This window comes from Triplophysa rosa, linkage group LG2, assembly GCF_024868665.1.
Source record: "Triplophysa rosa linkage group LG2, Trosa_1v2, whole genome shotgun sequence".
Taxonomy (NCBI): domain Eukaryota; kingdom Metazoa; phylum Chordata; class Actinopteri; order Cypriniformes; family Nemacheilidae; genus Triplophysa; species Triplophysa rosa.
Window position 1 is genome coordinate 36,255,228 of NC_079891.1, and position 72,089 is coordinate 36,327,316.

Here is a 72,089-nt window from a genome sequence, read left to right on the forward strand (position 1 = left end):
AATGAACAAGTGACGTTTTTAGTCATAGGAATAAACAGCCAGTGACCTTCACCAAATGACCGTTTGGGAACCACATACTGTGAGAGCTCGAGTCGAAAAGCGGAGTAGCCGATGGACTATATATGATCAATATTCCAAAATATCTCATTTTGTTTTCAACAGAACAAAACAAACATAGGCTACAATATTGTTTTCTTCTATGGTAGTGAATGATGTCCCAGAACTGTAAATTGCTAACATTCATCCTAATATCTTTCTTTGTGTTCAGCAGAATAATGACATTTATACAGGTTAATAAGCATTTACGAAATGTCACATTATCAACGTCTGCTTTTAGCTGAATGGGAAAACCTTTTTTTACTCTGAGAAAAAACAACAACATTAAAGCTGATGATAAAGAAATAAAGGAAAGATATGGTAAAGAGCAGGATCTCACTGAAAAAAATAACTTTTAGAATTTGCTCGTAACAATTTGCACGAACATTTTATTTACATTAAAGTAAAATTTGCTGCTATAATTGAAGTACAAGTTACTAACCAGAATAAAGTAAATTCTACTTATTAAATACATTTAGTTTTTGTTCAAATATCAAGTAAATGTTACTTAAAGTAAACAAAAACAATTATGCTGAACAAAAACATATCTAACTCAAACTTCACGGATCACTTACTTTCATATCGAAATATATTTATTTTACAATATAAAATGGTCAAGTAAGAAGAGGTCTTCTGAAATAACACACTTCATGACTCTTAGGCACAAGCACCACTCTTCTGAACAACAGTCACAACTTAAAAACCCTAACTTAAATATAATACCAAAACTCTCCTGAATCTCAAAGATAAATCAACAAAAAACAGGAACAGGTCTTTCTTTTTACTGAAAAACACTTAAAAGGACAGTTAATCTGGAAAATTAGTCTCCTAATGCAGTCAGATGCAAAGCATGATGAGGACTACAGATCAACTTATTTACCTGTAGTCTCAACACAAAATAAAAAGTGAACTAAATTTGACCAATTTAAATGGGTTTAACATAATAAAATTGAGTTGGATTTACTTAATAATTTGTTCAATTAAAATGTAAAACTCAAACAAAATAATTAAAATCTTAACAACCAAAATTAGTAGATTTTATTCCCAAGATTTTAACGTTATTTTAACTCATTTTCGTTAAAAACAGGAACATAATTATATTTTAATAATTTCTTTTCACAAAATCTACTAAGGCACATAGTCATTTTTTTCATGTAAAACATTTCAAACTGATTTCATAGAACATATCTTTACCTTCCTAAAAGAAGCTGTGTCCTCATAAACTGATTTAATTGAAATAAATCAATGAAACATTGATCCAGCCTGCATGTCATATTTCTACAGCTGTCTACATTCCTGTCTTCCTTGTCATCTGGAGGAGAAATGAATATCATATAAAGACATCTGATTCCGGGTCAGTTCATAAACAGTTGACGAGATGTTTTTTGGGGGGGTAATATGAGGCTGATCACATACAGAACATATAAGCTCAGAAATGACCTTTCACCTCCTCCACGAAGAAGTGATAATTAAAGGGAAAATTATGGACTAACAATATCATTCACACATGTCATCAGTTCACCCTCCGTCTCCCTGGTAACACTAACATGAGACGTCATGAGACAGAACCTGATCCTCTGTCAGGCTCCAGAGTTGGTGAGTTGGAGAAAAAAGCTACTGTACATGTGGTTTTATTTAAAGTACTTTCACCTTACTGATTTATTAGCTTTCATTGTTTTTTGCCTTTTATAAATCTGTATAATACAATGAAACATATGAACATCACATAAGACAATACGTAAACTGTCATATTCTGATCAGAATTCTCATAACCAAACTGCTTGAAAGAATCCTAAAGCCTGCAGCAAAACGATGTCGTGAGTCTGTAAATAACATCTGACAGCAGAGGTTTATCTCTCAGGGCTTCTGCAAAAAACACAAAACAGAAGAATAATTCAGCCACTTTAACATAAATAATTTCACACGAGCTCTTTCTTCTGTTTGTTCGATCAACTTCTTCAGAAATGTCATTTTACGAAACATTAGATTTTGAAATAAAAGGTGCGTAAAATGATCTTGTATATGTCAGATGATGTTTGTTTGTACTGGACCAGGGGCGGACTTACCATTAGGCAAAGGTAGGCAATCGCCTGGGGCCCCGAGCTACCAGGGGCCCCCAAAAGGAAGGGGTGGACTTAACCAATCAGCAATGTCAGCAGCCACGTAGAGCCCCAAGTAATCATCAAAATAGTCGGGATATCCCTGTTAACGTTTTACGTTATTACATCTGTACGAAGCCACTCCCCCCATTATAGATTAGAGTGGACCATTCCATTAGCACCGTATATGCGCGAGACAAGTTCGACACCAGCTAGAGAAAGTTAACGCAGCGGCGGAATTAGTAGAACTGCCCACAGCGAGAGTGTCATTGTGTGGTACATTAGCTGCAAAACGAAGTAAAAGTTGCAGGGAAATAAAACAACAAAGAACGCAGCTACACCAGCGGAGAGGAAAAAAGACGATTTACAAAAGATTGTTGCCAAAGTCTCTGCTTTTTCCCCACACAAACTCCACTCCTCTCTCTCCCGCCAGACACAGCGCTCTCCCAGCCACGAGCAATGATAATGTGCCGGTGAGTATTTCTCCATGAACACCGACAACAGTTATAATGACTGACGACCAAAACATCTGTCAAACAAAGAGCGCTGTGCACTGGAGAGGGCCAGTTCAAAGGTAGAAAGGTTTGACTCCGCTGCGCAGACCGATGGGCACATAAAGACATAATATAATAACGTCAGTGCAGTGCTAACGATTCATACTGTACGCACTAGTACAGACATTTGGTCACATTTAAATGCATGAAAGGTCGTTAACCACAAAAAAACACGGAGAGAGGACACACTTTGTATATAGTAATCCCAGATCAGGGTTTTTCCTGCATAAAAAAATTGGAGGCGGCCGCCTCAATCAAATTTAGCCTTAGACTCTCGTCAAAAATATGTCGAGTGTCTTCACAAACAACACTGCGTGCATTATTAAACAGATTGTCATTTGTAACTGCAGTTACGAAACAATGGAGGCGCTGTTTGGTTACCAGCAGTGAGACGCTGAAGAGTTCAGTAAAAGAGCTTTATTAGGAGCTGTGTTAGCTGTGTTTCACGGCTCTTCGGGAGTTTTACGTTCAATTTACATTTTCTTGAATTTCTTGAAAAGATTTCCTAAACTAACGTGCTGTACATCATTCTAATGTGTTTAGCTGTGAAGTTGGCTCGTTGAATCAGCGTTATTCTGTACACAGTGAGTTCGCCAGTATGAACGCCCATTGCGATCAGAACGACTCGCACACAAATGACTCCTTTGAACCAATTCGTTTGCACAGAATGTAAGAGATCAGTGAATCGTTCAAAGCTCAGTGAACTACAAGAGAACGTAGGGTGTGAATGAGCTTTGCTCATTTAGTTAGACTGGTTACTTATGGGCTCAAAAGTCTTATAAAAAAGGCTTATATTAAAATTTTCAACTTTTCTGTTTGATTGAATAAATTTAATGCTTTATATAACTTATTAGTTTTCATTTTATCAAATTTTTTTAGAACTTTAATATAAGTGTTTTGTTAAGACACTTATCCCATGTTTTTCATTTGGGAATCCATTATTATATATTTTTATTAGTCAGTATCTGTGTTTATTAAGCTTAGTTTTCCCCTGTCACTTTGACTGGGGGTGAAAAGTTGTGTGCTTTGAGGAGGAAGAAAAATAAGGGTTGCAGTAAAGTAAAATGGTGCATAGTTGGGGTCCCCATACATGGATTTGCCTAGGGCCCCCAAATCACTAAATCCGACCCTGTACTGGACAAAGGTTGAATATATAAACTGACGCGACGCGTTTTGATCGAAGCTGAGCTCGCGGAAGCCGAGAGTCGATCACGCGCTCAAGGCGGAAAGCGCGCGTTCACAGTTCATAGCTCACAGAATTTAAACCCTTCACATCAGCTTTACTGATATGGGTTAAAACATAGTCTTACAAGACAGAAGGAATATATTTCCCACCAAACTGTGGAGTCCTTCTACAAATGAAATCCAAATAAATCACATTAAGAAACTAAATATACATATATAAATCACTACACATGTCGATTATAATAAATAAACATTGCTTACTTCAGATCGAGCATCAAACACAAAGTTTCCCAATCAGGACAAATGACTGTTTGGGACCATCAGCCACACTCACTTCCTCCATTACAACCTGACTTACTCTACTCCCGCTACCCCTTTTCAACCTGAGAGTATAGCTAGCTACTGCCCCCTCATGGCGTGTAGTGAAATTACAAAAGAAAACATGAAAACCAGAAGAAAACATGGTAACAGGTTTGTAACCGTTACAACCTATGATGTAAGAGAACTAACTTAAACCTGCTCAACTCCCAGACGGAACAAACAAAAGCAACTGATCTTCACTTAAAAAGCGATGATATTAGCAGTCAAACACCAGCTGTCACTTAACTGTTATCAAAGAGCAATCTTCTGAGATTGTGTGAGCATTTTATAGTTTTATACCATAACACCATAACAGTATACAAAACTCAACGAGACTGCAAGCTGCTATGTTTACAGTTACCTTTTATTGAAATATATATTGAGAATAAACAAATATGAACACAACAATACAGGTGTCAAACAGAAGTGAGGAATCATTTTTCTGTTCTTTAATATAACATGGACTCATATCCAGTGTTTGGCATGTTACTCTGAAAAAAGAATGAATTACTAGTTACTAATGACATATTCAGTAGTGTTCGCTTCCAGTAATATCGCTTTATTGCTCCCTGAACTCTCTGTAAGTCACTTTGGCGTCTGCCAAATGCGTAAATGTTAATGTTATGTAAATCATTTAAATAAATCATATAAAACTACATAAAGTAGTATTATTAACTGACCAAAGTATTACAAATGTGAGAATTATACATTAAAGCACAGATTTTAAAGTTAGACTTTGAATTTTGATGTCAATTCCACTATTACACACACATATATTACACACAGTATTTAGTTGAATCACTTCAGAAGTAACTGTAATTAAATTACAGAGAAAATAAGAGTAATCCCTTACTTTACTTATTCAAGGGAAAAGTAATTTAATTACAGTAACTAATTACACCCAACACTGCTCATATCACGTCCAGTACTTACAGTATATGTTGTAGTGGATTCTAAATGGTTGTTTTACAACAGAAAACATTGTGGAGCTGAATCTTTCATGTGAGGAGTTTTGTAAAAGTGACTGAAGTACTAAAAAATGTGTGTTAGCCACTGTAGACAAAACTGTGATAAGTGTAAAAAACAAATGTCTGTAGGATTGCACACTGTTATATTCAGCAAGTCTATGTGTGTCTTAAAATGTTCAGAACTGAAAGAGATTCATTTCAGCTATAAGATGAAGAAATTGATGTGATTCTGCACTGGTTGACATTCAGTGTGGCTGTGTGAGTGTGTGTGCGTGTGTGTGCATGTGTGTGTGTGGGAAGGGTAAACCCTACGGTATGGGGACAAAAGGTGACATTTTTTGGTCCCATGAGGAAACAAGCTTATAAATCATACAGAATGAACTTTAGTGAAAATGTAAAAGAGCAGACAGTTGTGTGTGATTGTTAGGGTTAGGGGGAGGGAATATGATATACAGTTTCTACAGTATAAAAACCATTGCGTCTATGGAATGTCCCCATAAAACATGGAAACCCAACATGCGTGTGTGCGTGTGTGTGTGTGTGTGTGTGTGTGTGTGTGTGTGTGTGTGTGAGAGATGTAGTTGGTTATCACTCATATGTATATATCCGTTAGGATTGGAATCAGTTTAAAGGTGTGTTTACGAGGGTTTGTGTTGTGTGTTTGTGAGTGTGTGTGTGTGTGTGTGGTTCATCAGATCTCTCTCAGACGTCTCTGCTCGCTGCTGTCCGCTCGGTGAAACCACAGAATTAACACCAGACTCGGTCGACTCATATCAGTAATGTTGAAAATATAGCTTCTAATTCTTTTTTTTTTTTCATTTTATTTTTTGTTAAAAAACTGAAGTAGGCTACTGAAGTTTCTTTTAGGTGGTCCTCACTAAAATCTCATACAGTAAATAATGAAATGGATAATGTTCACAGATTTATGGTTGAATTCAATATCATTTTTTATGTTTGTATTGTATGAAATCCAGTGCGTCTGTGAGAGGCTCTGGTGAATATTGTGTGTGTGTGTTCAGGTGTGGCCGTCACTGCTGAGGTTGTGTGGCGTGACTCAGATTCACCGTGACATCTTCTGTCTGCACTTGTCTGTTGTCTTTAGCATAGACATGCGACCGCTGCGGAGCGGTCTAATGCAGTAAAACACGACTATAATCCTGAACCACAAACAGACACAAACATATTTCATTTGGTCTTGTATTGTTTTCCAGTGCAGAAGTGGAAACATACAGCATCTGTAGAAACAACTGAACACACACACCTGACATGATTTTGAAAAATGTGGAAAATCAGACCGAAACTTAGTTTTCTTGTGTTTTTTGGTTACTTTGGTTGTCGTTGGTTTGTTGATTTTCTTTAGATGAAATAATTCTGTGTTCAGGTATGTTTTGTGATGTAGAGCCTGAAAGTATTCCAATGGAACTTGTCAACATTTGGTCCTACAGCAACACAGTCGTCTCAGTCGTGTATTAATGAAGGTTTCATATCGTACAGCCGCTAGTCTTTCCCAGACCCCGCCTCTCCCCTCATCTTCACAGCACCTGACAGTGATTGACAGCTCACGTAATGCCGCCAGCCGTCTCCCCTTCAGCCTAAATGCAGCATGACGTCTGGTGGCAAAAGAATCGGCATGTTACTAACACCTCGCGGTGACAAGCTAGTTATCCTCGCTCCTGCGGCAGAACGCAGATATCTGCTGTCAGCTCATGTCACACGGCCAGGACTTCATACACAGGTTGTAACGGCCACATAATGTTTTAAGGTGTGCATGTGTCTTTAAGATGCAGGAAGACTATACTGCTGTGATGCGCATGCACGGGCTCCTGTGTGAGCACGCGCAGTCGCAGAGAGGTGAAGGAGAGTGATGGTCGCTCTAGCTCTACCGCTGACAACGTGTGTACGTTATTTTCTTTTGTTTGTGACGGTACCAGAGTGTTTTTTTTTTCTGTTTCTGTACTCGCTCCTTTATATGTGTGTAACATGAGTGCTGGTGCAAACCGCTATAAAAGTTTGTCAAATGACTATCTAATGGACTCGTGTTTCCTTCTCCTCTGGCCATCTGTTTCAATCCGGGTAACGTTGGCTCTTAACCCTCTGGCCCGCCGTTACAAGGTGAAACACAACATGCTGATTTACTTTTATATTGATTTTTTTATCTGAGGTCTTGTAGGATGTTCAGTCGTCTTATAGCTAACATGAAGCATGAGAATGTAATATTAAGGGTTGGCGTAGGGCAAAAGTAATGTGTGTCTACGCACAAATACTCAACACATACTGTATAAATATGGCTGTGTAATCATTCTGGGTGCATTTCAATATTTGAACCAATAAAGGGTCAAATATACTCAAAAGCATTTAGGCTGCAAATGAAGCTCAGTTTCTCTATATAGCTTGTTTATAGTGTAGTATAGTGTTTATAATCTCGCCTCTTTATGATGTTGTTATGTTTATTTAGCAGCGGTATAATGTACACTTACAGAATAATCTACACCCCGTGATATTCTTTAAATGTTGCAGATTTATGTTGGAATCCCTGAAATGATTAATATTGATCCTTTTTAGTCTTAAGGAACAGTTAGTTTAGGTCACTTTCAAAAAGAGACTGAAGATCAGGGCCCGTATGTATAAAGCCACACAGAGTAAAATTTTACTTTTAAGTGTGTCAAAATTCTAAGAATGACGTAATTTTACTCTTATTCTTACACTTAAGAATAAGAGTTATTCATAAAGGTTCATAAGTGTTAAGACTAGGTCTCAGCTCCTAAATTATTTAAGAGAGCTGAAGAGGTCTCCTAAACTAGTTAGGAGAAACAAGATGGCAGCAGAGAGAAGGAGGTTGCGCACTTTCCAACAACGGAAGAATGTTTTGGAATTATATGATGACAGGGAGTTGATAAAACGTTACAGGCTTGATCGTCAAGGTATTGTTTTTGTTACCGACTTAGTCAGAAATTCTATAACTTCTCCCACTCTACGAAACAATGCTTTAACTGCAGAAATGAAAGTAGTAATGACTCTGCATTTCTTGGCGACTGGAAAAATGCAGCAATGCACCAGTGATGACTTGGGCCCATCACAGTCCACAGTTAGCAGGGTCTTAAATACCACTGTTGCAGCCCTAACCACACCAGACATAGTAAGGCAGTTCATCGACTTTCCAACTGACCTTCAAACAATACAGCAAAAGCAAGCAGATTTTATGAGGATTGCAGGCTTCCCTGGAGTTGTTGGAGCCATTGATGGCACCCAGGTTCACATTATTGCTCCAACTGTGAATGAGGAGACATATGTCAATCGAAAAGGATTCCACAGCATCAATGTTCAAGTTGTAATTGATGCCAATTACAAGATTCTAGATCTTGTAGCAAAATGGCCAGGGTCAACGCATGATGCTCGGGTTCCTTCCCAGAACCCCTTTCACTGGGTTATTCGAACAAAATTATGTTCGCCCTGGATGTCATCTGCTGGGTGACTCGGGTTACCCTTTAAAACGCTGGCTTCTCACCCCTTACAGAAGACCACAAGGAGAACAGCAGCTCAATTATAACAGGTATTGTATTGGACTGAACTGTATAAGATACCAATTTTGTTCAATGAGTGCATTCTTGACTTCTCTGAGCTATGTTGTTTTATTGTTTTTGCATCATCAAGAGCACACAAAGAAACAAGAGCTGTGGTGGAGAGAGGAATTGGACAGCTGAAAAGGAGATTCCATGTCCTTCATGGAGAAATTCGACACTGCCCGAGCGTGCTAGTCGCATTATTATGGCTTGTGGCATTTTGCACAATATTTGCAAAGCTCGTAACCTCCCACTGCTTGATGATGATGATGGTGATGCTGACAAAGATGATGATGATCATGATGACGAAGACAGTGATCCTGATGAGAATAACTACGATGACAATACCACTGACCACGCATTACAAAACATTTCAGGGAGAGCATCAAGGGACTGCTTTGCTAACTTACATTTCGGGTAAGCAAAACTTGTAGAAAATAAGTAACAATAGATTTGTCATTACACAGTTTTATTTACACAAATCATATGTACAATCATTAAGTATTCTTTAATTTTTGCAATTTTAGCGCGTAATATTCATTTTGAATTTCCAGCAACTTTATTTCTAATTTGAGCTTCTTTATTTTAAGAGACTCAATGTCGTCCTCAGGGGCTGCGCCCTGTGCAAACCCTGTGTCTTGTGAGGCAGAAGGCTCATCTGGAGGACACAGGGAGATGTCCTGAGATGATACAGGAGAAGATGTGTCAAATGGACCAGCTCCAGCATCATCCACACTTCACATGCAAAAAATTGAATAAACATGTTTATTCAATCGGAAGTGTTGTGTCTTTTTCATGTCCATAGATTAAAGTAGCTAATATAAATGTATAAAAAAGGCAAACATATTATTACATGTATCGTTTTCTTCTTACCATCTTTGTAACTCCTTCAATTTCAGTAGTGCAGAGTCTGGGGCTTCTGCTATGCCACAAGTGGAAGGATTGGCTGTTCCAATCATCTCCTCTACTATCTCGGCAATCTCAGACAGAGGTTTACATGGAGGGCCTCCACCTATTTTACATAGAACTCTGCTGCTGACCACACGGACACCATCATTTAATATAAAAGTATTCATATAAATATGAACATAAAATCAAATGTACCAGTGGCTCGCATGCTTTCTTTGTATGCTGCAATTTCCTTGCGTGCTGTTGACAAAACATTGTACCACCTTTTCTCACAATCCTCTGCTGATGTTCTTGTCCGAGGAAATGCTGCATTTATAGTCATTGTAATCTGTTGCCATGCATTTTTTTTGTCCTTACTTGTTAAAGTTGGACTGAATTTTCCTCTTATCACCTCCTTACATTTAAGGACGAACTACACTAGAACAACATTTTCTTCCTTGGACCGGTTTGGTTTTCTTTTTGAATACATTTTTAACAGTTTGCAACTTTGGTCTTTTCTTTATATACAGGTGTAAGTGAAATTTATAATGATGTGATTCATCAGCTTAATTACTTAAATGGTACCACATATCCATTTAATTCGTGTGTGGAAAGTCATAAAACTGTGCAAAATTGTGTCAAATAAAAGTACTGGTAATCTTTTTGCACACAATGCAAAAAAGTATTTCTCAAATAAATTGAAATATTAAAATTATTGTAATATCTTATTTAAATCGTAAATTAATTGTGTCATACTGCTGTGACTTCACCCTTGCAGGCTCCCTATTGGCTGATTCAGAGGTCAAGTGCGGCCATTTTGTGTTTAATTCATTGTAGTCCTTAATTTACAACACTTAAGTCAGAACTTAAGAATCAGTCTTAAACTTTACTGAAAGTTGCTTTTAGCTTCTTTATAAAAGGCTCCTACTCTTAAAAAAGTCCTACTTCTTACTAAGATTTTTTTGACACTTAAGTCAAAGTTTAAGACAACTCTTGAGAGCATTTCTGAGAAGTTTTATACATACGGCCCCAGTTGTTATTTCTTTTAAATGTTGTGATGGAGTGGCTCAGAATGAGCATTTATTGAGACATGAAGAGAAATCTGTGTAGCTCACCTCATTGTCAGGTCACTTTCATTACATTTGGTTTAGTTCACATTTTATTATTTCAATCATTTTCTGTTTGTGTTCAGCATTTGGAGAGCTTTGCATCAATAGGTCAGTGATTCTGTTTGTGAGACACAATGCTTCTCTGTCTGAACGCTGGCGAGCAGATGTTGTCTTGTTTGTTAAAACACTATGGCAACATCACAACAAATATTCAGATGGAAGCGGATGATATCATCACCTTTAACTGTTACACATGTCAAGTGCTGTCTCACCCTGAGCTCTCTCTCTCTCTGTCATGAATGTTTGGATCAGCAGAGCAACTTCAAACAATAAAGACCCAACAGAATATAAGATGACATTTACCTGTAAAACTCAGTTTGTCTGTCTGGAAGTGTCTCGTCTTTAACCTCCTGTAGTATTAAAGCACTCCGTGTGTCTCTTATTTTCTAAATTGTGCATCTTAAATTTCTCGCTGCTTTGTCCTCGAGGCCGTGACCCGGGAGGACATGACGGATCATCAAGGTCTGCTTTATCATTCAGTTCTACATGTATCTGTTGTCTAAATGCACTGCCAGGAGGGTGAAGCGAGTTTAACCCCACATGTAGGCTACTTCAACAGGTTGGGCTTTATTCATAATTTTGATGTTGTGACTCTAGATCAGTGGTTCTCAACTCTGGCCCGCGAGATCCATTTTCCTGCCGAGTTTCGCCCCAACTCTGATAAAACACCTGAAGAGGCTAATCATCAGTGACTCCAGGAACAGACGCCGTGTTCAACTTAATGTTGGGCTGCGCAGATTGTTTGGCATATCGCATTAAAGTAGCGCGAGAGCGATTCAAATGCGTACCGAGCAATCTGCACTTGAATCGCTTTCGCGGTACTTAAATGTCGTACGCTGATAGATTTGCGCAGCGCCGCATTAAGTTGAAAGTGTTTATTCCTAAAGGCGCTGATTAGCTTGTTCAGGTGTTTTATATCAGAATTGGGGCTAAACTCGGCAGGAAAATGGATTTCGCGGGCCACAGTTGAAAACCACTGCTCTAGAAGAAACAACAAAATGTCTCACTTCGATCCCTCCATCTGGTTAGGTCAGAAAAGCCAAGTGACCCTTTCTCTCAACAGGTATTGGTCTGGCTTTTGTTGAAACTAGTAACTTTGAATTAGCACCTATTGTATTATTGCTCCTGTATGACATATGTGACCCTGGCCAACAAAACCAGTCTTATGTGTCAATTTTTCGAAATTGAGATTTTTACGTAATCTGAAAGCTGAATAAATAAACTTTCTATAGATATATGAGTTGTTAGAATACGACAATATCTGGCTGAGATACAACCGTTTAAAACTCTGGAATCTGAGAGCGCAAAAAAATCAAAATATTGAGAAAATTGCCTTTGAAGTTGTTAATCAGGGGCACTGTGGCAGACCATCCACTCACAAAAATAAAGTTTTTATATATTTAAGGTAGGAAATTTACAAAATACCTTCATGGAACATGATCTTTACTTAATATCCTAATGATTTTTGGCATAAAAGAAAAATCGATAATTTTGACCCACACAATGTATTTTTGTCTTTTACTAAAAATGTTCCCGTGCTACTTAAGACTGGTTTTGTGATCCAGGGTCACATATCGCTTATCTGAATTCCCTGAACTACTCTGTAAGTCGCTTCTGGATGAAACTAAATGTAGCTTGTTAGCAATACTAATAATCAAATCAGAAGACTTTGTTGTATTTGAATTATTAACAGGATCTGATGCATAACTTTAATCAGTCAGCCATTGTTACAATAATACATGAATAATTTTTGACTGATCAAATCATATTTTTATTGTTGGCGAAAGATTTGCGTTTACAAATTGAAGGAATGTCATATAACAAACTCGTGTTAGGCTAACACTGCTTTCACTGTTCTAAACTAGATTATGTATATTAACTTTCCTAACATAGATTGTAACAAAAATATCCTGTCCATACTAATGTCTTGTAGAGAATTACATTGTCAAGTAACCTAACCTTGGCTAAAGCCAGTAACATCAACATGCAATACGATTGAAAAAATAAATGTTAGTTTCAGCAATCAACAATTCAATTCAATTCAATTTTATTTATATAGCGCTTTTCACAATGTGCATTGTTCCAAAGCAGCTTTACAGGAGCAAATAAGAAAAACACAGAAAGGTAAAACACAGCACAGTGCATGGTGTTTATAGACCAAGCAAGATCATTATAATAAATAATATCTAATAAATAAATGAATAAATAAATAAATAAATGCAGTCTCCCGGTGAGCAAGCCAACACTGCACTGCTCTGCTGTGGCGAGGAACCCAAACTCCAATGCTGAATAATGGAGAAAAAAAAACCTCGGGAGAAACCAGGCTCAGCCGGGAGGGCCAGATCTCCTCTGACGTGTCATAGCTGCACTCAGTGACCCCGACCAAAGCCACCGAGCAACGTCCACGAAGAACAGGGAGAGCCCACGAGCCGCGACCCAGGAAGCCCCACCCGCCGAAACCGTGCAGGTCCAACCCGGTCCCATTCCGCGATCAACAACAGACAACAGAGGAACAACCAGGGAAAAGTAGTAATGGCATAATTAACTTTATTCCTCTGTTGTCCGACATCGACCACAAAACAAGACCAACCAGACCAGACCCACACAGTCCCAACAAATGAAACGCCCTGAACCACAACCAACAAGCCCCCTACTCCCAATTCTAGAAATATGTTCATGGGCAAAAATGCAACTTTTTACATTTTAACACCAGAGGATAAGACGTGTTTTCTTAAATTGTCCTATAAAACAAAAATGTCTCCTTTACAGTTCCCATTTTCATGAATGTTAGAATGTGATCGTTTAGGAAACATCATCATCAGGAAATTTTCATTCAAATATTGTGATTTCAATGAATTATCAGTCAGCTTAAATAAACTCACTATAAAATGAAACTCTGAATGTACGTACACTGACCAATAACAAACACGCACGCGTGTTGGTGACACATTTGTGTTGGTTTGTGTTACAGCCGTCGCTCCCCACGATCAGGCGATGTGATGCAGATCTTTCTTACGTAACCCTTTTCCATATGTGTCAGACTCACTACGGTTTTCATCAAATCTACTCACGACTTGCATATGTAAGACATTAAGCACTGGCCACAAGCCCATCACATTCGATGAAAGAGAAGAGAAAAAAAACAAAGACTCTTGAGCTGAGATCCTTCAAAGAAGCCTATCTTTTGCTGTTTTTGAAGCTTTGATTGTGTTTTTTGGGTGTTTAACAATGGATGTTCATGTTTCTAGTTTCAAAAAACGCTTTATATTTCAAGTCTATTGTTCAGCGCTGTCCCTCTTCTAACAAAACGACTGGATTTCTTCCAGTCTATATAAAATCCCTCTTTCCGAAACGCTCTGATTGGTAAAGCTGACCAGGTCTGTCGTGATTGGTTCCCCGCTTAGAGTGTGAAGATGTCCCACCCGTACCATATCTTCAGCGAGCTAAGCTTCCGCTTCTCAGGCTGTTGTGATTGGTCTGTCCCCTCTCAGTGCGCGTGTATTCAACTTCACTTCAACTTCCCCTCTCAGTGCGCGTCAACTTCACTTCATCAGTTAAACATATGCGGATCTATCGAAGTGGAAAGGAGGTCTGCTAGTGCATGTGCAAACGTCAATCTTTGTTAGCGAGGGAAATGACACCAGACCGTTTGCCGTCAGACCGGTTATATTAATTAACAGTAATAACAGAATTGGAACAGATTGGAATAGAGAATATGTAAGAACGACTTTATTTTGAATAATGACTCCAGTGGCGTAAGGTGTAAAGTCTGTATAGTGTGACACAGGAGGCCGGGGTTCTAATCAAACTCTCGCATTTGTTTTCAATACATTTTTTATTCATAAAGTTTAGGGTGAAGTTATCTGCCACTATTTATAAGTATCAATAGCATCTAACTACTATTTCTACTTAATCCAAAGAAAATAAAGCTATTTTCGGTTAGAGTAAAAAGCATTGCTGCCTTGGGCGGGCTATTTGTAACATTACTTTGTGTAAATAGACACTCCGTAAATGAAATGTTTTATCAAAAATAAATATAATACATTTTATTAATGTGTCTATTCACTAATATCCATTGAAAACATTAATAACGTCACTGTTTTTGCTTTAATAACGTTACTGTTACAATGACAACGCAAGTGTCTTATGACGTCACGGCGTTAGTGAAGGTCAAGTGTCATGAGCGGTCTTGTCCAAATGGCGCAAAAACGAATTTCAGACTTTTTTACTTCATGCGGGACTTCAGCAGCGTCAACCCAGAAAGAAATGCCACTTTCGGAGTTTTGCATGCAGAAATGTAAGACAGTTATTTCTTGATTTGAGATTGTGGCTAATAGGTCTACAGGCAGAATATGTAACGTTACGGGTTGATTTCTGTGCTGTCGCCGTGCAGCACTCAGTTGTGTTTAATCACGTGATCCGTTTGCCCATGGTTTAGTTTGGGTGGTTAAGCTGCCGCCGCGCAGCTAGTTTTCGTACAACAGATTGTGCTTTGGCTACAGGCATACATATAGCATGCGTTTATATGTTTGTTTTTATGCTGCATCCTATAATCACACTGGGATCTTCTTTATTCTCGGCAGCAACTAATTTTTGCCTCCGTTATTTATTAACATTAAACTTAAGCGGCTCGTCCATGGCACAGTCATAACACAGTCATAAAAAAAATTACAGCACCCCCTGCTCAAAATACGTTCCCGTGGCTATGCACACACACAATATCAGTGTATTACACAGAACAGCTTTCACAGCCGATGTCATGGAAGCTGTTATGTGACCATTGGTTATCTTAAAATGTGTGTAGCTGAATTCTCATGACCAGCTGTAGGACTGTGATGAAAGTGAAAAGAATTAATTGCGCAGCTCAGTCAAATGTTTACAATCTCTGATAACCAAACACTACTCCAGCGGCTCTTCCTCTTCTCTAAGGAAGGCCTCGCCCCTTTTTAGGAATAGTGACATCATGTACCTGGGATGTAGAGGGCTGTAGTCAATTCCAGCTGTTCTCTGTAGTCCTAGAAAAGCGAATTCTGTTAAAGACAATATCTCGCTTGGCTTTGAACTTTGAGCTTTATCATTTTGCAGATATTGTTTATGCTCTAACAGCAACATTACACACTAACTACAGTTTGAAAATTGGCATCACGGGGAATGGCCGCTTTAACCTCCAGGTGAAAGAAATCAATTTAAAGCAGTAAAAATATAACAGTTTGTCTGCTTTTCTTGAATTCTGATAAAAGATAAAGCAATAATGCATCTTAAAATGAAAGTGTTATATTCTTACTGCCCTAGGTGTTATTTCTTTTCTGTAGAACACAAACGATGTTTTAAAGAATCTGCCCACAGCTCTTCTCCATCTGAATGTTCATGTTTGTTCACATCATGTGTGCCTTACATTACAACTAACTATATTTCCAGTTTATATGGTTATTATTTGCATACAGTATGTAGCAACTTACATTATACGCAATGTACAGTACATTATCATCAGTTCATGCGCTCCTTGCAAATCAAACTCATAAGAGCTGTGTTTCCAGTGCTACAGAAACACTTCTGTGATATTATAATGGACATTTGTCAAAATCTCTTGTGTTCCACAGAAAACAGAAAGTGGCGCACGCACGCACGCGCACACACACGCATGTCTGGTTTACTATCTCTGTGGGGACAGTCCATAGGCGTAATGTTTTTATACTGTACAAACTGTATATTCTATCCCCTATCCCTAACCCTATCCCTAAACCTAAAGATCATAGAACACTTTTTGCATTTTTAGATTTTTAAAAAATATTGTTCTGTACAATTTATAAGCTTTTGTGCCCATGCGGACCTCAATTTTGGTCCCCACAGTGACACGAGTCCCCATGAGTTGGTGTGTATTCAGGTTTAGGTCCCCACTAACATATAAAAACCAAGTCCAGTCTTACAGCAACGAAGATGGTAGGATGGGTGATGTGATGTTAATGTTTTAAAGAACAAAAGTTTACAGATGTTTGTACACCAAATGATTTTCATTTTTAATCATTTTTGTCCCGTCAAACTTGACGTTTTAATATCAGATGAAACAGATCATAATGTTCACAGTAAATCTGCATTATATAAAGAAATGAGTAAACATAAAAAGAAGTTATGTAACTTTATAAGTATTTTGTCATTTCATAAAACCAAGAGTGCTGGTGTCCATGACAACCATAAAAACACAGGCAAACATTTTCCTCTAAAAAAAGAAACACAATCATTTATGTTAGACTTGTGTTTTCAAGAGTGTGTTCTTGATTTTTTAATCCTGTTTCTTCTAGATTGGGTACTTCATTTCTTAAGGATCTCCACAAGGAAAAGAAAGAAATAAACAAACACACTGTATAAGTCTTAATAAAAGTGTTAAAGTACAGAAAGGATTTTGTGAGGTTTTGAGAATCAATAAATGTTGGTTTTCTATGGTTTAACCTCAGAAGATTCTTCTTCATTGTGTGTGTGTGTGTGTTGTGATGAGCACTTTCTCAGGTTCAGAATGTAGGGATCTGCAGTGATGACTGAAAATCATTATGAGTCACCAGCAGCTCTGGAGGAGGGACACCATAAAACATAATCGCTGCCAAAACACTCGCCGGCCGGCCCGTACACACACTTAACAACACTCCCCCGTCACCACCAACACACACCCCAAACATACAGAACAACAGCTCTAATGGTTAATACTTGAAGTTACTGTTGTCATTGGGTGTTGAAGTGAAGTCGAGGGGTGTGAAACCCATAATAATACATATGTACGCACGCACGCACGCATGCACGCACGCACACACACACACACGCACGCACACACAGGCAAGCATTTTGAGAAGCATTTTGTCATGCCAAACGCGCAGTATTGAGTTCTGCCCTTCTTAGAAAGACATTACCATAGTTCTGCTGTCCAAAACAAAAACATTGCTGTGTGTGTGAGACAGACTACGTGGTTAAAGTATACAGTTTGTACATTATCTACACTTCTTTGGGTTCTTTGTGGCGAAAAAAGGTTCTTCAGATGATAAAAAGGTAAGAAAGAGATGGTTCTTTAAAGAAACTTTGACTGAATGGTTCTTCTGTGGCATTGTAACAATGTCCACTGATGACAGACGAATCCAAATGAAAATGAAATGTGCAAAAGGTTTAATATAAAAAAGGTGCAGTCAGGAACAGAAGGTATCCACAAATCAAGGTAATCCAATGAGAACATCCATGGAAGAAGGTAAGACACAAAAATATTACTTTACATTAATACTGGACAAAGAACAATGGGCAAAGGAAAGTACATATAGTGTCCGGATGATGGGGTGCAGGTGTGGAAGTCAATGATCTCTGATGAGGGACAGGTGCAGGCAAGTGCGGATTAACGCACAGGTTTAGGCTGCAGCCAAGGGGCCCCACCTGTTTAGGGGCCTCTGATTGGATTATTTATTTTGAATTTACTTCAGCGCGAATAAAAAATAGACCCTCATTGGCCCATAAGAAATATAACAAAAATAAGCGGGTGATTGGATAGATGTTTCATTTGGGTCACATCTGTCCAATCAGCTGCTGGTGAAATCATGTCAATCCTTTTCATTTACGTCACTGCTATTGCTAGACGGCATAGCGGCAAAATGTCCTAAAGAAAGTACAATAGTGGAGCACAAAAATGTAAAATACAAAGGTTAAAAGAACAACGTGACTAAGATAGCAGCAGGAGGACTGGCAGCTCGCATTAACTAACATCGGTGCTGCGGTTGAAAGAACTGCAGCAGGATACGTAGCTGTTGCAGAAGTTAGCTCAGCATGTCATCTGGAATATTTCAGGGAGTTATTCCACAAGGACACGCATATTATACAGGTTGGTTTTTAATTATGGCTTTGTTTTAATCACAGTTTATGTAATGCACAGTGGTTTGTGTCTCAGTAAAGATCCACCGAGGCGTTATTATTTATAAAACTGGAGCTTGCGCTCTTGTGGTGTTTGCTGTTGCAAAGTAACCCGGAATGTAGAGGAAACACTGTAGTATTTGATGTGTGTGTCCGAGTGCGATTGTTCTGATGCCACTCGCAGCGGTGTCTCAGCTTGATTCTATCGAACCCTGGTGCGTTTGCATTCATCTTACGTCATCAAGAACGTGCATGACACATGATAGTAAACAGAACACGGGTCAATTATTGTGTTTTTTAATTACTTGATGCTATTATGCGCAACGCAGAGTAAACAACACTTGGTTTTACTGTATGTTTGCTTACCGAGCTTTCTGCTGCTTGCAAACAGACTATTTATCAGGACTATTTTTAAATTTGGAAACATCGTATTACCATTCAGACACCTGAAAGCCACCTAAGGGAGGCCTCACCCAAAGAGCAGCCTAGGGGCCCCTGACCACCTTAATCCGCCCCTGGTTGCAGGCAAAAACAATGAGGGACAGGTGAGGGAGCGTGGCAAAAGAACATCCTTGGGGCAACAATGGGGAAAACAGGACTAGGGACCAACGGGAGTGTTACAGTACTCCTCCCTGCCGACCGCACCGGAAGCCTGGAGGGTGCCGGCCGCTCGGGAGATCTGGAGGGAGCCTGCCGCACCGGAAGCCTGGAGGGTGCCGGCCGCTCGGGAGATCTGGAGGGAGCCGGCCGCTCCGGAAGCCTGGAGGGTGCCGGCTACTCGGGAGGTCTGGAAGGCGCTGGCCGCTCGGGAGGACTGGAGGGAGCCGGCCGCTCGGGAGGACTGGAGGGAGCCGGCCGCTCGGGAGGCTTGGGGCGAGGAGACGAGGGTATAGCCATTTCGTCCCTAGACTGCGCCCCCCCCAAAATATTTGGCACAAGTCCAGGGGCTCTAGACCGTCTACAGGACGGGGCTCCGGGCAGACTTTGGGACGGGGTTCTGGGAAGGCTTCGGGATAGAACTCTGGAAGACCGGGTGGGACCAGCTCGGAACACAGCTGGGCAGCAGACTCAGACGGCTGGGCAGCGAGCTCTGGCGGCTGGGCAGCAGGCTCAGAGAACCCCGGATTATTGCGGGACTCATCTCTGGTGGAGGACTTCGTGGGGGGGGTGACTTCGTTTGTGTGCCATCACAAAGCACGCGTTAAGTGAGCGATCATCCAAGCTCACCTGATGGCTCAGTTCCAGGAAGTCCTCCACGTATCTCTCCAGAGGACGGCCATCCTGGCTGAGGTGGTATCTCAGATTGTCCTCTGGAGAGATGTTGAGCCGCAAGTAATCCGTCATTTTATGGGTCCAGTATTCTGTAACAATGTCCACTGATGACGGACGAATCCAAACGAAAATGAAATGTGCAAGGTTTAGTATAAAAAAGGTGCAGTCAGGAACCAAATGTAAACCACAAAACAAGGTAATCCAATGAGAACATCCATGGAACAAGGTAAGACACAAAAACATAACGTTACATTAATACTGGACAAAGAACAATGAGCAAAGGAGAGTACATACAGTGTCCGGATGATGGTGTGAAGGTCAATGATCTCTGATGAGGGACAGGTGCAGGCAAAAACAACAAGGGACAGGTGAGGGAGCGTGTCAAAAGAACATCCTTGGGGCAACAACGGGGGAAAACAGTACTAGGGACCAATGGGAGTGTTACAGGCATCGCTGTGAAGAACCTTTTTAGCACCTTTATTTTTAAGAGTGTATGTAAAGTACCCACAAAACAGGTAAAGACTGATTTTAGTGCTGTGTGGTTTCCAGGGGCGTTTCTATATGGTTGCTAGGGTGTTGTTGTTTGTTGCTGGGTGGTTTCTTACTGATCTAGTAGCTGAGAAGAGCCCATCCTCCATCTATAGATTTGACCCGGATCCCTCTATCAATGTAAGTGATTATTCACTACAGGATTTTTTCGCTTCTACTGAAAGTATGATTAAATACTGTGAGGTTTAATGTTTATTTAACCCTAAAAAAAAGATGCTGGACCTGATAAATACCACAAATTATATTAACTTGAGAATTTACTCATGATTGTAAATATAATATTTGGACACACACAATATAAAACTTACTGATGTGTTTTTGTGTGTTTCTCTGTGTCGTGCGTCTACTTTGCATGAAACGCCTCAATGCATTTTTTCACATGAAAACACTGTGAGGCTTTTAAATCTTCTTGGTTCCAGTGCTAAAATTACATGCGGTATTAGATGCTTGTGCTGGGCTCGGGCCTGCAGTCACCGGTCGGCTCTCCGCCTGTCCGACCGGGGGGGTGAATATTGGTGGCGGTTATTAAAATGCCCCCAGAACCTTCATATGTTTTGATGTTCCAATGGGCTTAAGAAATTATTCGCATCTGACCCACTTTTGTGTTTTTCAGATGAGACATTGAATATCAAGCAGGAGAATGATGTGAAATAAGAATAAAATCTCTGAAGGGAAAGCAGAAGACGTGAATCTGGTGTGATGGGTGTGTGCAAGTTCATCTGATGTGAATCTGGTCTGATTGAAAAATTGAAACATTTTGACTCACTACAGTGTTGTTCCAAACCTGTTCTAACCTTCATTCTTCTGAACAACACAACGGGAGATCATTTCTGGTTAAGACATAGCAAAACATATTCGTTTTCATTGTGACCATGGCCGTATCCACCATTGAGTTTTCCATGGTGTGTAATAAAAGTCAACAATTGCCTAATAGGACAAACTGTATTAAGTGCTGCCAATATTGTAGAAAACGGCAAGAAAACTGATCTCAGATCTGGACTACCTCAGCTGTGTAACAGCTCTCTTCAATGTCAATCTGATTGAGTGATGAAGGAAGATGAAGATTGCTGTCCAATCAAATGATAGAAGGCTGGAGTTGCTATTGACAGAAGCCGAGGTTGAGGTCAGTTTTAACTGTGAAAGAGCGCGATGTAAGTAGCTAAATGTTTTATGCAGTTTTATCATAGAAATGTTAGGAGGCCATTCACATACCACGTCTAAATGCATGCAAAACGCTGGCTTTCTCCTTCTTTACAGAGCACTTGGGAGTTTGCGATCTTGAAGCCTATTGGTTAACGTTTGTGAAAATCACAGACCAATTGGCTTTTGGGCCCACCATTGTGCTTTATCACGGTTTATCAGTATCGGATAAAACAGGAGTTTTCCCACAGTGGTTTGCTAAACGCAATGCAAAGTGAACAGTATCGAAAGAGAAACAATACTATTTGCAAGAAACTGCGATGCAATGCGTATTCTAACAACTTTCTGTCAGAACCAGCATTAACTTTATCAGCAATTAGATCTACAGTAGCTGGTCTGTTGGATCGGACCACACAGGCCAGCATTCGCTCCCCACATGCATCAATGTCACCGGTTCCTTCCTCGGACCTCTTTTGGTAGATACTGACCACTGCAGACCGGGAACATGGAGATGCTCTGACATGGTCGTCTAGCCATCATAATTTGACCCTTGTCAAACTAGCTCTATTCCTTATGCTCGACCATTTTTCATGCTTCTAACACAGGGATAGGTAACGTTGGTCCTGAAGTGCCGCTGTCCTACAGATTTTAGTTCCAACCCTAATCAAATACACCTGCATGTCATTTTCGAGTAACCCTGAAGACTTTGGTTCGATTTTTGAGGCATGTTTGATTAGAGTTGGAGCTAAATCTACAGGACCGACGTTGCCTATCCCTGTTCTAACACATCAACTTTCAGGACAAAATGTTCAATTGCTGCCTAATATATCCCACCCAGTAATAGGTGCCGTGATGAAGAGATAATCAGTGTTATTCACTTCACCTGTCAGCGGACATAATGTTATCACTCGCTTACAGTACACTACCTTTATGTCATTCCAAACCCAAATGCTTTTCCATGAAAGATAGATTGCATTCCAATCTGGTAATATTTGTATAAAAAGATCAATTGACCATGTGTTTACTTTCATCGCAGATAAACATGAAAAGATAAACACGGATTTAGCTGTTACCTAATTTGCACTCCAAATGTTTTAAAATTCACATACATATTGTAACAGGACGCCCTCGGGAACACAGACAAAGGTAAGTTCAAAACAAACAGACGAGGGACAGGTGATGGAGCATGGAGGATTGCGGGAGGTGTAGTCCAAGGGGGAAAACTCAGGAAAACAGGCATGGGGACAGACAAGACTGTGACACGTATATCATGGACGTCAAAATTTGTTTTGTTTGGGACAAACAGTATTTCTAAACTCCTGGCTACGGCCCTGATTGTGACTGACTGTAATACTGATAAAACTCACAAAATACTGTCAGTGTGTGTGTGTGTGATCAGTTTCAGCATTGATTTTCTCTGTTGTTATAGATGCTGATTCATGAGCAGGGTTGTAGTGGTCAGCATGATGTAAGCTGTCAATACTTTCTTGCAGACATTCTTAAGGAATAAAAGATATACGGGTGTGGAGATCCACTGAAAGAGTTGTATCGATTGAACACAATACTGAAGACTCTTGTTTGGGATGAGACATTGTCAAATTAAAAAGAATCTTTGATTTATAATTAGAATAAAAAAAGATGTATTTGTTAACATTAGTTAACACGGAACAATACTTATGCACCATGAATGAATGATTGTATTGACTAACGTGAACAAAGAAGAATAAATGCTGAAAACTATATTGATCATTATCAGATCATGTTTGTCATGATTCTGCCTTTTCTGGTCATAGTTTCCGAGTCTTGTGGCAGAATCATGACAGACCCACGCGTTTACTGTGAGAGAGACGTGGTATTGTTTGCTATGGCGTACCATGCGCTCTCTCGGGTCTCGTCTATGTCCCCGCCCTCTCGTTTCCTTATTATTGATTGTTAATTAGTTTATGCCTCACACCTGTTTCTTCCTGATTTACTCCCTATTTAATGCCCTTGTGTTTTCTGTCCTGTGCTAGTTCATTTCGCTCTATGTCTTTGAAGACATTACGCCCTGTTCCTGCTTGTGAGCCTAGTCCAAGCCAAGCCAAGTCAATTCTGTGTAAGTTTATCGTCAAGTATTGTTTTAGTCCAGTTTAGTGAGTCTTTGTTCTTGTTTAGTCTGTGATTAGTATTATTCCCCTCTGTCATTTTTTATTTTACCCTCTTGCGGGTTTTTGTTTTGTATTTTGTTAATTAATCCTTGTTTTGTGTCAACCTCGTCTGCACTTGGGTTCTCTCTCTTCGTGCCGGTCGCACGATCATGACAACGTTAGCTAATGCATTTACTAATGTTAACAAACTCAAACTTTAGATTTTAAATAAAAAAATCACAATCAGAAAAAGTAATGTATGTTACTCATCCGCAGTGTGATGTATTAAACCACAACAGAGCAGCAGGCATTCATGAATTATTAATTGATATTATAACACACTGAGTTTCATGCCACTGTTAATATAACACTGATTCCAACATCTCATGACGCAGCCACATCCACTGCGAGAGAGCTGTATATCTCAAACGATGTCTGTGGAACACGTATCCTCATGTTTACAGTCAGATATCAGATCATATTCATTCATACATGTTTGTCTTGATGAAGCTAAATCAAAACACGACAGTAAGATAAATCATATATTAAGTGAGGTACGTTACACACCCCCTCACAGCACATGCAACAGGAGACATGATGACGATCTCTTACCTGGACGAGCAAGAAAAGCGCCATTAAAGTGACAGTCAGATGTGATACAAGCTTTCAGAGTCAACAAGACGTTTGTGTGTGTGTGACTCCTCTAATGTCTGTATTTATCTGATAAATGACTCAGGTGAATCTCACAGATGATTCAGCAGGTGTCACGCGCACACACTCTCTTCACCACCTCTGCTGTGGTGGGTTCTTCTCACTCACAGAGGATAGATGATTCATATGTGTGTGTGCGCGGGGTTCTGAACATTGTGGTGAACAAATGTCCCAACATGAATGGTAAAAGTCTTAACCACTTATGTCCTACACAATGTAAATTAGGAAACAAACTATGAAACCCACTAAATGATGTTTACTTGTAAAAATGTTTAATAGGCATTTAAATCATTCTTTGATTAAAAAAAACACCTGTGTCTTAAAGTAAACCAGCCAGAGATGAACCCTTAAATGATTAATTTAAAGCAAAATCAGTAGAATCAGAGATCATATGTAGACAGATCACATAGAACATTTACATTTACGCATTTGGCAGACGCTTTTATCCAAAGCGACTTACATTGCATTGTATTACACATATTATTTCTGACTATGTGCATTCCCCTGGGATCCAACTCATGACCTTGGCATTGCTAGTGCCATACTCTAACCACTGAGCCACAGGAAAGCAGGGTGACCAGTGTCAATGATGACGGCAGAACCTGGCTGAAAAACGGATTGAAGATCAGTTCACATGATTCATGAAAAGTTGCTTTTCGTCCTCATACTGAAGTTTCAGTCGTCACATCGCTCTGATTCAGACGGTCACGGTGTTTCATGACACATGGACTCCATGAGGGAACATTCACATATGTGATGTTATGTGGTGGTTCATGAGTCGTTTGTCAAGGATTAAATTCATGATATTTCTCAATTGTGAAAATGATCAAAATAAACATGAAGAGAAACTGTAAATACTGTAACACATGTTGAGATTCAGAGCCGCTCCAGTAAGACAAGCAATCAAACTGTGAAGAAACCATCTACTGCAGACTGTAAGCTTAAAATAACTGAAAGACTTTTAACACAAAATAACTGAAAGACTTTAGCGGATGTGTATCTGAGCAGGATGAACATGAACGGCTTTAATCTGAGGATGTTATAACTGCACTGAAAGTGACCTATTTGTCAGTTATGGTGACCCATTACTGGAATGTGACCTCTGTATTTAAGCGGCCAGTGAGTAGTGAACACTCACACATCTGGAGCAGAAATCACTGCAGCGCCCGGGGAGCAACCCGGGGGTTAGGTGCCTCGCTCGAGGGCACGTCAGTCGCTACCTGCTGACCCTGAGAATCCAACCGGTGACCTTCTGTCGACGAGTCCGACTCTCTAACCACTAGCCCCTTCAACCGCTTCAGCACACATGAACCATCATGAATCAGATTTACTTGAAGAATGTCATGTCATTATTTTCATGTTTGTTACTTTAATTCAAGAAATCAGCATTATTTACATGAGTATAGAGGACTATTGGTATATTATATTATATTATTAATTCTGTACATTCCTTTGTTATTTTCTGTCTAATGCATTACAGTAATCTTGTGTATGTATTACACTTTAAAAACTAGTGCGTGTATGCACGTGTGTGTCAGCGTGTAGAGAGAGTGTATGTGTACTTGTACATGTATATTTGTGAGGACCGGTTTGAGGTGTAGACCAGCGGTGTGAGGACAAGGAGAGTAAAGTGAGCACATTTTGGCCGGTCCTCACTTCCAGAGACCCCTTTAAAGGGCTGTTTGAGGGTGAAGACTTGGTTTTAGGGTTTAGGTTATAATCAGGTTTAGGGTTAGGGTCAGGCATGTAGTTCTGATGGTTAGGGGAACGGGTATGTCCTCATAAAGATAGCTGCGCAAACGTGTGTGTGTGTGTTTAGGGGGACAATTGTGTAAGAGTCACTTCAGCAGCGTTGCTTGTGTTGTGATCATCACTGAATTGAAGTTTCTCACCAGAAACACGCATGCACGCACACACACGCACACACGCACACGCACACGCACACGCACACGCACGCACAGGCTTTGGTTGACTATCCCCGCACACACACACGCACACGCACACGCACACGCACACACACACACACACACACGTCTGAGTCTGTGATGCTGGACTGTGTTCATCATTCAGTTGTATAACAATGATTCAGTGGTCTGTAAAACACACAAGACATATGTGACCTAAATGGCCATATTTTGTTTAAAACATAAGTAACTTGATGTGACTGTAATAAAATAAAATCTGAAACATCATATTTTCTATAAAACAGCAGTGTCAAGGTAGGAGAAATCACATGTGTGTGTTAGGAATCAAGCAGATCAGTTTGAAAATGTGTCACTGTGGTCATGAGTTAGGGAAGTTACTTGCGTACAGTACATTCATTACATCAAATATCATAAATCTACCATAAATGAATAAATGTGTATGTTCCTGTCACAGAGTCCCTCTTTTCACTTTCAGAGTCCCTCTTTATCTTCTCTTCTGTTTTTTTTGTTTGCTCTGGTCGACTCTGTGATGAAAATTAAAGTTTGGCTTTGACAACATATTATACTGAAGTCAGCTGGATGTTTTTATTAATTGATTGAAAAAACGATTCTAATGACAGAAAGTGTTTTAGTCACAGGATTTTCCATTTACCTAAAATAAATGTGGGTAGAAATGGAAAGACACCCCCCCACAAGCACAGACTAATAAGTGTCTTTGTGGGGATTTGTCATAGACATCAAACCCTCACAAACACTTTTCTGTATTTACACTTTCAAATAAACATAATTTCACGATTTCGCCTCGCAGAAAATAAAATGGGACGGATAGTATGCGTATTTGGCGTGCTGTCCGGGGCGAGGACCCGTGCCCGGTGTGTGCCCGAACCCGACGTATAGCCCCCGGTGCTGAGGTGAAAACCGGCTAGTGGTATGGAGGAGGGATGTTACCAGACATTCGAGAGAATGGAGGTAAGGCGGCTTGACTATTTATAAAGCATAGGATGATTGCTGTGATTGTTAATTGAAAGCCAGCCGAGTTAATTATCTGCACGTGCTCCTCCAGAACCTTGTTAATAAAACATAATTTAGTTTGTTTAATAATCATGCTGACTGATACACACAATGTCAGATTTTACTAAGATTGTGGTGACATTTGGTCCCTCCCTACAATAGAGGACACACACACACACACGCACGCACGCACGCACGCACGCACACACACACACACACACACACGTATGCACACACCCACACACACACACGCACACGCATGCACACACCCACACACACACACGCACACGCGCGCACGCACGCACGCACGCACGCGCGCGCACGCACGCACGCACACACACACACACAATCTAAAGTTCATGACGCTTTCACAGAAATCTTTTGCCTTTAACCACTAGGATCTGTGAGAACATGCGGGTGGGCGGAGCTGTTCTGTGAGTTTTTAAGAGATTAATCGTGATGGTTAAAATGATGTCCTGGACAAGTTTAGCAGTAAATTCAATTCAGTTTTATTCAATTCAATTTTGCATTCATGCAAAGCAGCTTTACATACAATTTTGCAGTGCTTACTGTAATAGAGAAATAGTTAGATACATAAATAAGAGATGGTATTAGAATACTGTACATGGAATTAATGTCGTTTTTCCGCCATATACGATATAGACGGTTTCAAAGCAACAATGTAAACAAACATTACTGCACATAACTGATGCAGTGCTATTTACAAAATGATAATGTTGGAAGTATCAACATGATATCAGTAAACATGCAATAACGGTCAGCACTGGAATGACAATAAACCTGAAAAATTTGCAACACCTTTATGTACAAAAAGAATGTATGTTTTAATAAAAGTTAAATGCATAAGTAAAGTGACAGTAAATGTAGGATGTTTATGAGGTATCAAACCCAAGAATCAATGTCAGCAGTCTCTCAGTGAACAAGCCAGAGATGGACAGAGTCAAAACTCCAGCGCTGTATGTCAAACAATACACAAAAGTGAAGCCCAAGATGTCTCTGCAGGTTTTACCTCAGTGCTGTTTTTGCAGTGTTGTCATCACTATAGAATCAGCCTAAATAAACTATAGTGACTATAAAGGCCAGCTATTCTTTGAACTTCTGTAAGTTTTACTTGATGGCGAAACTCATAATGCAGAGACTCTTTTTTCACTTTCATTAAACGCTGTACTGAACTTACCACGGTGAATTACTTGAGCCAGTTACTCCGATAGATAAATCTCTTACAATGCAATACACGAGGTGTCACGTATAGGTAAGCTTCGCGTTGTGGCCGCATTACCACCTCGGGGTGTGCATTAACTTTCGATAATTGAACGGCCCGTCGTCAATTATTCCGCTTATACCACTGTCACAACACCACAATGACGTTGTTCCGATACCACAAGACGTTGTTACGATGTTTTATCTCAAGACATTTTTATGGTATTTGTCCCGGAATGCACTTGCTGGTAGGACTAATTTCTTACGCATCTCATCTGAAGGCGTTGCTTGAGCTGCATATGCAGTTTTCCGAGAGCGAGAGGAAGACAGACAGCGCACGTGCACACGCGTTTGCTTCACTGAGAGTGAAAAGACAAGTATCTATATTTGATTTGTTTTCCTCGTATTTAACACCCCTGTCGTATAAGAAAAGTATTACGAGAAAAAAGTGACATGGAGGTTTCTGCGCCAGCTGCGGTTCTCGCAGTGGCATAGAAAGCTTCCTGCGTGTTTTAAGTCCTGTTTACGCATTCCACAGACGAATTTAGGATGCTGTTGTTGTTGTTGTTATTTTTGTGCTTCGTGTTTTATCTTTAACCCGATGACTGTGTCATGTAGTTTGCCATTACCTTTGATATATGCTTTAGTTTTTCGTCTGAACAGTCCTGTACAGTGCTCTCGCCATTGTTGTTCAAATGTTCATGCTGTCCATAAATATTAATAGTTATTTCTTCTCAGACAATGGAATTTGCCTGTCACTTTGTCTGTTGTTAAATACATATTCACTGGTGGACAGTAGGCTAAACTTGGCGAAGTGATATGGAACTGTAATGCGCTCAGCAGACCTGGAACACCTTCATAGGTGTGCGTTTAACTGAAAAATAATGCACACCCGTCAAACGTTCGTCAGCCAATCAGAATGAAGCATTCAACAGCCCCGTGGTATAAGCTACAACATTCTGTGTGCAATTGAAATAGAGACGCACGAACAAACACGCCTGTGAAACACACGCAATTCATATACAGTATATGAAAGAATATAAGAGCCACGTGAGCCATGTCCTGTGAACATATTTCCTGTTATATTTACAGGAATCAGAAATAGGATGGCCAGTTTTAGCGTGAAGGTTCTGAAATCGATCGCGTAGCTTCTGTTCTATTTAACCTACTTAGCCGTGACTGTGAGCAAAGCCCGAGGATTTAACATTTCCAACTGTCAAAATGAATTAAGAATCACAAATGCTAGTTAAGCCCCGTGAGTCACAGTCTCTTCTGTACTACAATCATGTGAAAACATTCACCGCTTGATTTTCTAAATCTCAGTAACACATGAAGCACAGACAGTCAAACCACCATTATTATTTCAAAACTATTCCATTACGTTTTTGTGTTTGAGAGACGGTCCTGAGGAGGTTTTGTGCATCAGTCATATAGTTTATAGCAAATGTGATTGTTGTAATAAATTAGAATTTTACGCAAGAAGAATTCAAATAGGACTGACGCAATCATACTGTTGAATAAATCAAAAGATCCCCCAATCATTGGCTAAATAAAATGACATTTGTATGTTGGTTTAATGAGATTCCTTTATTGTGTCTATGAGTTGGCCGTGCCGTTCTATTCAGAGTCCTACAATTAAAATGAAATGGCGGCATTTCTGAATGCTGCTTCACTTCAGATCGTCTTTCATCCAACTTGGAAGTAAATTATTGATGTCAATTTGTGCCGCAGACTCTGATCTCTCAAATCAATGAAGCCTGACATTTCATTATTCTCAATGGTTGGTTAAGAGCGAGGATGGAAACGCATCAATTGGCCAAGCGTGGATGTGAAACTGGCTTTATGTCAGGCCAACAGAATGTGACCATATTAGTTATTTTCTGTCTCTTCTGTAAACATTTGGCCTGTTGAGCATCTCATTCCTGCTCTGATCATACGTCTTCACCGGAGTCTTTGGTTTCTTCTTGATAAATCACAGCATTGTGACTGGAGTCTTTGAGGATGATGTAAACACAGCTTCAGGTGTTTGTTAAGTCAAGCATTATTTATAATATTTGCTCTTCAGACTTTCGGCCTGGCAGAAAAATCACACAGCTGCAGGAGCCGAACACCGTATCATTTTGGAACAACACAGAATGTCATCATATTGACTTCAAGAAATGTAAACCGTCTATAAGCGTTTCTATTCTTGCGTTTTCTTCTTTCTCTCTTCATGTTTTAGGATTTGATGGTTGCAAACCATTGGCACCGACTCCAAACTTGACATTCAACTGATGTTTCTGTGGCAACCAGAAGAGAGTGAATCATGTGGATTAGGAGGAAGCGCTCTGAACTCTCCGTCTGAATTCTGCACAAATAAATCCTACATGATATTCTTTCTGAAGATGTCACTGTATGTTCTTCTTTACTCCTGACACCTTCAGATTTCTGAATCAAGCAGTCAGATTTCAACTTAAACCAAGATCATTCAGTACTGCATTATATATTCATTAGAAATACCGCTTCATTCATGTCATAACTGGATTTTTTTCTTGTGAAATGTATTATTTATTTTGAAGTTATTTTGCACAATACATGTTTGTTATCCAAAATGTTTTATGCAATGAAAAATATACAATGATTATCACAGAACGAGTCATGTCAGGTGTGTTCTCATAAGATTTATAGAGGATCTGTTTCACTGCCTCAAAGAGAAAATGAACACAAAGGGTCAGACGATGAAAATATCTGACAGAGGTTTGATTGGATGAAGATATCTGCTCTAGCACACAAACGCATCCGTGTGTTGTGTCTTGTAAGGTACTGAGAAGAAGAGAAGTAAATGTGTTTATGATGTCACGTGTTTGATGTCTTTGATGAGGAATGTTACTCGTGTGCTTTTTATCAAACCGCTGAACGTGTTGTGAGAGAGGATGGAGGTTATGGGTGAAATATTTTATTCGCAACAGACGGGCTGAAGGATTATTTCTTTATGGGCTTCACGTCTAATATATAATATATGGGAAATAAGTTTGTGTCCTTTGAAAAAGTTTTTTTCTCTGACAATTAGGTTTTTCCGTCTCCTCTTTTCTTATAATCCAGAAAAACTGAATCTCATTTTATGGTAACTTAGTTTTAAAAACAACTTTCCCCCTATTTCTCTCCATACAGATGTGGCTGCAAATATTGTGTGTTCTTTAAAGGATTGAGCTCTGAAGAAAGGAAGACATTACAGAATCAAACCAACCCGTTTATAAGGCTTTTTTCTTCAAAACATGAGCAGGGGCATGACATACACTATCCTCACACGCTGTTGTTTTGGAATAGTGAAAGATTGTTGTGTTAAAATAGAAGTTACACAACATTAAAATCAGACATTTAGTCAAATGGTTAAAACACAAACTAAAAACTGTCCATTGTCCAGGAACTGGTTTAGAGATCTGCATTGTGCAATCTGCACCAATCTGAACATTATTTTGTGATAATATAGACGTGCAGATGTGATGCTGTCATCCACTTCAGCACTGTTGTATCACAAGCAAAAACCCATCTCCATCAGCCTTAAAAACCCCTCCCAACGTTCACAACGTCTTCTAGAAGCTGAACTAACGGTCATCACTGAAACACAGCTCTAGTCTGAGGCAGATGAGCTGCTATAAGAACAAACACCTGCGGCTCTTTCTATGTGAAGTGTGCAGCTGACCCGTGTCCTCTCATATGACTTACCTGAGAGCAACATAACATGTGTGTGCGTGTGTGGAATGTCGAGGATGAGGACAGTAAAATCTGACATCAGCTACACCGTGTGTGTCAGTCAGCGGGCCCTACAAATGAAAGTTGATTATTAAACAAACTCAACCATTTTTTTTGAAAATGTAGAAATGCAGAAAGGTTTGTGTGAGGGTTTGCTTTAGGGCTAGAGGATAGAAAATACTATTAGATCTCTAGAAAAACAATCTGTGACAATTCTACACAAAGACGCTAAAACAAACCTGTGTTTTGTTTGTTGCTGTGTGGACAGACAGACAGACAGACAGACAGACAGGTATAACACACGTATAGATATGACTACTATGTTAAACCAAAATAAATATTAAGATATTTCTCCCCCAAAACAAGATTATAAACGAACACATCTAATGTTCAGTGAAGTGCAGATGGGCTGCGCAGGCGGCCAATGAACGCGACGCGAGGCAGGAGGCGGTGCGTCAAACGCTCACGTTAGTTTCAGGAACTGAAGGGCGTGTCTGACTCATTTCACACAGCAGAAAGTCCCACAGTCAGACTGACAGCGAGCGCGCGAGGAGATCGACGGATCGCTCGCGCTTTATTTGTACAGAGAGACGCGTTGCGATCCACACGCTCGCTTTTACAGGAAAGAGGGTGACGCGCGGATAATCGATGCGTTTTGTGTCGTTTGTACTGCGTGACTGGATTCATGTTTGTCATGTGAGGCGCGCGTGCGCGCCCACTCCTCGCGCTCGATCTTTTTGTAAGTCTCTGATCTCATTTCTAATAATCAATCAAATAACGTTAAATATTAGATTTGTGATTTGAACGTTTATGTGATGAAAGGACTAAAGTGGAGCCGAGCTCATGTGGAGAGGAAGAATGTACTGATGGTTAGACTTCGAGGTACTTCAGATTTTTAACAAGCGAAACTCCCTGTGTTTTAATTATTGTTATGTTTTGAGTCAATTCAAAAGAGTTTGGCTGATTGGACATTATGAATAGTCTGTTGTACTTTTTAGATCAATATTCCGAATTTCGAGCCACCACCCCTGACCATGATTGATTTTTCTCTGTCATTTGCAGGTTTTCCATGAATGCCAGAGAGCTGTGAATCTAAAGCACTCCTTCGATCCGGGCCCGAGTACATGGGTGAACATCGAAAGCTCAGGTGGTTTCTCAACAGATTATGAGGAAATCGTCCCGCTGCGTCAATGACGGGTAGGATGGAAACGCCCTTCTATCACGACGATAGCGCTCCACACTTTGGACAAATTCCAGATTATGATCGATATCAAGGCCACAAGATGATTAGCAAAAAGAGCATGGCACATAGTTTCTCTGGCAGCGTGGCAAACACCTCCAACCTCAAACTGTTGCAGGGACCAGCGGGGAGCAACGGGGCTAACATCAACCCAAACGGCCTCGGCATGAGCGCCAATCCCAACAGCTCGCTGATGTCCTCGTCAGACATGAACCTCCTGAAGCTCTCGTCTCCGGATCTGGAGCACCTGATAATCCAGTCCAACCAGGGACTGGTGACCACCAGCCCGGCTCCAAACCCCTCCGCCAATCCCTTCATGTACCGAAACCACGCCACCAACGAACAGGAAGGATTTGCCGACGGCTTCGTCAAAGCTCTGGCCGATCTGCACAAACAGAACCAGCTGGTCGGAGCGCCGATGTCTCCTACGTCCTCCATCCAGGGACCCTACCAGAGGAACCTCATGTCTGGTGGCGAAATGCCAATTTACACCAACTTGAGCAGCTACAACCCCAATCAGATTTCGTCCTCGTACCCGGGCGGGCAGATCGCCTACGCCTCGGCTCATGGTCATCATCCTCAAGGAAGGGGCCTGGACGCTCCTCAAACCGTACCCGAGGTGCCTCACCCTCCAGGGGCCGACCCTGCCGCTTCACCCCCTTCGCTGTCGCCCATCGACCTGGAGACCCAGGAGAGGATCAAGGCGGAGCGCAAGAAGCTGCGGAACCGTATCGCCGCCTCCAAGTGCCGCAAGAGGAAGCTGGAGAGGATCTCGCGTCTGGAGGAGAAGGTGAAGGTGCTGAAGACGCAGAACTCTGACCTGGCGTCCACCGCCAGCATCCTCCGAGAGCAGGTGGCTCAGCTGAAACAGAAAGTCATGAATCACGTCACCAACGGCTGCCAGATAGCCGTCAGCTCGGCCGGCATGGCCAAAAGCGGGGAGAGCAGCAGCTGTTGAAGCAACCATGAGACGCGCGCGAGGGTTCGAACTTTCTCTCCGTCTCCAGTGTCCGGCCCGTCTCACTTTTGCGAGATGAAATGACACGGTCAAGCGGAGAAGAGGGCAAGAGGCCGCTGACACGTGTGAGATGGACACAAAGACGTGTTTAGGATGAATGTCTGAAGGAGCGTCAGGGATGTGATTTATGCACTGCGGCAGCTGGGAGTTTAGTGGTGGATTCTTGCAGGACGGGAGCATTCTGCTCTTCAAACACGATGGACTTTCTGCTTTACAGCTACACTTTGCACAACGTGCACTATTAGTCAAACATTTCTAAAGGAAGATAAACACATGCGTCACATGGAAGTGATGCCCCGCTTGTTTCTGAGTTTGATGTTTGGAAAAGAATGAATCCCTTTATACTGGTTTAACGTGTCACGTGTGTTCTGGTGAGTTTGGCGTGGAATCTCTCGTCTCAATAAGATCATTACGCCATAATGTTTGTTTGTTTGTTTGTTTTCTTACTGTGCAATTTACAAGAAAAAAAGACACAAACCAAGATTTTTGAAATACTATTACAATACTGTTTAATATTGAAAACCTTGAATATTTACAGATATTGTGGGTTTTGCGTTCATGAGCACTGATGTGTGGTGTGTGTTAGTGCGCTACGGCTTCTATTCACACAACAAGATTCAACAGTGAAATGAAGAAAAGGGCTTTCAGATGCAAAGAGTTTTCAATGGAAATCAATAGTATTTTATCAATGTTTTTTTGTATGAATTATGAAGCTCTTTTATTTATATGTCATTTCTATTTATGTTTTGCGTGGAGAGGTGGTGGCAGGATGGAATACTAGTGTCTTATTGACACACTTTTTTTGGGAACTACAGTACACGACTGCACGTCAATCTGAAACATTATATATCATGTCATATTATTTATCCTCTGTACAGTATGACAGTTTCTTCAGAATTATGTCCATAAATGTTCATCGCTAATGGCACATGAACTTCTTCAAAACACTCATCGAATAAGAAAGTCCCTTCGTGTTTTAGGGATCTACAGAAGATCTGCTCTTGTAATTGTTTTAAAGTCAGTGTCGCAATGCCTTTCTTATAATTCATGGAATATACACAGTATATATAAATATCTCTATTGATATAGATGATTCATAGGGCCCGAGGCCGGTATTAGACTTGTGCGACAAGACAATATTTATTTTTGAAACTTGAATACGGTTTTTGATGTCACAGGCGTATTGTATTTTTGTACCAAACGGTTTTGAAAGTTTTTGTTAGAAAAGAAGTGTGTTTACAGTCTCTACTGTATTTACTTGTATCATTCCGAAATACTTTATTTATTGAAGTGGTATTAGTAAGCAGTGTGGTGTTTTTTCTCATCATTTCTCTTCAGACCAGCGGTGAGATTGCACACACAAACTTACTGTACGGTACATTTGTTTCTAAGGTGTCTTTGACCGTTGAATAATGTTTGTTTCCCTGTCCTGCAGTGGCTGATGGGATGCGTATCGCAGCCGCACGCTGTCGTGTTGTTTATTGGGATGTTATGGGTGGGACGTGTGCCGATTTAACGCTAAAGATTGATTGTGTGCTTTTGAACGGCTAAAGTGAAAAGAGTCTGACCATTTAAAATGAAGAAAACAGACGACAAGTGTTTTTTTATCTTCGACATGTGTCATATAAACTGGAGCTTTGAACAATGAACATATTTTGATGATGGTTTACGTTGTGTGTCATGAAAGTGGTTTGTGTGATGAAGTCAACTGGAGATTTTTTTCTCTACTTTGATCCCGTTTCACACTCAACCGAACTGAAGGCGTTTGAAGGTTTATCGGCAGTTGGTTGGAGGGTTTTTTACAGTCGGTTCTGATGTGTTCCACAGGTTTGAGTGACTGATCACAATACTTGACCAAGAGGCGACTTGCCTCGCTGTGTTATTAGTTTATCTACTATTTTACTTCATATGCGGTCTTCAGATGTTGTTTATTGTTCTCTTGTTTTTGTTTTTTTAATCGACAATAAAAAGGTGTATAGCTTTCTGAAGAGTCCTGCTTTTTCGTTTTGAACTGACGATTATGATTATCATATTGCTAACTAAACTACTTAAGAATCTCTTGGTCTCTAAAAACTATCTCTACCCGTTAGGAATCAAATCTGTATTGAAACGAATGTCACAAACTTGAAATCCAAATGAAGGTAACACAGCAGCGTGACATGGATTCAGATATGAGTGTGCTACCGAGAGCGCTGCGCGTGGTCTTAATCATTAACAAACCAGTGAAACGCGGTCTTCTCACTTTCTACGGTCTGAAGAAAAGACATTAGTCAGGTGTTTCAACACGAGCGCTGATCTTCAGGACAGTCCCAAGCGCGCTCGCTGTTGAGAATCAAGAATCTATCGAGTCATCTGGCCGCTGTATCTGCTGCTTTTCCCATAAAGACGAGACGCACAGCTTCCAGTAAAGCACAAGGAACCAGCGCCTGCCTCATTCTGAAAGTAAAACTTACAGCGGCGCATTCTGGGAATTGAAGAGGAATCTCTACAGACGTCTGTTCTCGTGGCCATGTGTCAGGGGTCAGTGAAGGGGAACTACAGTGGAAACTGCTCAACTTTTCTTTCTCAACAACACAGAAGAGTTTTGATTGAATTCCCTGTTAAAACGCTTGACTTACGGTCATCTGTCAGGTGTGTGTATACTGGATGCATGTTGTTTTGAACTCGTCTTCAGGCTTCAAGCCAACAAAATAGTTTTGTTCTCCAGGTTGTGTGTGTGTGTCTTTTGAGAATGACTACAGTAACTCTCTGTACTTCCGCCCACCTCGCTGCCCACACACACCGGTAAGAAAATCCAGTTTGGGTCAAAGCTCCTACAGCTTCTACTAACACATCATATTTGTTATGGTTTCATAGACAAAACATTCTTCAAACCATGGGTCACCAATGACCTCGTGTAACACAGTGTTTTTTATGAATATTTCTCCTCTAAAATAGCCTAACTTTAATGAAATCCTAAAAACATCCTAAGCCTTTTGTTTTTGAAGTGTTCTCATGTTTTCTGTGTTTGTCTGATGTTTGATAGGAATGTCTTGATTCATTTCACGCACACGAGTCAGTGTGTTACGTGTGCTGTGTCATGTCAGTGAGAATTGTCAAACATTCCAGGGTGGAATTGTGATTTTTTTAAGAGATTCGCATCGTGAGTCATCATTACTGAAACGACTGACTAAAGAAATAAATAAATAAGGATTGTGTGGAAATCAACACAGTAAAGTGAACAAATGAGATCAGTCGGAGAGAGAGAGAGATTAGTAGTGTAGGGAAATATTTGCTTTGGGTGGGTTCGGGTGTGTAAAGAAGGTTACAACATGTGAGTAGGAGGAGGTCACACCCCCTCTTGTGTGTGTGTGTGTGTGTGTGTGTGTGTGTGTGTGTGTGTGTGTGCGCGCGCGCGAGCTGCTCAATCCAGAGATTAGAGTCCTTTAATAAAAGATGAGGTCGGTCGGATCGGAGAGGCACAAACACAATCGCTGTGATCGCTGCTATTTCAGGTGAACACTCCCTGTATCGCCGTGGCAACAGCTGTTGTGTTTAAACACTTTGAGTTTGGATCTGGCCTACATGTTTCTGCGTCCTTCTGTACACTTGCAGAACAAGAATCATCATATTGTGAACGTCCTCGTGTAAATAAAACTTCCTGTTTCACGCGAGATGAAGCCACGATCTGGAGGTTTTTCCCCACCATAACCCACTTCTCAAAGAAATGAAGCTCTTCTGCGTAACCTTAATCACAGATACCATGTGCTTCATATCGTGTCATTTCGAAAACATTCTGATGCCTGAAACAATCATTTTATTTTTCCCATCGTGAATGTTTGTCACAGATTAGTTACTTGAAACATTACAAAACACAAGATTTATGGTTACCTGAGAGATTGAATAATATTGGTAAAAATAAAACACCACTCACTGAATGAACACCTCCAGCATCCAAACAAACAAATAAATCTCAACACTGATCACCGAATGAATCCACATAACGTCACGTGTCTTTGTGCTGATTTAAAGTTTAGAACTATTACTAATTTACAAGCTTATAGTCCCAATATTTCCAGCCTGAAAGAACAGAAAAGAATTCAAGAAAACAATGAGAAGCTTTGGACTGTTGAAGAGCTGGCAGCAAGAGAGAATCTGTGATTTAATGAGACATGAAGAGTTCATGGTGTCACACATCCAGCGACCGCCACCCACACTGACTCAATATTTGACAGAAATAGAAACAAGAGTAAGAGCAATTAGGAAACATCTGCATTTCTGTGTTTGTTTTGTAGTTCATTCTGAACATTTTCCTTGAAATGATTAGACAAACTTGATCAATTCTAATCACTTGTAAAATACCACGGTTACACCTGTTTGATATGTAAATTCACAATCTGTGATGGTCACGAATGATGAGAGAAGTGAAATGTGTTCCTGCTCTTTGACCCTGAATCTGATTATAAAGATATGCTTGTCATTTTGTGGATGATGTTGCACATTTCTTGTGCATGTGTAACTCAAATGTAAAAGCAGTCAGAGAAAAGTAATGAATCGTGGCCGTTTATCATTTGGACCGAGCCAACAACCATGGCTAGAAAGCAGAAGAATATAAGCACTCAGAAGACAAAATGCCAAGACTGTTGTGCTCTCATCACTCAAAGGTTTTTTGTGGGGAGGGGGGCATGGAGAAACTGTAATAGGCAGTCAGACGAGGCAATATTCCTAAGCCACTTTAATCGAAGAAGATCTAATCCGATCGGTCATGCTGCAAAGTATTAGCTCATGAAAAGCATCCTGAAGGAGATAAATCAAGGTCATTTGGAATGTTCTGGTTTCCTTTTCGTCTCACCCAAATGTTTCCAACCAAACCAAAACCAAACAGTGCTTGTGTGTGTGCGTACAACAGGCATTTTCAGTTAGACTTGAATAACCAGAATTATTCATGACGGTAAAACTCATTAACAGTCATTTCAAATCTCATTTTAGTCAGACAGGCTTTACAAATTCAAGCACAAAGATATTGCTCACCGATCTTAGAATTACAGCCAGATTGAAGGTGGAGTGATTCTGAAGTGATATGTCGGGGAATGTAAATTGGTTTTGTGGGTGTGTTCAGTTCAATGTTAATATAAAAAATAATCTCGATAGCACAAGCTCACAATGCTCGTGGGGCTGCTCTACTTCATTTATTATGTTTTGTGTGTGTTATCTGGAACAAAGACTTTCTCAAAAACCGACAATGCGTGTAAGCACAAATAAAGCATGACTAACATGCCTTTTAATGAAGGGTTAGGGTTAGCCCTAACCAAAACTGAAAGAAAATCCTAGAAAAGATCTAGTTATGTGCGGAAAATACACCACGACATCGTCACACTTTTAACCCATATTCATTTGTAAATGAAGATTAAGATCGATTTTAGGAAACCCTCGGAATAAACGATTGACTCGGCAACCTTGGCAACAGAACGACAAGTGAGCAAATAAAACTGGTGGGCAGCACGCGTCTCAGAAATGTGACACGAGCGAGCGTCCATTTGTTTTTCCAGTATTGATTTCATCAGGTCTCCAACCATTAGCTCACATTCAGAGGTCGAGCATGGGCTTTAACAACAGCACAGCCCTGCGTTACGTTCCTCCAAATATTTTCCTGGTATCCATGAGAACAATTCAGCCAACAGATGAGATTCAGCAGCACTCTCACATCACACAGTATATATAAATCATCTGTATCAAATTCTCTTATCTCATTTTTTAATGAGTGTTGTACGACTGCAACAAGAAGAAGCACACTTACAAGAGATTGAAAGTTTGAAAACTAAACCGGCGCTAGAATTTCATAATCGGCTTTAGCTTGTAACGTGACACACAACTTGTTTTCAGTGCACAGCAGTGACGTCAGACTCGTTGGCTCAACCTTGCGCGGTTCAACGCTGTGCGCTAGAGCTCTGCACATCCATTGTGACATCACGGTGAGATTATCTGGCGCGCGCGGACCTTGATGCCTGTGTAATGTGTAATGGAATAAATGGCCCTTGTGTTGGCTGCAGCGCACGAGAACACATATGAAAGCTGTTATCAGAAACAATGACATCATCGCCTTTGGCTGGAACTCGTACTGAGATCATTTTTTCAGTCCACATGCTGAATCTGTGTGTGTGTGACATGAGGGGCGTTAAGTCTTGGTGTTAGCTACTAAAAAGGGAATCGTTTCAGATATGTATTGATGTCTGTTGTCTGATGCATCTGGGAGATTTGTTTTTGAAACACGCATGCATGAAAAAAATGCAGAATTTCACAGGTTCGTGTCATGAAAACATACTATATTATAATCAAATCAGACATGTTTATCTAATCATGGGTTGTTATCGTTACTCCACACAAACATCATATTGAGCTTTTAAAATATTGGATTGTATTCAGTTGTAGTCAGAAAGGAGAAGCGTCAGGTATATTACAGTAAAAGAGAGAAACGTAAGAACATTTAAAAAGAATTAAATATGAGGTACAGTACATTTAAAAGAAGATACAGTGTGTTGAGCGTGATACAGATTATGTCATTGGATGGTAAATTAGGAGCCCACAGACACGTCATGCTCTTGCCAGTTTGCAACAAATATTTCAACCCCATAATGTCATCATAAAAAAAAACAGCGGGAGCCACTGTATCATTATGGCTTGTGTAAGGTGACGTCCAGTCATCATGAAGAAGTACGTACGTACAGATACTGTACGTACATTCAATATACAAAACCTGACCTCACTTTTGTCATAATTCTTTTTTTTCATTTAAAATGTGTATGCCTAGAAGCAAAGAGAATGTTGTAGCCAATCAACTTATTCTTTTTTTAAATCTATGCCAACCTCAAATGTATTATGAGTTGGCCTGAAGCGCAGAGAGAGAGAGAGAGAGAGAGAGAGAGAGAGAGAGAGAGAGAGAGAGAGAGAAAGAGAGAGGGAGAGAGGAGAGAGAGAAGAGAGAGAGAGAGAGAGAGAGAGAGAGAGAGAGAGAGAAGAGAGAGAGGGAAGAGAGAGAAGAGAGAGAAGAGAGAGAAGAGAGGGAAGAGAGAGAAGAGAGAGAAGAGAGGGAAGAGAGAGAGAGAGAGAAGAGAGGGAAGAGAGGGAAGAGAGAGAAGAGAGGGAAGAGAGAGAAGAGAGGGAAGAGAGAGAAGAGAGGGAAGAGAGGGAAGAGAGAGAAGAGAGGGAAGAGAGGGAAGAGAGAGAAGAGAGAGAAGAGAGAGAAGAGAGAGAAGAGAGGGAAGAGAGAGAAGAGAGGGAAGAGAGGGAAGAGAGAGAAGAGAGGGAAGAGAGAGAAGAGAGGGAAGAGAGGGAAGAGAGAGAAGAGAGGGAAGAGAGGGAAGAGAGAGAAGAGAGGGAAGAGAGAGAAGAGAGGGAAGAGAGGGAAGAGAGAGAAGAGAGGGAAGAGAGGGAAGAGAGAGAAGAGAGGGAAGAGAGAGAAGAGAGGGAAGAGAGGGAAGAGAGAGAAGAGAGGGAAGAGAGGGAAGAGAGAGAAGAGAGGGAAGAGAGAGAAGAGAGGGAAGAGAGGGAAGAGAGAGAAGAGAGGGAAGAGAGGGAAGAGAGAGAAGAGAGGGAAGAGAGAGAAGAGAGGGAAGAGAGGGAAGAGAGGGAAGAGAGAGAAGAGAGGGAAGAGAGGGAAGAGAGAGGGAAGAGAGAGGGAAGAGAGAGAGAGCGAGAGAGAGAGAGAGAGAGAGAGAGAGAGAGAGAGAGAGAGAGAGAGAGAGAGAGAGAGAGAGAGAGGAGAGAGAGAGAGAGAGAGAGAGAGAGAGAGAGAGAGAGAGAGAGAGAGAGAGAGAGAGAGAGAGAGAGAGAGAGAGACAGAGAGAGAGAGAGAGAGAGAGAGAGAGAGAGAGAGAGAGAGAGAGAGAGAGAGAGAGAGAGAGAGAGAGAGAGAGAGAGAAGAGAGAGAGAGAGAGAGAGAGAGAGAGAGAGAGAGAGAGAGAGAGAGGAGAGAAGAGAGAAGAGAAGAGAGGAGAGAGAGAGAGAGAGAGAGAGAGAGAGAGAGAGAGAGAGAGAAAGACAGACAGACAGAGAGAGAGAAAGACAGTGAGACAGACAGACGAGAGAGAGAGAGAGAGAGAGAGAGAGAGAGAGAGAGAGAGAGAGAGAGAGAGAGAGAGAGAGAGAGAGAGAGAGAGAGAGAGAGAGAGAGAGAGAGAGATGAGAGACGAGAGAGAGAGAGAGAGAGAGAGAGAGAGAGAGAGAGAGAGAGAGAGAGAGAGAGAGAGAGAGAGAGAGAGAGAGAGAGAGAGAGAGAGAGAGAGAGAGAGAGAGAGAGAGAGAGAGAGAGAGAGGGAGAGAGAGAGAGAGAGAGAGAGAGACGAGAGAGACAGACGAAAGAGAGAGAGAGAGAGAGAGAGAGAGAGAGAGAGAAAGACAGTGAGACAGACAGAGGGAGAGACAGAGAGATTTGCAGAGTGATATTGGTTAGCTGTTGGTAGCGACTATGTGCACTACCTTTGTACGCAGGGGCCCAGCTGAAAAGAGCTTTGGCATAGCGAAGTGGTGAGCCCGGCGTGCTGTCTGTAGGCGACTGGCCAGAGTGAAGGCAGCATGCGCTAAACATGTCTGGGGCAAATGAGAGGTTGATCCAGACGAGGGGCCGCGGAGGGAGAGCGAGAGAGAAGAGGAGAGAAGAGCGAGGGGAGGGACGGACAGAGAACAGAAGGCAGACGGACCGAGCAACGAGCCGGGAGATGCCAGGACTGAGACGAAGAGCAGAAGCCAAAGAATAGGAGGAGTAGAGAGAGAACGACAAAGAGAGACAGAGGAGAGAGAGAGGGAGGAGAGAAGGAGGAGAGAGGAGAGAAGAGATAGAGAGATGCCAGAGAGAGAGACGGAAAGAGGACGGGACGAGGGGCGACAAGAGCGGCGGCGAGACCGATATAGAAGAGAGAGAGAGCAGTTATTTCGGGTCTCGTGTCAGGACTTGTTCAAGGCAAACAGATGACATTTCACCAGCAGTAATTCAAAGGATTTGTGGCCCAGCGTGTCAATAAAACAGCAACTCAAACCTCAGCCAGAGTGACGTGTGTATTCAAATATATACTCAGTTCACCCTATCCATGAATCCCTAATAATATTTGGTATTTTAATAATCATTTAAATAAAGTGTACAACCCTGCTATTATTGCTTCTACTGTTAACTGCGTAACCTTAACTAAAAAACATATGACTACCTTAGCAATGGCATAGCAACATACTAAAAACAAGTCACAGCACCTTAGAACCACCAAAAGCAGCCTAGCAACGGCATAGCAACGCATTATAAAGGACTCTGAATGCCTTAGCAACGCTCTGAATTTCACCCACAACGAGCACCTCTCAGATGTTTTTCTGAACATTTACAAATCTCGTCTTTCAGAGAAAATCTCCTAAAAACGCACATCTTAATGAAGCCTCACAATATAGATAAATGCGTACAAATGTAACCCTATAAGCCTAACTTTGCACCAATGAAAATCGTGATAAGCGCTATATAAATAAAATTGAATTGAAGATATTGTTTTATAATAAAATGCATGATCAAACCAAATGCAAACTCCAAAGAGACGAGCAGTGAAACAGCAGAGATCTTTCTGTTATAATGCGACACAATGGCACTCTTGAGATGTCTTGAGATGCAGTGGTGGTGGGCGTTTCTGCATGAGAACTGCAGCTTTACAAGCGCATCTCATGGCCACAGGCCGAGCCATCAAAGCACATTCTAATGCACTCATCCAGCATCTGTAATTTCATACAACGGTTATCGTGATGCTTAAAAAAAAGAGCCAAAATAATGAGAAATGCTCAGACACGGTTGTAGTGTTTTGATTTGATGTGAGCAGCGTGGGGAGGTGGCGGTGCGCTGGTATCTCCACATAAACACGAGCGATTCTCAGCTCAAGAGTCTGGCGCTAATAACTGCCATTTGAAAACATTATCTGCTGTAATTCCCGGTGTAGGTGGGTATTACTGTAATTAGATGTCAATAGAAACGCAGGCACTGAAATAGTCCCGGTGAGAAGCCAAGCGTCCTCATTTCCACACTTTGATTTCAAATGATGTGGATTTGGTACTTTGTACATTTTTAGTCCCGATTAGAAATGTTGGAGTATCGGAGGGGAACGGAGTGCGTGTTTATGCCCACGGCTCCTGCCACAACTGTGTCACGATGACTGGTTTTGGGTTAAATAGTCACTTATGCCTCAATTTTTGCCTTGTGTTTCATGCTCTAAATCTTAAAAAGAAAATCATAAATAACTCAGCTTCAGGCCTTTTCCTAACTAATATGTGTGATTCATTCAATGAGCTATGAAAAAGTCTACAACAACATAAACAAAATGGTCAAGCCATAAATATTGACTCAGATGCAGCGGGCCTACAGGTTATGGACTAAATTACGGAGTCACTTACTTTTAAAAGAGGGGAAATATGAAAGCAAAAGCTGCTGTGTGCACTACTGCTCCCGTGTGGTAACAGATGCACACGTCACATTAGCCTCATTAATGTTTATCATAATAAAAACTAAACACGCTTGCCCTTGGTTATTTAAACTTCATAAAACTTACATTCTTTGCACAGTAATCAGAAAGAAAAGAAACAGCTACAGTGGCGGCTTGAAAATGGCGAAACACGCACGCACGCCCACAATAAAATACTATTATTAAGACACATATGACGAGGACATGAAAAATTCAATTTAATTTAATTTATATAGCGCTTTTCACAATGTGCCATGTTCCAAAGCAGCTTTACAGGAGAAAATAAGAAAAACTGAAAAACACAGAAAAAGGTCAAACACAGCACAGTGCATGGTGTTTATAGAACAAGCAAGATCATTCTAGTAAATAATATCTAATAAATGCAGTCTCCCAGTGTACTACAAAATAAGCCACATAATAAACTGAAAAATACATTTGTTCATGGGACAGAGATCACACACACACACACAATGTTGAGATGAAATATTTGTGAAGTTAGGGTTAGTAAAAATAAAGATTGACATACAGTACGTACCCCAGTAGACGTGTGTCATGTGTGAAGAACTCAACAAGTTTCCTGTGTCTTAACATCTCTTCCTGTTTACACCAGATGTAAAATTCATGTGTGATGCTACTCATGCACGCAGCAGATTATTGACATATTTACATTAAAAAGATATCTATTAAAAACAAATCAAACATCATTTTCAGAAAGCTCATTCTTCAAAGCCTTAAAGAAAATATGTTCCACATTTTTACAGACACATTTTCAGCATTCAAGGTTTAACTTAAACCTAAAACCAGCGAGAAACTGTACAAGCAAATATTTAAATTTTGGTCTCCTTCAAGTCATCTAACAAATCTGCTGACAGACAGATGTCTTTATGGGAAATACTGCCTTCATTAAAATGACATTTGTCAAGAGAGTGTTTGTGTAACTTGTAAGAATAACAAGACATTGCTCTCCCTTTATTTTGAACCCTTTTATTATTGCTTTAATTGAAAGTCATAATGTAAAGTAGCCTTGGCTACATGCTGTTCTTTTACTGTAAGTAAATTTTTCACCTCTGGTGACCTCCATTTGTCCTTTGATTTATTTGTATGTAATCAATAAATAAGTCATTTGAGTTTAGGGTTAGGGCAGACACAGACAGACATGGACACCAAGAGAAGAGCGACTGTCCACACTCCACACACAATCAAGTGTTTTTCATCTCATGTCCAAACTACACACACATCACAGAAACATTCTTGACCAGTTTACAAACTTCCACACAGACTTTAACCAGTTTCAACTCAACCAAAGGACAAGATTTCATACATACTGGGAGAAAACTCAAGAAGTTATGTCAAGTCCTGCCACGACCAAAGAACAACCAGCACAACACAACACAACGCACGCACGCACGCACGCACGCACGCACACACACACACACACACACACACGAACACACAAACATGAACACACACGCACGCACACACACACGCACGCACGCACGCACAACACACCACAACACACCACAACACAACACAACACAACACAACACAACACAACACAACACAACACAACACAACACACACAACACAACAGAACACAACACAACACTGACATTAATGACACTGTCATCAATACTTTGCTCTTTTTCTCTTTATATTGAGATGTATATATAGATACTTATATACTTTTATTTTATTTTTAATCTTAATCAGTATTTGTTCAGAATGTTTATACTTAATTTTCCTGTGCTTTGGCAATGTAACGTTTGTTTTATCAGCTTCTTTGAATCTTGAGACTCTCTCTCTCTCTCTCTCTCTCTCTCTCTCTCTCTCTCTCTCTCTCTCTCTCTCTCTCTCTCTCGAATGGGACAGTCTTTTCACAGCAATGGCGGTTCATGGAGGATCTCAATAGTTTTAACGCATGGAGCTGCGGCTAAACAGACAAACTGAGGTAAACTTTTAACCCATTTTAAGACGTAATTAATAAAAAAAGGAAAGAAATTAAGCATTTAAAGAGAAAACATAACTTCCTGGGAATATCTGGACACTCCACGAATCACGCGAAAAATGGGAACTTCGTTGGCGCAACCCTCTAGATCAGTCACAGAAACGTCATCAAAACTGGAGCGCGCGACACCCGGAAGTTGTCAAGTTACGTCACGTTGTGCGCGCGGAATCTCGTAGGGTAAAGTGTAAACATGTTGTCGTGTGAATATTATTTCTCACTGATGTTATATATATGCAACTCTATGTGATAATATATATATATATATATATATGATACGATGTGGATCGCAGTGAATGAATGATGGTTCAGTCGTGCTCAGCGCACGGGTGCACAAACAGATACAGCAGAGATAAAAACATCTCCTTTCATAAGTGAGTTTAACTTCTTCATCATCATCAAGCTGCATGTCACACTTGAATATCATGTTATTGTGATGTTACAGAAACTTGCAGGACTGCTGATGTGTTATTGTGGTTTTGTCATAAGATTCCCGCTGGCCAGACCTGACGTGTGTCATAAATGGGTGGGTGCTATGAAGAGAAGAAACTTTAAACCCACAAAGTACAGCAGCATCTGCTCGCAACACTTCACCAGAGACTCTTTCAGACAAGAATGCAATAACCGCGTGCTGAAGGACGATGCTGTGCCGTCTCTCTTCGCTGTCAGCAAACTACACGTACAACAACAACAACAACAACAGGTGCTCAAACCTTCATACTGAATAAAACACACACACACTTCTGGCCTGTGTGACACTAAAGCCCTTTTCACACAGAGATCCTGGAAAATACACGGAAAACGTGTCCAGGAATTTGTCCCGGGATCGTTAGATTTTGTTCGTTCACACATCCCGTAAAGACACGTGACGTAATATACTATAATGTAATGTTATGTGCATTTTTTTTGTCATGAAAATAGTGTTGATCACGGTGAAAGATATTTCCTTGTGGTGTTTTTAAATGACAAAGACGTCAATTTTGAAACAAACCTTTTTATTTATAATTTTATTGGTAAATGCAGATAAACGAAGAGTCACAAGAATGCAAGGTAGGCTATAGCCCAACGAGATTAAGCTAAATATAAAATGAATATAAAATGTCATATGAAAACAAATAAAAGCCAATTGTTCAGGCTTGTTCAGTGCAGATTTACAGAACCTTAATGAAAACATATAACGGAATGCTGCAAAGTTAAAATTGACCAGTATTTTTGCAACATAGCCTAATGCAATAAAAAAGGCATGGTAGCCTATAGTAATTTTTCAGTAATATGATGTACAAAAATGTGAGTTTGAAACAAAGTTTTAGAAAAGTTTTTTAAAGATTTTGTAACCATTTCAGAATGAGATTGCGCAGATCGAATGAAAAACCAGTTAATAGGGCCTAAAGCATATTGCACATATTGCTCTAAAAACCATAAGTAAACACTAGGGTGGGTTGCACCAACAAGTATTAGGCTTAAATCTAGATTAAATCAAGGTTTATTTAATAATTCCGTTGCACCAAACTGTAAACCTTGTTTAAAAATAATCAGGTTTATATTTAAGATCTCATTTGATCCAGGTTTTAATTTAGCAGTAAATCTAGATTAATTTTAATTCTGTTGCTCCATTATTTTAACCTCTGATTTATCTCTCAGTTAGGGATTAACTTTAAACCAGCTACTGAGGAGGTTTAAATAAAAAAACCCACACATTTATAACAAAATGTGCGGGAAAATGATCAGAAACAGACACATAAGCGTCATGTCATGCCTCAGTGATGTGTTTATTGTAAATAAAAATGGAAATAAATAAAACACCTCAGCACGAGTCAGTGGTTTGATAAACTGGGTGACCGGCTGCGAAGCGTCAAGTTTAAGATGTCCTGCTTTCTTATGCAATACATAGAGAGCACAACGTCTGTGATTAAACGGAAGAGACTGACATCCTGAGAAGAGTATTTTAGCGGCACCAGTCACCAGGGACACCGCCGGCGGTGCTGCCGCGAACAGACCCAGAACACAACCGACGAAGACCCCCTGAAACACAATCGCCTACCGGGGCCGTTCGCGACGGCAGATGTCCACCCGCTCGTCATTCCCGTACAGCGCTCTTCTCTCTTATGTCTGCTCCAGTCGCGGCCCTCAAGGCTTGTGAAATGTGTTTATGGATGATCAGACTGATCAACGAATTATCCACAGAGAGGTTTAAAATAGCAAAATTACGTTTCTTTTACGTGCACGAGCTGTTTATTTCCTTTTTACATGACTGCAACACTGTTGCTGTTTAGTTACACCTGCAAATCCGTCATGGTGGACAAAATTGATCACATATGATGGTTTAAATACAGGTTAAAATTTTAATCCACGATTTGTTAATCTCTGTTTAAAATTAAGTGGTGCAACGCAATTTGAATTAAATTAAAACTAGGATCAACAGACCCTAGATTAACTCTAAACTCTGATTACTTTAATCCTTGTTGGTGCAACCCACCCTTAGGTCAGTACATGATCATCATGTTTATATTTATGTTTATTTTTATATTTAGTGATGCTTTGAAAAAGCATAACTATTGTTATTCGAACATACATACTTCTTATAATTATTCTTGTTCCGCCAAAAGTTTGGCACACTACTTGTCCCGCAGCTTTTGACGTGGACCCATGAATGAATACATCACATCGACGGGCCTATTCGGGAATGGTGTGCTATGACTTTTATAAGCGATCGGGTGGGGGGGGGTGCGATAGGGGGGCAAAAAGCCACCGGAAAAATCCCATTGATTTAACATTGAGCCCAACTTTGAGGGATCGTAGCTCCGAGCGAGGATATCGTAGAAACATAAAAATAATACACGATTTGAAGAGGCAATCAGGCTCTATAAGAACATCACTCACAATGGGGTGTAAGTTGTACCCCTGGGGTGTAAGAGCCTCCCAAAATTTCCCATCGACAGGAAGCATGCCCATATAAGGTGTAAAACGTCCGTGTTGAATATCTTAGCAGTACAACCACTTAGAGACAAGGGGGTGGGCTCATTTTACTCAGGCTACCAATCAGTGTGACATGATCATTATGAAGTTATTAAGCCACGCCCATAGCAACCATTTACAGCAACCTAGCAACCGATCCCATAGACTCCCATTATAAAAGGTTCAGGTGGATATCTTTGCAACACAGTGTCATAGAGACAAGGGGGTTGGCTCGTTTTACTCAGGCAACCAATCAGTGTCCCAGGATCATCATGAAGCTTCGAAGCCACGCCCATAGCAACAAAACATGTCAGCCTAGCAACCGTTTAGCAATACCTATATCTCTGCATCGGAACATCGTAGAGAGATGGGGGTTGGTTCTTTACACTCATAGCTTAGAGCATCATCAATTGGCAGATGCTAAGCCACGCCCATAGCAACCAAACAGGTTAGCCTAGCAACCATTTGGCAAAATAGCTTAGAGCATCATCAATTGGCAGATGCTAAGCCACGCCCATAGCAACCAAACAGGTTTGCCTAGCAACCATTTAGCAAAACCTATATCTCTGCATAGGAACTTTGTAGAGACACGGGGGTTGGTTTGTTTCACTCATAGGTTAGAGTATTATCAAGTGCAGATGCCAAGCCACGCCCATAGCAACCAAACATATTAGCCTAGCAACAGTTTAGCAATATGTATATCTCTGCATCAGAACATCGTAGAGACATGGGGATTGGTTAGATTAATTCGTGGCTTAATGTGTTATCACTCTAGTGCCCAGTTCCGCGGTTTGCCACAAAGCATCACTCACATTTTCTTCAGAAAATGTACCTATCTAGTTATTATTCTCTTTCCGCCAAAAGTTTGGCACATAACTTGTCCCGCAGCTTTTGTCTTAGACCCATGAATGAGGGCTCAAATAGAGCGGCCCATTGAGGAATGGTGTGCTATGACTTTTATAAGTGATCGGGTGGGGGGTGTTCGATAGGGGGGCGAATAAAAACCTGAAAAATCCCATTGATTTAACATTGCGCAGAGATTTAACGGGTCGTAGCTCCGAGTGAGGATTTCGTAGAAACATTCGGGTTACCACATTTGAAGAGGCTATCAGGCTCTGTAACAACATACATCACAATGGGGTGTTAGTTGCACCCCTGGGGTGTAAGAGCCACCCAAATATCCCCATTGACAGGAAACATGCCCATATAAGGCGTAAAACTGTCCCGTGTTGAATATCTTGCAATGCAACCACTTAGAGACAAGGGGGTGGGCTCATTTTACTCAGGCAACCAATCAGTGTCACATGATTCTCATGAAGCTATTAAGCCACGCCCATAGTAACCATTTACAGCAACCTAGCAACCAATCCCATAGACTCCCATTATAAAAAGTCCAGGTGGATATCTTTGCAACACAGTGTCAAAGAGACAAGGGGGTGGGCTCTTTTGACTCAGGCAACCAATCAGTGTCATATGATCGTCATGAAGCTATTAAGCCACGCCCATAGCAACCATTTACAGAATCCTAGCAACCGATCCCATAGACTCCCATTATAAAAAGTCCAGGTGGATATCTTTGCAACACAGTGTCGTAGAGACAAGGGGGTGGGCTCGTTTTACTCAGGCAACCAATCAGTGTCCCAGGAACTTCACTAAGCTACGAAGCCACGCCCATAACAACAAAACATGTTAACTTAGCAACCGTTTAACAAGACTTAAGATGGTGCATTTCACAGTTTAGAGCATTATCAATTGGCATATGCAAAGCCACGCCCATAGCAACCAAACACATTAGCCTAGCAACCATTTAGCAAAACATATATCTCTGCATAGAAACATCGTAGACACATGGGGGTTGGTTCATTTAACTCGTGGCTTAGAGTAGTATCAATTGGTAGATGCTAGGGATGCTCATTTCGGTTAATTTCCCTAACCAAGAACCGACACTCGTTATCCGAACATTAACCGTTAACCGATAAGATTTTAATAATAAATTAAAACTACATGCTGCATCTCATTTTGAAGGCTGCGTCCTCCGGAGGTCGCGTTTGTTCGCCGCATACGCCTTTGCATGCGACATCCGGAGGACGCAGACTTCAAAATGAGACACAGCTACAGTTGACTAGGGTCTGTGACACGTTAAAAGTACAAACATTTTTTTCACAGATTTATGTTAACATGCAAATAGCAGCATAACGAATACATCAACAACAGCACCTGCATTCACATATTATCACATTTTCACGAACCTGCGGCATTTTGGACAATGGAGCAAAACTAAAATAATATAAATCCAAAGCATAAAATAAACAGGCAAGAAAATAACTTAAGTAATTAACAAATTATGACAAAGCGAAAACACAGAAGAACCGGCAAAGTTTATTTCCGTCAGAAAGTTTTTTCATCAAATTAAAAAGCAGGCCCACCTCAATCCAAAGCTTGGAGTTTTTATTTAATAAAGTAGTAACATGTCAACGTGTTGTGGTGACAGTCTGGAGCTTGTTGACAATTAGACCCGTGGCAGAAAACACTCTTTCAGATGTCCCGGGAATGTAGAGATAACGCCTCGGGAAGCGCGTCACATTTGCTTCCAGCCAGTCTTAGCTAAACATATATAAATCCGATCTGCTATACCACCCAAAATACAAACATTCTTTTTTACTTATTCATATTTCACATTCGTATTTTTACGTCACGTCTAAAAGAAGGCAGGGAAACCACCGGTCGCGCCGTTTTCTTCTCCTTTCCAAAGCGCATGGGCAGCCGATGCTAAGTATCCATGAGATAAGTTTATGTATATGTTATGTATATGTTATGTATATGTTATGTTTATATTGATGGCTAGCCCTGAAATTCCCTTGCAGGGAATTATTAGTTTTGAAATTAGTTTTGCTGAGCCGTAGACACGCCGGGAAGACAGAGAATGTCACAGCGCATTGTGAGCGCGATTGTCTCGTGTCTACATTTAAAACAAAGAACTTGAGCTTGAGCAAGGCTGCCAGTGGCACTCTATTTGGAGGAGTAAAGCCCTGACAAATGTGGCCTCAACAATCAGATGAATTACACGTGTCCTGTTTTGTCAAGTGATTTGCGTGATCGGATTTTAACCTGTCTCGAAAACGTTACAGAGGGCATGTACACCTAGTCGCACGCGTCTGCACGCTCTGTGAGTTAATGCTTAGCATGTTTTTCTTTCACCATACAGAAAACTAAAAACATATACGATTTAATAGTTATTTAAAAACGTATTATTACATTATTTTTATTATTTAAAAAAGATTATTAATATTATTAAACTTAAAATAAACATACCTTTTAAATCGTTTAACTGATAGTATTAACCGGTCAAAATTTTAACGATCGGCTAACGGTTGAACGGTCAATATGAGCATCCCTAGTAGATGCCATGCCACACCCATAGCAACCAAACACATTAGCCTAGCAACCGTTTAGCAATATGTATATCTCTGCATCGGAACATCGTAGAGACATGGGGGTTGGTTAGATTCATTCGTGGCTTAAAGTGTTATCACCCTAGTGCCCAGTGCCGCGGTTTTCCACAAAGCATCACTCACGTTTTCTTCAGAAATCTAGTTGCTGTGTTTCCCAAACAGCAGGAATCCACAAAAGCACTTTTATTGTGTTTCGTAATCCTCTGCTTGCGCAAGTATTATTATATATGAAAATTATTATATTCAGTGGCTTCACTTATTATTATACTTCAGTGGAAGTTTATTAGGAAAGTGACGGTTGACTAGTTGGATGGAAACGGTGCTTGGGGCAGTTGTGGCCTAATGGTTAGAGAGTCGGACTCATGACCAGAAGGTTGCCGGTTCGATTCCCAGGGCCGGCGGGTAACAACTGAGGTGCCCTTGAGCAAGGCACCTTACCCCTACTTGCTCCCCGGGCGCTGCAGTGATAGCTGCCCACTGCTCCGGGGGTACGTGTGTTCACTACTCTCTGGATGGGTTAAATGCAGAGGTCACATTTCGTTGCCTTGTACATGTGCAATGACAATAAATTGAATCTAAATCTAAAATCTAAATCTAAAAAAAATCTAAATCTTATTCTCAACTGTTTTATGTGATATTCCATTTTTGCGCATAAGCTAAATTCGCAACTTTGGATGGAAACCCGGCTAGTGTCTGCACAGAAACACACGGGCTTTTCCGCAGCATAAGCACAGCAGGTGCACATGTTTTAAAGTTTGGTAAGCGATTGTAGTAAAGGTTCGTGACAATGGAAGGAAGGAGACAGGGTCGGCGTAGCTGGTAAGAGGTTTATTTGAAATAAAAACAAAAACGCAAAGCAAAAGGAAATAATATATAACTTGGCCTCCTGGCACAATCTCTGAATTCCCGGTCTAGCCTGGGTCTCTCTCACTCCAGCTCTCTCGGTCTGTCGTCTCGTCTAGATTCTCTCCTCTCTTGTCCTCCGCTTGTGTTGGCTTTTATTCTCCTCTCGCCAATCACTGAAACAAGAGACAGGTGTTTATGATCATCCCTTGCCGTACTTCTTTCCTGCCGATTTCCCATCCCTTTCTCCCCAGACCCCACTGGACCACGCCCCCCTTGCCACAGCGATCAAGTTTATTGAAGCGCTGTGTATTTCACTGTTAATAGTTTTGATAAAAGTAATTTCAAGTTTAAACTGCGTTTAGAAGCAGACAACGTTATTCTCTAATCTGACCTTAAGTTTGGTGATTAGGACTCTTGCATTCATCGACGATTTAGCTAAAGACAAATAGTAGGACAATTTTTTGGTTTTTGATTTACTAACAAACAAAAATTAATCGCTTAACTATATTTGTTTTCATATCCACATTATTTATGATTTATTATAGATGTGTGTCATCACTACGGATTTTATGGTATTGTTTCTGCCTTTCGTTCACACGGGGCTTTCTGGGACTGATCCCGTTAATGTTACTAGGTCCCCTTTTCGGAATCACTTTTCGGATCAATCCGGGATGCGTTTGCGTTCACACAGAAGGCACTCTGGCAATTTTGGGGCAATTTTCTGGGATCAGCAGGCTGTGTGAATGGGGTTTAACCCACTTGTGACAGATTCTTTAAACATTCTGAAATGTGCCATAATATAAAACATTATCTTGTTTTATGACATTCCTGGAATACAAAATGCTCTAATCTGATTTAATCGTGAATGAAATGTTGTAATTGTGTGATTGACAGATGTGTAGGTGTTCTCTGGAATATGTAATATGAATGTTGATGTGGCTTTAATTGTGTCCTCTGTGTGTATGGATTTGTTGCTGACTTCTTGTCTGTTGCCATCACATGCCTTCATATGTCATATTTCAGCACCAAACACACAAGACCCAATGAGATTTGGTTTTCTCTCACAAACATATCTTTTGGCTTCAGAATACATTAATAACCTGTTTGGATTACTTTAAAGTAGTGTTGTCACAATACCAAACTTCGGTACCAGTCGGTACTAAATGTGACAATACTTGCATTTCCCGCTATCATTTTGTGCGCTTTTGAACAGATTATGAAAGACCTCTGATTGGCTATTGTGTTTCCAAACTCATCTGATATGTTTTTGAATGGCTCTGTCGGTACACGATCCGGGATGCCTACACGATCCGTCCGCGCATGTGCATAATGACGTAGTAGAAAACGCGCATGCACAAATTATAATTCTGTTTTGCGACGATTTACGACACTGCACGATCTGTTCCACGCTTGCGCACCTTTGTACCGCGACTTTCACTACTGTCCACCTCTGGTCTCACGTCATTTGTGTATGCAAACAATGCGTTCTTTCAAGTCATTTCCATTGTCATTTTGAAATACTCTGTAACGTTTCCCCAGACTTGTTTGTAGTTCTTTCTTCATGTAAGTGCAGATAGTCTAGGCAGAAATGCATATTATGTTCCTTATTGTCTTCTGTAAACACCATTGAAGGGATTATTTTCCTCATTTAGATTATTTAGATAGATATATTAGCCTATATAGACCCATACTAATACAAAATTACTCAATTTAAAGTTAACTAATATTAGCAGCTTTTAATAAAAATACGACACAAACTGTCTTTGACAATACTACGGACCTCAGATCGAAACACGGCAAGTATGGAGGAAACTGAAGGTTTGCAGTGACAGAAAGACTCAGACTTTATTCCACATGTAACCAAAATCGTGTATGTTCATGCAACAACTCCTTTATTATTTTGGATTAGCAACCACGTAAACACATCATAATGCATAGCGTAAGCTACATTTAAAAACATCAAAATAGACCCGTAGCCTACAAAAACATGCCGTCAGTTGTGCCGCCTGGCTGTCAAGTGTTTCATCGCATGCGTGATACCAATAGTGTAGGGAAACCGTGACGTGTTTACTACGTAATTACGCGCATGCGCAGACCGGATCGTGTACCGACAGGCTCCTTACCGAGCGCTTGCGTAACTAAACCCGGACGCGCGTGAAATGATCATTGCATCGCACTCTCTACAGAGCGCTTACAGATACACGTGGAAGCGTTTGAAAGTCTATCAAAGTCAAAATCAAACGCTTCCGCACGCGTATCTGTGTAAGCGCTGGGTAGAGAGTGCGGTAACACGCAGTTTCTGCCAATCTCATATGGATCTTGAGTATCTATAGAGTACAGTCGTAGCCAAAAGTTTCGGCAGTGACATCAATTTTCTGAACAAAGACATTTCTACAGGTTTGGAACAATCTGAGGGTGAGTAAACGATGACAGAATTTTCAGTTTTTGGTGAAGTATCCCTTTAAAGTCTTTAATCTTAAAAGTTCAAGAAAAATATGCCCCCATCCCAAATGTTGTTCTTGCTCATTGTTCCCTGTCTATCTAACCAAGTACAGAGCATGAGTTTGGGGTCGGACCTCTAATTTCTGCATCTATTCTGTAACCCGTTTAAAGCTCAACGAGCGAGTCTGGTGAGAAAATGAACGTCACTTGTCTCTGTCATTTACAGTCGAGATCTCTGGGGGAAGATGCGATTTTAAACCTCCACCCTGGCCCCTACATCTCCTCCGACCACAACTACACGGTGGAGGACGCGGCCCAGCAGAAGAGACGGATCACACAGCTGGAGTCACAGCTGGAGAAACTCAGGAGGAACCTGAAGACTGTGCAGCAGAAATGTCGCCGTCAGGAGAGACAGCTGGAACGTTTCAGAGCCGCCACCAGTGACTTTCAGAAGTCAGGCAAACACTGGGAGAAAACTGCGTCATCTTACCCAAAGAGATGCATGACCTCCTGAAAGAAATAGAAACCATGAAGTGTGAGAGATTGTGCCTGAGATCTGGAACATTTCTGTCTATTGCTCACAGATCATCAGGAGTTTACTGCAGTCACAGGCTCAGAATGATTCTCAGGTCTCATTGTATAAGAAGGGATTTACTAAACCTTTAGTCTTTGTCAAAACACCTCAAAACCAAATGAAAATGACATGAGCAAACTGGCACGTGATTCTGACTTTAATGGAGGGCGTTTGATAAATGATGATCAAATCAAATCAGAGTTCATTTACTGAATTCATTTAGATGTGTGCATTGCAAATGTTCGTCTGCTTTGAAATATTGTGGTCTTCATTTGACCTCTTTTATGTTTGTTCTCTAGACGTATATCAAAGGGCTTTTTGATTTGTGTTTTTCTGCTAATGTTTTATTGTTCAGACAACAATCAGTGAAAGCCATATACGGAAGTTAAAACTTGATCTTTAGCTGGGAAAAGAGAAATTGTACTTGCCTATGTTCACAGTGCAATTGTTCATGTGAGTGGACAGTTTTAATACATTATTATTCATATTAACCTATGCGTGCGCGTGTGTTTGAATGGATTTCACTTGTATTCTGAAAGTCTCTCTTTATTTCCAGTAGAGATGTTCTTTCTGTAGAAGACGATGAGTTGGATCAAGGCACCACCCCACTATAAAAATACACCTTTGTCAACAGTTTAAAAGCCAATATTGCATTTATTAGGGCTTTTGGACATTATGCTGGAGTATGAAACATACTAAAGAGGCTCAGTCTCAAACCCTCCAGCATCAGACACCATCACTAGTTTTCAAAACTTTATTTTCTTTATTTTACTGTAAGGGGATCCAGCGGGCATTTGCGATTGTGCTCGTGTTAATTATGTTCACATCTCATAGAAATGTATCTAATTTTAGGCAAATTTAGGTAAGAGGATATTTCATTTATTTTGAAATTTGAATTATGTAATCAACTGTAATCGTGTTTTTATTTAGGCATACACTAACCAGCAATGTGTAATATTCTTACAGCATATAAAAAATATCAGGAAGAAAATGCGGTCTGTTTGTGTTGCAAGTGTATCATTGCAGTGTTTGTGTTTGTCCAGCAGGCGGCGCTGCTTCTCTAATCTCTTTTTAATCTCTCAATTCAATTTCAAGGTACTTTATTGGCATGATTGCGTGTTCTTACAATATTGCCAAAGCATTGAACATATAACAAAAGACATACATTAAGTACAAACATGAGATTTAAAAAAAATTAAACTAAGGTGCTGAGTAAGGCATAAATATAGAATGAAATATAAAATAGAGTATATGTAAGTAAACAAATGAAATATGGAAATAAAATCTCAATATCAAAAGTAGATGTGAGGCAGAAACATGAGAATGTAATGAAGTCAAGAGTGCAGATGTGCATTGATTGTAGCAGATGAAGGCAGTAGTTTGTGCAGCTGATAGATGAATGAAGCAGCAGCTGATGTGTGTCTCTTCTCCCCACTAACATCTGCATTCGCTCGGTTTCTCAACACCTATCAAACTCTGGCATGACCTTTGACATTTTGTGAAAGTGTTTCTCTCTCACATCTTTAAATTGATCACAATGAAGGAGAAAGTGTGTCTCAGTCTCCACCTCAGCAGTGTCACAGTGTGCACAGACTCCATGTTTGTGTGTGTCTGCCTCTCTCTACGGCCAGACTGTGATCACTGAGTCTGTGTTCGCTCAGGGTCCGTCTCTGTTTCACATCTCCAACAGTGTAGACATCATCTGACACATTCTATTGTCTGTTTAGGGTCCGATAGCATTCTAGTTTACTTTGGTTTTTACTTTCCTTTTCCCAATGATCTCAATATGACTTTTGACTTTCTTTGATCATTTGGTTTATTCTGATTTGGTTCTGTTCGGTTGTGCCGGTGTGAAGTTTCAGAGTCAGCTGGCAGAAGGGACTGGCTTTAGGTCTCAGCTCTTGGGTTTTAAGTGCTTCATATTGAAGTGTGTTATAACAGGGTCGTGTTAGTGTGAATATCACTGTGAAAAACGTAAACTCCATCATGTAGGCTAAAGTTTGTGCAAACATGACACTTAAAGTTAATGTTGTGTGTGTAAGTGATCATAAGTGTGCCGACACACAGGCGATTTGTGGCATTTAAACACTTGCTGAAGTGTCAATGTGTATATAAACTCTTGTCAATTCGTAGTATTGTATACATACAGTATCCGCTGCATATGGTTACTGTAATGTTAGGCATGTTTGTTAAATTGTTAATGGCTAAACAATTATGAACACATTGTTTGGTATTACTATATGTTTACTTGGCAATGTTAGCGTGGTAGAACAAACCCTTCAGGTGTTCCTATAAACTTTGCATGAATCACAGACAGAAACAACGTTTCTGAAAGCTCCTGCAGGTCAAAGGTCATTCATGTTCTTATGAATTGATTAAAAATGACATTGCGTATGAATAGAGAAGAGTTAAAAACAGGTCTTCTAGCCTCCAGACTGAATAGAGAGCAGAGAGACTGATGCAAAGTCGCAGACATTCACTTCTCTGACTCTGCATGCTGGAACATGTCCCATTCAAACAGAAAGAGTTCATTTGTTGAGCAAAATAAAACAAAAATCAACACTAAAACAATGGGAAATTATGAGATTAATGAGAAAAAGTGTGAATCAGACCATAAGAATGTACAGTTAGTGATGTGACCTATTTGTAAAAATAAATATAATGATTTACACTCTGCTATAATGTTTAATGCACAACAATACTGAGGTGCAATTAGTAACGTTATCTGCAACTATTTATAAGTATCACTATTTCTACTTAATCCAAAGAAAATACAGCTATTTTCGGTTAGAGTATTGCTGCCTTGGGCGGGCTGTTTGTACTCGGTGTAAATAAACACTTCTTAAATTAAAATGTTTTATCAAAAGTAAATATAATGCATTTTCCTAATGTGTCTATTCACTAATATCCATTGAAAACATTAATAATGATGCTGGCTCGTACAGACGTAAGGGTGCATGATGCACGGAACGGAGCAGCTGTTGCTAAAGAAACCAAAAATCATAAATCTGACAAAGCTGTACAAATATCCATATGCTTGTCATCTCTAAATGAACATATTCATGTTTCTCTGCGTTTAAACTGTTTTCCTGGAGTGAGTTTTTAACCGCAGTTTCTCAGTTCCTTTATTAAACACGATACATTTGCAGATGTACAAACATACTGTAGGCTAAATATCTAATCATAAAATTGACTGGATTCTCCAGATGGCAGCCGAAGCTCATGTCAACAAGCATTTCTACAACTTTTCCACTGAATTCAACCTTATACACCGCAAAGAGCTGGAGCCGCTGGTGAGAACAGAATGAGACGCATGTGCACCTAAATACATTCATCTGTACAATTTGCCTGTAGGGTTAGTACGAATGTAGACGATTGTCCTTAAACTTCATGGATTTTATCCTGAGCGTTTAGAGACCGTACGCAGCAGTAAATCCTGTGTTTCAACTATCAACACCAAATAACACAACAGAACAAGGCATTAAACACAATCAAACAAAGCTCTTGGTAACTGATGTACACAGTTTATGACATGTTCAGACTGTCAGTCCAAATCCAATTTTTGTGCATTTCTGATTGAAATCCGATCATATTTAGCAAGTGTGAACAGCAAAAAATACATGATCTTTGCAAATCTGTTTCAAGCTACATTAATATTCATATCGCATTTCTGGAAATCTGTTTCAGTCTGACTGCTCAGATCGGTAATGAGTAGCTTTTGGCTTACGTGAAACACCACGTTAAAACGTAAGCACGTCAGACGTCTCTGCAGATACAAGGTGTGGATTTGGGGTGACAGTCTGAACACAGATGTGCCTGATGAAGACCTGTCTGCCAATTTATCTCATATATAACATCTGTGTGGAAGAGACTAAATTCAGATGAATTTCAAGTGTTTCCCTTAAAAAAAAAGTTTGCTTCAAATACATTTTATGATGTTATGATTAAGTTGAAGTATATTTTAAGTATACTTTATTTAGTATGCATATTAATATCAGTGTACTGTAGTATACTTGAAAGTGTAAATTATGATTCTGGCTCAATGCAATACACGTCTCATGTGAAACAACCACGTACATGTATTAAACATCTAACCCTTTGGAGATTTAAGACAACCGTGATCTTAATTTTAAGATGATATTCACGCCAGCTTTTGTTTAGAGAGTTTAAAATCTTCTTCATTTTTTCCCCTAAGAGCAGTCTTTTTTCGGGAATGCCATTCCTAACTTTGACCTTAAATAAGAATTTAAGAAGAATGATGTCAGTTAAGAAGAATTTTCGTCTTGAATGTTTTGTGAATCAGAAGAATCAGAATCAGAAAGAGCTTTATTGCCAAGTATGTTTGCACATACAAGGAATTTGTTTTGGTGACAGGAGCATCCAGAACACAGAAACAGCAACAACAGTACACAGAGACCATAACACAATAGAATACAGTACACAATGATTTAAATAAGGGCCTATGGGTATAAAAAATTAAGAAATACAATACAATAAACATAAGATAAAGATATATATAGAGTGTAAAGCTATGTGTGTATGTAAATATGTACAAGTAAAAAATAAGAATAGACTATTGTAGTACAAGGTATGTGCTATATACAGCAGAATGAATGAAATATAATTGACAGAAAAAGTTGTATAAAAATAAGTAGTGTATTATCTGGAGGATATAATTAATATTGCACTTAATTATTATTGCACAGAGTTATTAATTGCACGGTGTGTAAAAACATTTAACTGTTCAAGAGGTAGATGTCCTGAGGGATGAAGCTGTTTTTGTGTCTGGTTGTTTGGTGCGCAGTGCTCTGCAGCATTGTGAAGAGATGATGGCTTGGATGTGAGAGGTCCAGGGTGATTTTCTGAGCCCTTTTCCTCACTCTGGATGTATACAGTTCTTGGAGGGTGGGCAGGGGAGCACCAATGATCTTCTCAGCAGTCCGAACCGTCCTCTGTAGTCTTCTGATGTCTGACTTTGTGGCTGAGCCAAACCAGACAGTGATGGATGTGCAGAGGACAGACTCTATGACAGCTGAGTAAAACTGTTTTAATAGAGTTTGTGGTAGGTTGAACTTCTTCAGCTGATGTAAGAAGTACAACCTTTGCTGGGCTTTTTTAGCAATGGAGCCAATGTGAGTGTCCCACTTCAGGTTCTGAGAGATGGTGGTGCCCAGGAACCTGATTGACTCCATTGCTGCCACAGTGCTGTTCATGATGGTTAGAGGGGGGAGTGCAGGGGGGTTTCTCCTGAAGTCCACATTCTTCTCCACTGTTTTAAGTGTGTTCAGCTCCAAGTTGTTATGACTGCACCAGACAGCCAGCTGCTCAGCCTCCTGTCTGTACGCAGACTCATCACCATCCTGGATGAGGCCAATGAGTGTGGTGTCGTCTGCGAACTTCAGAAGTCTGACAGAAGGGTCCTGGGCAGTGTAGTCATTTGTGTACAGGGAGAAGAGCAGTGGGGAGAGAACGCACCCCTGGGCGGCGCCAGTGCTGATTGTGCGGGTGCTGGATGTGAGTTTCCCCATTCTCACTAACTGCTGCCTGTCTGTCAGAAAGCTGGTGATCCACTGACAGATAGAGCCAGGAACAGATAGCTGGGTTAACTTTGTCTGGAGCAGTGATGGGATGATGGTGTTGAAAGCAGAGATGAAGTCCACAAACAGGATCCTCATATACTGTAGGTCCCTGGTCTATCCGGATGTTTCAGGACAAAATGCAGCCCCATGTTAACTGCATCCTCAACAGACCTGTTTGCTCTGTAGGCAAACTGCAGGGGGTCCAGTAAGGGTTCTGTGATGTCCTTCAGATAAGCCAGTACCAGTCTCTCGAATGACTTCATGACCACAGATGTGAGAGCGACGGGTCTGTAGTCATTCAGTCCTGTGATTTTGGGTTTCTTTGGGATGGGGATTATGGTGGAGCGCTTGAAACAGGAAGGAACTGTGCACAGCTCCAGTGATCTGTTGAAGATCTGTGAGAAGATGAAGGCCAGTTGAATAGCACAGCTTTTAAGACAGGCTGGGGAGATACCATCTGGGCCTGGTGCTTTTCTTGTCTTTTGTTTCCTAAAGACTCGGCACACATCCTCTTCACTGATCTGAAGTGCAGGAGGTGGGGTGACTGAAGGTGATAGGTGTTGTGTAGAGAGAATGTCAGAGTTGGTGTGAGGTGTAAAGTTAGCATTTTCAAATCTGCAGTAAAAGTCATTCAGATCATTGACCAGGTGTTGATTGCCTGCAAAATTGGGGGATGGTGGCTTGTAGTTGGTGATGTCTTTAAGGCCTTTCCACACAGATGCAGGGTCGTTGGCTGAAAACCGGTTTTCCAACTTTTTAGAGTAGTTTCTCTTAGCCACTCTGATCTCCTTTGTCAATGTGTTCCTAGCCTGCTTGTACAAGACTTTGTCCCCTTTTCTGTAGGCATCCTCCTTGGCTTGTCGAATCTGTCTGAGTTTTGCTGAGAACCATGGTTTATCATTGTTGTATTTTAAGGAAGTCCTGGTAGGAATGCACAAATCCTCACAGAAACTGAGGTATGATGTTACAGTCTCTGTGAGCTCGTCCAGATCGCTGGTAGCAGCTTCAAAAACACTCCAATCGGTGCACTCGAAACAGGCTTGTAAGGCCCGCTCTGTTTCGTTGGTCCATCTTTTAACAGTCCTTACCATAGGTTTGGCAGCTTTTAATTTCTGCCTGTAGGCTGGGATAAGGTGAACTAGGCAGTGATCAGACAGTCCTGAAGCTGCTCTAGGGACAGAGCGATATGCATTCTTTATTGTGTTGTAGCAATGGTCCAAAATATTTTTGTCTCTGGTAGGGCATGTGATGTGTTGTCTGTATTTTGGCAGCTCGAGTGTAAGTTTTGCCTGATTAAAGTCACCAAGAATAATAATACCAGAGTCCGGATGTTGTTGCTCAGTGTGTGATCGGCGAGCTGTTGTAACTCCACGCTCACGTGCACTTGCGGTGGAATGTAAACACACACGACAATAAACGAGGAAATCTCTCGCGGCGAGTAAAAGGGCTTACAGTTAATGAAGAGTGCTTCTAGGTCGAGACAGCACATCTTCTTCATCACTGTTGTATCTGTACACCACTTTTCATTGATGTAGAAACATACCCCACCACTGCGCGATTTCCCTGTTGATTCTGCGTCGCGATCCGCTCTGAACAGCTGGTAGCCGGGCAGATGTAGCGTGCTGTCCGGGATGAAGTCATTTAGCCACGTTTCCACGAAACACAAAACAGCAGAGTTTGAAAAATCCTTATTTGTCCGGTAGAGTAGAAGAAGTTTGTCTGTTTTGTTTGGCAGAGAGCACAGATTCGCCAGATGTATGCTAGGCAGCGCAGTTTTAAAGCCGCGCTTTCTGAGCCTGATTAGCATGCCGGCTCGCTTCCCACGCTTGCGCGTCCTGGAGCGCTTTGTTAGCGCCGCTGCGCCCCCGACTACGATGTTAAGTAAAACGTCCGAATAATCAAAAACCGGTAAAAGATCAGATGGTGTGCACTGCCGAATGTTCAGCAGTTCATCTCTTGTGAAACTGATTGTATGGGAAAAACATAAAACAGGACAAACTAACAAAAACACTACAACAACTGGAGAGCTCCACACCGAGGCAGCCATCTGCGGCACCATCTTGGATGTGTATCCGGCCCCAGGAGTGAACAAATGTTATTCATGAGCTGTACATCAGGACATTTCTCATACTGTACAAACTCTTAATGCCATACTCAGGAAAAGCAACAGTCATTGCATCTTAATGGCTATTCTGCATTTTGTTCAGTTTCACATTTAGGGTTGTGTATAGTATGAGAGGATTGTCAATTGAGAATGTCTTGACAAGAACAATAAGAAAATGTTTTAAAGATCTGTAAGGTGTTGTGACTGATTCAACCAGGGCACAGCGAAAAGTATATTTGTGTTTTTCTTTGAAGAAGAAGAAACAACACCGGGTGTCGATCACCCAGATCACCACATGTGGAAAGTATTTTGGGTTTGAAACAACATGAGGGTAAAAAAAACCTCACCTTTGTACTGTCTTCTGTCATTTCTCTTTTTCAGAAAGATATGACATCAAGAATGGGCTTGTGAGTTGTGGCCAGATTGATGTTTTCCAGATGCTGAGAGCTTTAATCCTGTAAAGTGAATTGCCATGGATGGCGAGATGATGCCAAAGCCTGATGACATCATCACTGACTCGGAAGAAACTTCAAGGATCATGAAGAGACACATACGATGTGCTAACGTTTCTTAACCTTCAAACAGTATCACCATCTTCTGGTGCCATGCCTGTTTCACGTTGAGCTGAACTCATCTCAACTTTATTTATGTAGCGCTTTTTACAATTTTCATTGTTACAAAGCAGCTGTACATGAGACATGTTGACTATAATCAAAACAATTAAAGTTGTACCTGCAAAAACAAGAAAAAGTTGAAAACACAGAAGACAGACATACCCACAACAAAACACTCCACACACAATATGCACACGTACTAACACATAGACATAGACACACACACACGGACGCGCATGCACACACATGTACACAGACAAGTACACACACACACAGAGACACGCATGCACGCACACACACACGCTCAGTGAGAGCACACATTTAAGATACAGGAGAGAGAAGCACAGGTCAAATATAACAGACTATAAATTCCTATATGCAATATTAATTAAGTAAAACTTTAAAATTCTAAAGCAGTCCCCCGGCCAGGCAAATAGTGCTAAAAACAGTATGCAAACGGTGGCGAGGAACCCAAAACTCTAATGGAGAAAAAACCTCAGGAGAACCCAGGCCCAACCAGGGGATTCCAGTTCCCCTCTGGCAAAATCTGCTGCCTCTGCACAAGCTCCAGAGAGCTTGCACAACAAGGCTAAATAAAATAAATAAATTTACTAATAAGGTAAATTATAGTTTAAGATTATCATTAATAATCTAATAGAACTGATCTGAAACCAGTACTCGAGTTGAGGGGGGATGGCATCCCCCTTTGAATTAAAGGTGATCAAAATCATCCCCCTTCTAAAACGGCCACCCCCCCTTCCCATCCCGTTATTTTATCAATGAATTTGTAAATATTACCAGTGGTAATTTACCACTACTTCCACATTTAGTGTTTGCGAATATTTAATAGGCTAAACTACTGTGGACGAGGGGAACGTGCACATAATGACAAGACGATTTGTTTTAAATTGACGTCACATCAGACAGCGATATAGCGCAGCGCAGGTGCTGGTGATTTCAGCATCATGGCCAAGCGACATGGACAGCTTGACCTGAGGGACTTCGGCTTTAAGAGGGCAAGAAGTACTGAAGGTAAGTCAAGAGTCAGGAATACTTTTGATATCTGGACAGAGGCGATAACAACACAGTTAACGATGTTAGTTAGTTTGGAGCTTTTTTTCTTGTTAGCTAACGCCAGCTAGCTAGCTAATGTCAGGTTGGACTTTACATTCACAAAGTTAATGTTAGATTTGGTTTCTGTTTCACCTGAAATATCTTACTGCAGAGTTTACCACAGCACTTGCCATTGTTTTCTTTATATAGAGGATAACCATAACCAGATTTTGTAAACGGTACATTTGTTTAATCCATTTGCTCTTGTACTTCAATTAAAATGGACTTGACTTGGGAGGATTCATGTTCATTTACAATGTTTTGTGAGGTTTTGTTTCAACATTTAATAGATGAATTCCCAATAGATTTATAGGTATCATGAGTATGAAGTTGCACTTGCACCCAGTGGAAAAATACTTTAATATAATTGATACGTAATATATCAATAGCATGCATGTTGTTTTAGAGTAATATAATATAATCATTATATTTGTGCTTAAACAATAATCAAAAGGGTAACCCGTTGGTCTCCCACCATATGCGCGGTCATCAGCACAAATGATCTGTCCCTAAACGTTAAATCCAATCCACCATCCCCCCTGATTTTTTTTACAACTCTAGTACTGTCTGAAACTAAATCAAACTCTGACACTTCGGCTTTTTCAGTGTTTTTCGGGTTTTGTCAGACAACACCAGCCACTTTCAGTCTAGTGTTTCATTTCTAAATGTGTTGCTGTGAAATCGTCTCATGAAAACACTCGCAATGCATCTGTCAGTGAATACAATATGTCCAAATAGAGTCTTAGACAGTTTCTTCAAATGTCAAGGTTTTGAAATACTTTTCTCCTCCCGTTGTTGTCTAATCTTAAATAAATGTACATAAATAAATAATCTTTCAGAGGACACTTGAAATGAAACCATTTCCCTGTTTCACACATATTGTCAAATGTTTCTTTCAGATAAGTACAGAGCCTTTAAATGTCACAATAAAGAAAGAATATTTTTAGGGATGCACCGAATGTTCGGCCACCGAAAATGTTCGGCCGAATATAGCAAAAAACGCAAGTTCGGTGTTCGGCCGAATATGTGAAGTGGCCGAATAAATTTTACCGAACATGACTCGTGATACGATCAAGCAGCAACCAGCGCAGAGAGAGAGAGAGAGACGCGTGCGCTTTATTACTGCCACAAACATTTTGGCAGTGCGTGCGTGTGTGTGTGCGTGTGTGTGTGTGTGTGTGTGTGTGTGTGTGTGTGCACGCGTGTGTGTGGAGCATTTTACAGTTTTTTTCAACTGCTTACACACATTTTCAAAAAGTTGCCTCTTTTTTTCAAAACTTTACACACAAATCCAAGAATTGCACACACAAAATGCAAAATGCCTCACATCTCTTTCAAAATGAAGCACTACATTAAAAATATCAAAAACACATTTCAAAAGCAAACATTTGTCTTCTGTTGCAAACACTTTTACCGTAATGTTATATTTTGGGATATATCATGTACACACAGTTATTCGAAACCTAAAGCTCTTCGTTCATGAGCTCCTCTGTACATTTCTGGACAAGATTGAAAGAAATTGGCAGAGAGATGTTTAAAATTCACTGTAAAAACAAAGCTAGATTGAAACCAAACTTTTTAGTTCTTGTGTTTATTTATGTTTTTGCTGGTTGTAAATACAGTATTACTGTACACGGTACGGAAAAAAATTCTGGAGGACACAATGTATTGTTGAGGGACTCACAGCATTTATGTTCGCAAAAATTGTGGCATCATTAAGCATATGGTTGCGTATATTTCACGAATTCTAAAAGCATTATTGGCCAAAACCAAATTCACGATAGCCGTCTCTTGCTCTTCAGTGAACATGTGACCTCGCCCACCATGTAACCTTCGCCTTTCCACTCTGTAGAAGATTCAGGAACAGTGTGAGTGTGTACCATAAACTGTAACATAATATACTATTTTATACAATATGGTCAGAATGTCTTCTTACAGTCGGCTGTACTGTTGTACAGTGTGATACCTAGTGCTGTAATACTCGAGTCCGGTCTCGGACTCGAGACATTTTTCATGGTCTCGGACTTGTCTTGGACTCGTTGGTATTTGAACTCGGACTCGTCTCGGACTTGGTCATTGGTCTCGCAAATGTTCTAGTCAGTCTCGTCCGAGTCCAGCGATATATGTTTTATTTTCTCCTTCAAAACAAAACATTTATAGAGCAATATTCTTGTGATCCGAAAACTGTTGCCGACTCTCGACTCTAGAACGAGAGCTGCGCGTGCTCATAAGTTCTCTTTTCACACAGCAGTTCATTTCAGTGTGTGCTGTTGTTGTAATTAAATAACTCCGGTATATTGGTTCAAGTCCGCGGGACTGTCATGCAGGCCAGAAAGTGAATAACTGAATTAATTTGTGGATAATATTAAGTGTTTACGGGAGACGCTAAACGGGAACGATTCAGCTGAACTGGTTCGACCGGTTCACAAAAATGAAAGAACTGGTTCAAATGAACGATTCGTCCGCGGCGCGAACCAGCATCATTCATCAAGCACGATGTCAGCGAGCAGCGGCATAATACAGATTGGTTTTACAAACCATAATAAATGAATCGACAGTGTGCTTAAAAGGAAACTTTTTGCACCAAAACTTTCCCCGAAACATGTGGGACAACATCCAATTTCGTAAGACACCTGCAAAGGCATCACAAAGAGAGGTAAGTTAATGCCAATGTTTCAGAGTTCGCATTGCATTTGAGTATTTTAGACAGTTTGGAAAGTAGGGCTTAAAGATAAGAATGATTGTATTTTTATTGTAATTGTGATGAACATGTTATTTAAGGATGGGCACCGATGTGCTTATAAACGTGCTTATAAACGAGCCGTGGAGCCTCTGCTCTTTCAAGCGGCTCCTCTATCGAACACGCACGTGCACGGGCAGGCGCGCACACGCACGCACACACATGCACAAAAGTGTTCATTGCTGCACAACCTTGCTGTTAGGAGGGCTGATAAAAAAGTTCCTTAAAAAAGTAATAAACAGTTACACTTCGGCTTTGTGACTTTAGTGCTATACCTATATAGTAAAAATAAAATGAACTTATTTTATCTGCTTTTTGATCATTACAAACAATAATGAAAATGATTATCTTAGAATAGAAGATATGCTGTCTCTTGCGTCACATAAATTATCAATAGTTAAGTATGTGGTCTTGTAGTCATGATTTTTTTCTGTCTCTGTCTTGACTGTCTCAATTGGACTCGGTCTTGACTTGGACTCGAACCTCTCTGGACTCGGTCTTGACTTGGACTCGAACCTCTCTGGACTTGGACTTGACTTGGACTCGAACCTCTTTGGACTCGGACTTGACTCGGTCTCGACTAGTCCTGGTCTTGGACTTGTCTTGGACTCGACAACGGTGGACTTGACTACAGCCCTAGTGATACCTCACCAGACTGTGACCAATGCAGTGCACCGTAGTAAATGAATGCAAGGGTACTACTGTAAAACACTGTATATGTATTATAGCCTACTGTTTGTGTACATTAGATCATGTGTACATAACAGTAGATTGTTACATACCTGTTCTCATTTCTAAAGGTTCGAATTATACCTGCCATTGTAAATCGACTCAAATTGGGCTGGACTCTCTGTACAGCCTCTCTTGTTGTTACAGTAAACCGTGGTTTATCACATGATCAATGACTGTAGCCCTGATCTCATTCCAGACCACACTTCTTGTACCTCGTCTTCCTCGTCTTCTCCCGACTCGTCCTCTAATTCGAACTCTGCCTCGTCCTCTGGCCCTCCCTCCAACTCCCCTTACTCTGTATACATTGTTTGCATCCATTGTTCAAAACCTATAACTTGACCCTTGGCCTATTTATAGGCCTCTTCTAAAGTCATGATTGGTTGGTGTTAAGTAAAGCAATGTGTGTTTGCACATGTGAGGAGTTAGTGTGAGGCGCTGAGGAATTAGTGTGGCATTTTGATTGGTTGTGTTTGAAGAAGGAAATCAATATACTTCCTGTAAGATTTTTGTGTGTTACATAGAGAAGTGTGTGTTGTGATTGGCAAAAAGTGTTTTATGAAACTGAAAACTGAGTCAAAGGTCGAGAATTAGTGTATGGTTTTGCCGATTTGGTGTGTGGTTCTGGTGTTTGAGTGTCAGGTTTCAGAAATTGTGTGACAAGTAAACATTTTGTGTGTAAGCAGTTGAAAAAAACTGTAAAGTGTCAGAGAAAGACACAGCACGGGACTTGCCGCACGGAAGTAAATTTCTGAATGAAAGCGTCTTTACCGGTCGGTAACTTTACTTCAGACGGGAGCGGGCTGTCTGACAGTAGCCCCGCCGCTCGCGACATCCTTTGACATCATACAGTGGTCGCGTGCACACAGTTCCCTGTACTAAACAACTTCTCAAAGTATGTTCTGTGCACCTGAGAGAACGGTCAGCTTTTGTGATGGTTGTCAGTCAGCATCAGTCAGAATTGCTTGCATTGGATGTTTTTTTTTCTCAAATCATTTTGCAATGTAGCCTATCATAATCCAACAGTTTTAGTTTATTCGTATTTTAGCTTATAGCCTAATGTGGAATGACAGTTTTTAATGAAGTGTTTTGTTGTAGGGGTACAGAGTAACTTACATCACATTCTTTTAGCAGTCAGTTATAGGACTAATTAATATAGGCTATTCATGAAGGGAGAGGGCTCAATCTTTTGTTTGAATTTACTTTGTTTTGCTCAATTTTATATTAAGTTGTATTGTATTTTATTGAAAAGCAAGACAAATTATAAAAAGCACATTTTGACTATTCAGTTTGTGCAATAGTGAAAAAAATGGCTTAATAAATAAAAGAAATGCAAAAAACCATGTTCGGTGTTCGGTATTATTCGGCCTTCGGCCAAGTGTTTCACATCATGTTCGGCTTCGGCCAAGAATTTTCGTTTCGGTGCATCCCTAAATATTTTTAGTTACAAGAAGAAAATGTGGAGTGAAATTCTGAGACCCTGTTTGTTCTAAGAAGTTTCTTTCTAGTCGATCTCGACCCTTCAGCAGCCTTTAAGCTCTTTATCAGTTGCACTTACTTTAATTACATGACACCTGTAATGTACCGTGAGTTTCTTCAATGCATCTTTTAATGCCATGTGAGATATCGGGCTTTCTCTGATCCGGATTATCCATAAGAATTTGGAGGGATGTTTTTGCTTTCTTTAATCTTAGATTTGTAATCTTAAACGTGTATATAACCTTCGGATCTCTCATTGCTGGTGTCAAGCTCCTTCTTACCGTTCACTTCAGATTGC

The 72,089-nt window shown here is 40.5% G+C and overlaps 3 protein-coding genes and 1 long non-coding RNA gene across 5 annotated transcripts in view; 3 read left to right on the plus strand and 1 right to left on the minus strand.

Annotated features, from left to right (window-relative positions):
- The first annotated feature begins 7,003 nt into the window (after positions 1-7,003).
- LOC130549960 (uncharacterized) lies at positions 7,004-12,444 on the plus strand. Its single transcript, XR_008962301.1, has 3 exons — positions 7,004-8,812; positions 8,914-9,239; positions 9,413-12,444. It is a non-coding gene; the product is annotated as an uncharacterized LOC130549960 (long non-coding RNA).
- A 20,378-nt stretch (positions 12,445-32,822) lies between these two features.
- june (JunE proto-oncogene, AP-1 transcription factor subunit) lies at positions 32,823-36,685 on the plus strand. 2 transcript variants are annotated; one of them, XM_057320418.1, is made up of 3 exons: positions 32,823-33,183; positions 33,267-33,326; positions 33,507-36,685. In XM_057320418.1, the coding sequence occupies exon 3, from the start codon at positions 33,635-33,637 to the stop codon at positions 34,640-34,642; it is 1,008 nt and encodes a 335-aa protein (XP_057176401.1). In that variant the 5' UTR covers positions 32,823-33,183; positions 33,267-33,326; positions 33,507-33,634; the 3' UTR covers positions 34,643-36,685. The 2 variants fall into 2 exon arrangements, with proteins under 2 accessions (XP_057176401.1, XP_057176392.1); XM_057320409.1 differs by lacking the exon at positions 33,267-33,326 and having other exon boundaries at positions 32,824-33,183.
- Positions 36,686-47,018: 10,333 nt separating this feature from the next.
- On the plus strand, positions 47,019-58,446 carry thap1 (THAP domain containing, apoptosis associated protein 1). The gene is made up of 3 exons (XM_057352880.1): positions 47,019-47,538; positions 47,654-47,867; positions 57,086-58,446. Exons 1-3 carry the CDS (start codon positions 47,465-47,467, stop codon positions 57,371-57,373), a joined length of 576 nt encoding a protein of 191 aa, XP_057208863.1. The 5' UTR covers positions 47,019-47,464; the 3' UTR covers positions 57,374-58,446.
- Positions 58,447-70,123: 11,677 nt separating this feature from the next.
- tek (TEK tyrosine kinase, endothelial) overlaps positions 70,124-72,089 on the minus strand; it is a 13,745-nt gene continuing 11,779 nt past the window's right edge. The window contains exon 18 of the mRNA XM_057350007.1: positions 70,124-72,089. This exon is cut by the window's right edge and continues 2,211 nt beyond it. The gene's annotated coding sequence lies outside the window, so the exon portion shown is untranslated.

What these genes read in the sequence shown, in the direction of transcription:
- june (XM_057320418.1), top strand. Translation starts at nt 33,635, where the DNA reads ATGACGGGTAGGATGGAAACGCCCTTCTATCACGACGATAGCGCTCCA.
- thap1 (XM_057352880.1), top strand. Translation starts at nt 47,465, where the DNA reads ATGATGGTTCAGTCGTGCTCAGCGCACGGGTGCACAAACAGATACAGC. An exon ending in AAAAACATCTCCTTTCATAA is followed by an intron (nt 47,539 to 47,653) that starts GTGAGTTTAACT and finishes TTTTGTCATAAG; the next exon opens with ATTCCCGCTGGCCAGACCTG. An exon ending in AACAACAACAACAACAACAG is followed by an intron (nt 47,868 to 57,085) that starts GTGCTCAAACCT and finishes TGTCATTTACAG; the next exon opens with TCGAGATCTCTGGGGGAAGA.